The sequence below is a fragment of the Sorex fumeus genome, unplaced genomic scaffold (assembly GCF_029834395.1).
Source record: "Sorex fumeus unplaced genomic scaffold, SorFum_2.1 ptg000024l, whole genome shotgun sequence".
Classification (NCBI taxonomy): domain Eukaryota; kingdom Metazoa; phylum Chordata; class Mammalia; order Eulipotyphla; family Soricidae; genus Sorex; species Sorex fumeus.
The window spans coordinates 28,958,138-29,030,226 of NW_026606081.1; the positions used below are offsets into that span (position 1 = coordinate 28,958,138).

Below are 72,089 nucleotides of genomic sequence, written 5' to 3' on the forward strand. Positions count from 1 at the left end.
CAGAATCAAAACCCAAAGAAGGGCCGCAGTGATAGTACAGAGGGCAGGGCATTTGACTTGCACGTGGCTGACCTGGGTTCGATCCCTGGCATGCCATATGATCCCCCATGCACTGCCAGGTGTAATTCCTGAGTGTAGAAGCAGGAGCAACCTTTGAGTATCACTGGGTGTGACCCAAAAAAGCTAAATAAATAAATGCTAAAAAAAAAAAGAAAAACAGAAACAAACATACCAAAGCGAAGGGCAGTACAAGAAGTATATTGATGTAACAATGGGAGAAATTATTTACAGGAACCTGAGACCATTGTACTATCGCTTCGATTCCTCCGCCCCTCTCGGAGAGCCCGGCAAAGCCACTGAGAGTATCTCGCCTGCACGGCACAGTCTGGCAAGCTACTCGTGACATATTCAATATGCCAAACACTGTAACGAAAAGTCTCAAAATGGAGTTGTTACTGAGCAAACGGAAGAACAACGGGAGGACATTGAGACCATTACAGTACCTGGGGCACTTAACCATGCTCATGACTGACCTGAAGATCCTCTTAGGAGTAAGGCCTGAAAATTGCTTAATGTGGCCAAATAACAAAAACCGAAAAAAGTAACAAACATGAGCTGTCAATAAACCTGGCTTATCAGAATCACAACATCTGTGGAACACACAGCCCAACATGGCAGCTAGGTGCCCATGTGGGTCTGGCCAGGCACAGGCAGCCCTACCACTGCTCTCACGGACGGCCCTCGGGTGATGGCAGGTCTCCATCATCACGTCCCTGTATAGCTTTCTCTGATCAGCATCCCAGCATGTCCACTCCTCTGGGGAGACTCTCACGGCCACAGCGGGGAAGATAACTGCATCCTGAGCCAACACACAGGGGAGTGGGAGTCAGGGCCCACTCCAACCCCATTCGTAGGCTGTGAGACTGGGACCCTTCAAAGCGCTGATGGGGCTCAGGGGCTTTCTTTCGGGAGGAACCAGCCTTAATTTCTTTCTCTCCATGTGCCCTCCTGGCTTACGTGGAGAAATCACTCCAGACATCACTCGAAGGCAGTCGGATCTATAAACTGTGAGGGCATTATACTAGAAGTTTTCTTGAGGTGCCAGTCTTACACACAGAAACCCCAAGGCCAATCCTGAACGACTGGTCCAGTGACAACTGCAGAGAGTAACAACTGAGCACTGAACCAGTAGGGTCCGGGTTTGGCCCAAAACGTTAACAAAGACACACACACACCAAACACACACACACACACATACACACACCCTGTACCCCCACATCTCCTGTCCAGCGAACAACTCAAAGATGTATGTGCACATATGTGCCTATGGGTCTCAAAGCTCACAGTTCAGGGCCGCCCCAAATTCTTGCAGAATCAGGTCAAAGTATCCCTTTTGATTGGCATTTTTGATTATGACCCGGTGATGATCTGGTGTTCCTCCTGGCTCTGCACTTCATACTTATGACTCATGGTCATCGGGGACCATTTGGGATGAACGGTGATAGAGCCTGAACTATTCCAGGTGTGAAGTAAATTCCCTACCACTGTAATATCTCTCTGGCCCCATGTAAAATTGTCCTGAACTCAAAGATCTCTGTCAGTCCAGGAGATCCTTTGCTCAGCCCCCCTGGAAAAAGTGCATGTCTGAAACTCCACGCGCAGCATCATGACACTTTGTGACTGAGCAAGTGATGCTCTCCAGAGAGAGAAGGACAAAATAGGGGCAATACATATCCTGGTGCCCAGAGTCACTGTGGCTCCCAGGGGAGCAGGCCGTGGCCGCCCTGATGCCCGTCAGGGGTGAATCCAGAGCACAGAACCAAGGAGAAGCCCTGAGCACCTCCCTGTGGGATACAACAAATACAATAGAAAACTAAATAGCAGGATGAAGTAATAGGACAGTGGGTCCAGGAACAGCGGGTAGGACTGTCAATGCCCACTGTCCCATCTGGTCTCCCAAGCATTGCCAGGTGTAATGTCGAGTGAAGAGCCAGGAGAATCCCCTGGGAAGCACTGGGTGTGACCCAGCCATTACCTCCTAAAACAAAAGAAACTGAATATGTCAGCCGTGCATTCACAGAACCTCATAGGGTCCCTGAGAACTGTCAGGAGTGATCCTTGAGCACTGATGTGGGGCTCTCATTCAGCACAGCTTTGTAAACCCAAATACAAAAAAACAAACATGGAAAAAGTGGCCTCAAGCAGCACAGAATCATACACTCAGGCTAGGAACCACATCCCAAAGCTTCTTACTGAAACTCAAGAGACAGAAGGTCCCGGAAACTTGTGTGTTCCTGTCAACGCATCATGAGAGCACATCACTCTCCTCCCACCTGGGCACAGTGAGTCAGTTCGCGTGTCACCATCATCTCCATCCTCTTTAATTCCCAAGGGTCAGCAGGAGGCTCCAAGGAAATACCTGGAAGAGAAGTGAGAGTTGTGAGCACCAGAGAGGAGCAAAGCCCTGGCCCTGACCAGAAGTCCCAGTATTGGAGAGCCAGAAAGCTGACCAGCCTCACCCTTAGGCATAGCTCACAGACCACCCAGAGAGACACTGATGCTCCTTCCTCTCCAGGTAAAGGAGAAGGAGGCTGGGATCTAGGCAGCCCCTAGCTCTCAGGGAAGGCAAAGCAAGCAGCTAACCTGCCATTCGATCTCTCAGAGCCACTGGGTCACTCTAAGTGAAAAATTTTTACTATTGAAACAGATATATCTAGCTGAATAAATGAATATTAGGTCCCAGAGGCAGAGTAATAAATCAACTGGTCATTGCAAACCCCGTTTCTGCAAGGATTCACCCGAAAAGAAAGGGGAGGCTCTCGTCCGGGGGAAATCGACAGTGGGGAATTGCTCTGGGGAAAAATAAAATCACGTAGAGTTCACAGAGATAGTACAGTTGATAAGGGGCTTTATGTTCAAACAGCTAAATTGGGTTCAATCTTCTGGACCACATAGAGTCCCCACAGCAGTACTGCCAGGAACCACATCTGCGCTAAGATCCAAGAGTGAGCCCTGAGCACTTGCCAGCTGTGGTCCATAAATAAAAGTGATATAGTTGATGTTCTTGTCTTGCACGTGGCTAACCCAGGTTTGATTGCCAGCATCCTATGTTTTCCTGAGCACCACTAGGAGTGATCCCTGAGTGCAGAGGTAGGAATAACCGCTGAACATGGGCAAGTATTCTCTCCATGCAAAAGAAAAAAAACCCCTAAAAATTAAAGTAAAGTAAAGGCCCTCCCATTGATCATCGATTTGCTCGAGCGGGCCCAGTAACGTCTCCATTGGAGACTTTGTTGTTACTGTGTCTGGCTATCGAATACGTCACAGGGAGCTTGCCTGTGTGGGTGATTCTAGACTATGGTAGGGCTTGGGGCACATCCTAGAAGTAACCAGCCTGCTTCTTGCTAAGTTTGCACACTTGGTTGCACCAACCCCTCTGGTCCAACACAGCCCAAATGCTACACCTGCTTCTGCCAGGGTCTCTTACAGCTCCGCATCTCCCAGGATCCCAAAATTCTACTGCAGGGGCACGGAACCAGGGAAAATCAAACGCGCAGCCCAACACTTGAGTCCCAAGCCAGTGAAGAGGGTAGTCCACTGGGAGAGCATCTGCCTCGCATGAGGCTGACCAGGACTGAGCCTTGGCATTCCCACGGGATGCCGAGTATGCCAGGAGGGATCCCGGGGGCAGATCCAGTTGTGACACGAACACTGCCGGATGTTGATCAAAAAATAAACAATGTAATTAAAAATGTAATTAAATGTAATTAAAACAATGCAATTAACAAAAAAGAATCCCCTCCACCCCCAACTTTGGAGGGAAACCGACCCTTTAGCCCCGACTCCATAATGAATGAAAGTGGGTCCGCAAAAGGCCGGCCTGGAACTTTCCCGGTCAAACCCCCAGCACCAGCCCATGACCCCCCAGGGGGCTCCGGGTGTCCCTGAGGGAAGTAACGGAGAGGCAGCCAGCACACGCCCCATCGACCTGGGGAAACTGAGGCACCGTTCCTCTTTCTCTTCGGTTGGGGGCCAGAGCCACAGGGAATCAGGGAGGGCGTGGGCCTCGTGAACAACCCCCCAAGCCCCCCCCAGCCCCCAGGAGGGACCCCTGAGCGCAGAGTCAGGAGTCAGCCCCGAGCCCCCTGGTGTGGCTTGGTGCTCATTAGCTCCTGTGCGCCTCCATTCTTAGAGTTGGTACATACTGGGATTTATTTATTTATTTATTTATTTACTGAAGTATGTTTTATGTAATTTATTGTACACTTGGCAGGTCTTAGGAGGTTGTCGTGGCATTGTTCTGGATGCCAGAAATGGAACTCAGAGAAAGCATGCCCAACACAAACAATAAGCCACAATACTAACCTCTGGCCACATCCTCTTGGTCGAAAACGTGTTTCTCTAGCTGCATCCTGGTGTTTCCTTGTAGGTGAGAGTTCTCTACTCGCTTGTTTTCCTTGTAGGTGAGAGTTCTCTACTCGCTTGTTTTCTGTACAGTGCCCTCTGATGTTCTTAGCAGCCTTTGGCCCTGTCCAGTGTCTCTCCAGCTCTCTAGGTTGTTGCTAGGCCAGTTCCTCTGCATCTTCAGGGCTGGCTTCAGAGTCACTGCTTTCATCCTCACCTTGAGTGATGACTTCCCAGAGAAACCCATTTTTCTCTTTTACCTTGCATCAACCTACTTTTGTTTTTATGATGAAAGTGTGTGTCAGAATATTGGATCGATGTTTGACGAGGACAGGATCAAGCGACTCCACCTTAACTCGCTGCTCTGAATTCTGTGACCAGCCCCTCCAGAACTTACGTCTCCTCTCTTTTATCCTCCTTGCACCGATTCACCTGGCCTGGCAAATTGGTCTGTCTACACTTGGAACCCTGCACTTTGAAGCTCCTTGGTGATGAACGATGTCACAGATGAGCCTTCCATGTGCACTTTTACTTCCTAATGATGTCAAGTGGATCAGGCCTCCTTCAGGCCAATTAGTGGCAGGATGTGAGAACCTCTCAACTCCAGTCCCTGTACTGTGGCCAATGGGTTGTGCCAGTTTTTGGGGTGATTTTGTGGTTGTTTTTCATTCCCCCCATCTCTCATTGGTTCCTGGGATCTGACTTGGTTCGAAGACTTTAAGAGGATGCGGGACTTTTGTGGTTGCGATGGGGGGGGGATATTTTTCGCAGCACCGGGGTCTCGAGTGCGAGTGTGTGATCCTTCGAGGTATTTTTGCCTCCAGCTCTATGATGGGGCAGCGTCTCCTGGTTGCGGAGCTGAGAATGGAATCTGCAGGTCTTGGCTGGGGATGCCAGACCTCTTGAGGGCAGAGGTCTTGACCATCCCAACCCTCTCATCCAGAGGTTGTGACGGACCCTATTCTGAAACTTTTGGTATGACATGCGTATGTAAAACTGTCAGAGAGCATTTTGAGGGAAGCTCCTCAGCCCCCAATGGCGAAAGACCCTATTGAAGCCCATCGTTTTCATTGGCAGCCGCCAGGAGGAATCCTGGGGGCCTGGTCCTAGCATATGGATGGGTGTTGTAAATAAATATTTACTTTTCTGACTATTTTGGTTGGTGTTTTTTGGGGGATGAGCACACTTGTAGTTCCCCAGCAGTTCCTCCAGGCTCTACCCTCAGAAATTGTTTCCATCAGTGATCATGGTTTCATATGGGATGCTGAGGGTTGATTATTTTCACTAAGGGAAGCTCTGTTCTCTTAATTGTCTCTCCAGCCTCACTTTGGTGTCTTTTTCCTGCTAAAGAATTTTGGCTCCCTCAAATTAAGTTGAAAAGCACCTCTCAATTCTTCATCAGCTCCTTGACCCTGACCAGGAGAACCCGGCTGTTGGGGTGAATACTGCATGTAAAGGTTTTTTTTTAAAAAAAGGGATTATATTTTATTTTTTCTATCTTATAAGGTAGTTTACTACATTTGATTACATTTCATATTCAAACACCAATCCCACCTAGTTGGGCTTTTTGAGGAGGTGGAGATATTTTTTTAGGGATCACTCCTGCTGCATTAGAAAGAAATTTATTCTGAATGAGCGAGAGTGGTATTACAGTGGGGAGGGCTCTTACGTTACCAAGACCAGGTTCAATTGCTGACATTCAAACTCTCACAAAGATACACACACTTTTGTGAGTAGAATGAGGCTAAAGGTTTGAATGAGGCATGCCATCGTGGGGACATGGTTCTTTCCCATGGCTAGGGTTTGTAAATGAATATTTACTTTTCAGAGAATTTTGGGCTTTTTTTGTGGGGGGGGGGGCATACCTCTAGGTGCTCAGAGGCTGCTCCAGGCTCTTGGATATACCTTCAGATATTATTTCCATCATTTAGTCAAAATAATTTTCATCCATCACATGAAGCCATGTGACTGTGGTTTCATATGGGATAACGATGATTGATTTTTACCAGTAAGGGAAGTACATATAATCATTTTTTTTCTTTTTGGGTCACACGCAGTGACGCTTAGGGCTTACTCCTGGTTCTGCACTCAGGAATTACTGCTTGCAATGATCAGGGCACAATATGGCATGCTGGGAATTGAACCCAGATTGGCTGCGTGCCAGGCAAACACCGTACCTGCTGTGCTATTTCTCCAGCCCCAGGCACCATATGCTTGTAACTATCTAACCAGCCCCACAGTGGTATCTTTTTTGCTGATAAAGAATTTCTGGTCCCTCAAGTCAAGTTAAAAAGCATCCCTCTATTCTTTATCAACTCTCTGACTCTGACTAGGTGAGCTCCAGATGTAGAGTGGATGTTGCTTGTAATGGAGTTCTTTTTAAAGCAAGATATTTGGTTTTTTGGTGGGGTATGAGGAGATATTTATTCAGGGATCAATCCTGATGTGTTGGAAAAAATTTATTTAGAAAGGACTGGGGTGGTATTGCTGTGGGGAGGGCACTTCCCATGCTCAGGTTCAATTCCCAGACATTCCAGCAGCCCCCCAAGCCACACTATGGGTGATTCCTCAGTGCGAAACTTGAAATAATCCCTGAGCACTGCCTGTTGTGGCCCCTAATTGACACATCACACGCACACACACAATAATTGTGTGAGCAAAAAGAGCCTAAAATTTTGTCCATCTGAGGCCCTGTGACTGTCCCCATGGCAGAACCACTTTGTGGTCGCTTCGAGCAGCCTTGAAGCTCAGGGGGTGCTTAATCAAAGGAGCTCCTGGTCTAGGAGTCAGCCCCTAGCTGGATCCATAAGGACATTCCTGTGGGGCCCAGGTTGGAATCCCGGGTCAAGTCTCAAGGCTGCAGTTTCCTGCCCTGTAGATGGAGGCAGCAGTTGTCCTGACAGACAGCTCAAATTCCAGACTTCTATGCATTCCTGGGAGAGGAAGGAGAATCTGGTAGTGTCTTCTCAGGGAGGGGGGGGCGTTGATTTGGTGCCCTAGGGATCCTGCCATCAGGACATTTCCAGGTCCAAGACATGAACATTCGCGGTCAGGGCTAGAGGTCTGTCCTTTCTCGGCTCTCGGCTCTGACTTCTCCAGGTCTTTGTTTGGAGTCTAATGCTGATCCATGAAGTAATGGGCAGGAGAAGGTGGTTCTGAGGCTTGGTGCTGGAGATTGTTGGCAAAAAAACTTTGTGAATTTTATTCTTTTAATAAAATCTTTGGAGGTTCTAGCAGGGGAGTGCAGCTACTCGTATACCCTCGACCAAAGACTGGTCTGTCTTTATTTGGGGAAGGCCGTCCTCTTCGAGCGCAGCTTTGGGAGGGATGCACATGGAGTGGTGAGGGAGAAAGGGGACACCTGCCTAGCCGAATCAACCCTGGTGATCAATGGGGTGACAGATGTCGCAGCCAGAGTGATCGCACATCGGTAGGGCATTTGCCTTGCATGCAGTCAGCCGGCACAGCTGGCTTCGTTTCCTCTGCCTCTCTCAGATGGCCCGGCAAGCTAGTGAGAGTATCTGCCCCGCAGGGCAAAGTCTGGTAACCTCCTTGTGATTATTCAATATGCCAAATATAGTAACAACAGGTCTCACGATGGAGCTTTTACTGGGCCTGCTCTTGCAAATCAATGAATAATGGGAGGACCATGACTGGGACTGTGAAATAAAACTTTAATAAAGACTTTCTGCTGTATATGCTCATCTCTTCAGTCCCTCACTGTCCATCTCTCCTGGATCTGGCCGTCCCCAGATGTCCTGGTCACCTGATTGAAGGAAAGAAACAAAAATACTTTCCTTACCAGAAAGTACCTGGTTAGGAAAAGTTGGCGCCTGGCCCTTTAATGCTGACGTCACTGAACCGGGGTCTTTCCTTCCCGCCCTCCACCTGCACAGAATCCGCTTTTCAGGTGGAAGTTCCTGTCAGCCGCCATTGTTGGCAAAGGTGAGGAACTGGGAAGGAGCCGTGTCGGGGTACCCGGGGGAACAGGGTGCCCTGGCCAGCTGTTTTCTTGTGGGTCGCTGAGTGGTCGCCCTGGGCGCCCTGAGCCCCCTTGGTCTCCACTTCGTGAGCGAACGGTTTGCTCTGTGCCGGTCAGGGGCATTGGCCCCTCCCTGGGTCGCCCGGGTCCCTGCCAGAGGTTTGTCTGATTTGTCAGTTGGTTTTTAGGAAACGTCGGGGGTTCCTGAAGAAAACTGATTTAGGAAGATGCCTGGGGGGGCGCTAGTCTCGCAGGGGGTCACTGGCCTCGTGCGCAGCCCCCGGATGCGATCCCGGCGACCACACAGGGTTCTCGAGCAGAAGAGAGATCTCCCCAACATCTAAAGAAAGCGGGTGGTCAGAAGCATCGGGTTGGGGCAGTGAGGGTTGCTCGAAAAGTTTCAGAGACAACGAAAATAACAGAATGAACAAGAGAAAGAATTTAAATTATTGTCGTTTGTATTTCAGGGCCACACCCCTTGGTGCTCAGGGGTCCCTCCTCGGGACTCGGGGACGTCATTGGGTGTTGGGACGCCAGGCCAGTGGCCTCCTTTTTTTTTTTAAAGGATATCTCTTAATTTATTTGTATAATTAGTATACAGATATAAGAATCAACTTTAACACTTCAAATAAGGTAAGCTATAAAATAAGTATAAGATTAAAATACGTTATTTGAGCACCCTAAACTATACAAATATGGGATATTTATAAAATTATTAAGAACAACATACTATCATATTCTTTAAGGAACGTCTGAAATCATTAGTTTGAAACCAAGGGAGTAGTAAAGAACAGTCTTCTTGATTTTAGTTGTCCAAAGAGTATACTTCTGTTATTTTGTTCTTGTTTTTTTTAAGACACATTCAATCACCTGCTCAACATTTTTGTTTGCTGTCTTCTGCATTTTTTCAAATAGACCCCTTCAAGTTTTAAGATCCTTTAGATAGAACTTGGGGATCTCAAAGAGACGCTGACTCCATGCAGTGAAACATTCATGAGCCTCGGGAATACTGCGTTTCTTCAGGATTTCAATAACGACTTCTTTCAGTACCTTCTTTCAGTACCCGTGTGTGCTTCTGTGATCTTGATTCTTTAATCTGCCTCCAGGGTTTTGATTCACAGGCACCTTTTGGTCTCAAACTGGCCTTGGTTGTGGTGGCTTTTGGCGTTTTAGAGCTGAGACTTGCAGCGGAGGGACAGGCTGATGGTTCTGCTTGGGGAGTTCTGGAGGTCACTGCAGGAATCTGGTGACTCCCGCAGCTCATATGTGAAACAAGACAATCTGAACTTTCCGATTTCACAAATCTTTTGTGGGGGTAAGCACAGTTCCTGTCCTTCGCCCCCCCCCCACCTTTTCAGCCGTTTCCCTTTAGGACACCACTCGCTCTGCAGGGCTTCTCCATCTGGGACACTGCCAGGCTTAGGCAGGACGGCAGACGATGGCAGAAGGCTCAGCACAGTGGGGAATGGGACGTTGTCCCAGGTGTAGGTGGTCTGGGTTTCGTATAGAATGAGACGAGGCTGCAGCTGGGAAAATCTCCCGTCTCTCTCCAAGGCTTTTCTGTCATCCAGGCAGTATTCAATTCCATGGTAATAACATGCTGAAGCTTTTTCAAAAGGCAAACCCCGAAGTTTCTGGGGACTAAGTTCTGGTGTCAGGATGAAAGTCTTTTCCCCCTTTTGAATCTGTAAAGGCTGCAGCTCTCCAATTGGCAATCCATCTGAGGTAAAAAAAAAATCAACAATTCTTCAGCATCTAATGTGAAAAAATCCTGTGGACCCTCTTTGTGGCCCAGCAACTGTTCAGATGAATGAGGTAATGAACCAGATCTCATTTTCTGTTTGGCTTTCTCAAAACTTTCCAAATTCGAATGAACATGCCTTTCAGGTCATTCTAAGGGATTACTCTCCACTAAACTTGATGAAACAGGTGCGAGTGGACTGGCATCAAGTGTCACTTTTTAATTCATCACAATAGTAGAAAAGAGGAAAATGGAAAAAATGCAAGTAAACAGAGAAATAAATTCCATCCTCTCCAGTCAAGGGCAGTAACCTCTACACTTTCAGTGCATGTCCTGAGCCCTCTCATGAAGGATATATGATCACTATGGCTCCCTCACCCTTACTGATTTATTTTAGTTAATTAATTTTAAGTAGTTTTTTGGGGGGCAGACACACCTGACTATACTTGGGTTACTCCAGGTGGTGCACAAGGAACCATATGAAATGTCAGCAGTGAAATCTTTTTTATTTTTTTCATTTTTCTCTGCAGCTTGTACTATGTCTCCAGCCCATTTGCACAGAAAAATTTTGATTTATTATTTTTGAATTGTAGATTTTGGGTCACAACATTCAGAGCTTAGGACTTAGTCTAGGATCTGAGCTCAACGCCATTCCTGGCAGTGCTCAGGGGGACCCTATCTGCTGTCGAGAATTGAGTCTGGCTTAATGCTGGAAAGAAAAGCACCCTATCAACTGTACTATCTCTGCTAATCGTATATAATATTTTTCTACAGCAAAAAGATCTTTTGGTTCACCTGTCAAGTTTTCAGCATAGTCCTACCCATTGAATGTCTCTCCCAGACCAGATGCATGTCTCACTCTAGTGGCTGGTGCAGTTCTACAGCCAGGAGGAAGCCTGTCTTGCTGCAAACCAGGGTTTGACCCCCTTTCGCCCAGGGATCTCCTGAGCATCTACAATATGGACCAAAACCTCCTCAAATTTAAAAATAAATAATTATATAAAGGGCTAGAGTGATAATACATTTGGTAGGGTGCTTGCCATGCACGTAGCTTGCCTGGATTCAGTCTCCAGCATTTCATAGGGTCCTCTGTACACTGAGAGCTGTGGCACAAAAATTCCCCAGTTAAAAAAGTCTCACTCCAGAATTTGTCTTGACAATGAACATCTTTGAACTTTTGGGGGGGGTTGTGAATATCTCTCCTGCCTTTTATTTTCTGGTTTCCTCTTTTTGCTGCAAATTGGAAATGGTCAGGGACTCTCCCCTTCTGTCCATGTATCTCTTAGATTCCATGTTGCCCAACTTAAAGCTGTTCTCGCCCTTTGAGCTCCTCTCCTGGGGGTCTATTCACTACTAGGGGAGCAGACACGATGGGATTTGGGGTCATACCTGCCAGTGCTTGAGGACTGCATCCTGCTATCTGCTCATTGTACCAGTGGACAGTAGGTACCAGAGGAGAACCCCCGGGCTTGCAGCTGGCTGGCATCTGCTCCAGCCTGGTATACTTTCTCCTTCCCCTTTGTTGATATATTTATTTTAAGTTCTTAGATGTGAACGTTCTGGAATACTCTCAAAGGAAACACTGTCAGGAGGAAAAGGAGGAGTTGAAGGCTCTGAGAAAAAATACAGACTTTCAACATTAAGATTTCTTTCAGGCTGAGTGTATTTTTTCCTCCTCTTTCTTACACAAAATCTCATACCCAAAGTAGTAAAATCATAGGTCTGTGAAAGCCTGGCCTGTTATCTCTAAGTCCTGGATCTGTAGCCCCCAAACAAAGAGAAACTAAAGAAACAATTCTTGAGAATATACTGCTGGATTTCACACCTCCACCTTTGGCAGATAACTTCCTCTTTGCTTTTATTTGGTTGTGTGTTGGTGAGTGGGGCTTGGGGACTTGTGCCGGACCCAGTGGTACTCGGGAATCACTCCTTGGGGATTCAGGTTATGAAGTTGAGTCTGCTGCATACACGCAAGTGCTCTGCCCACTGGTTTCTCTTTCCAACCCCAGCTACCTTTCAAATTGTAGCCAGTTCTGCATTCTGGGAGTTGCCAGGTACCAGCAGCCCTCCCATGAACTCTACCATCTTGCCCTCAAACCTGGCCCCGTGATCCCTGGTGGACTTGGGGGACCCTATGAGATACGGGGATCAAACCAGAGTCAGCCACATGCATGACAATTGCCCTCTCCGATGTGCTGTCACTCTAGTCCCTGCACCTAAGGTAAAGGTAAAGGTAAAGGCCCTCCCGTTGATCGTCGATTTGCTCGAGCGGGCCCAGTAACGTCTCCATTGGAGACTTTGTTGTTACTGTGTTTAGCATATCGAATACTCTTGGTAGCTTGCCGGCCTCTCCGAGAGAGGCGGAGGAATCGAACTCGGGTCGGCCATGTTGGCCGCTTGTAAGGCGAACGCCCTACCCGCTGTGCTATTCCCTGCACCTAATTTTCATTTTTCACACTAGACTCCTGTGAAGCTGTATTTTCAGTTAAAGTGAAACCAAGGGGCCTGAGAGCTAGGACAGCAGCTCAGCTATTTGCCTTGCCTTCATAATAGGTAGTCCGGATGCCAACCCACTTCTGCATTACCTGAAGAGGAAGAAGCATCTGGCAGTGTGTCCTCTGGGAGGGTCTTGAGCTCGGGCCAAAAGATGAGGCCAGTCAGGACATTCCTGGTGCCAGAGCAGGAACTCCTGGTTAGGGCTACGTGCCAGTTCGCTCTGATGCTCACAGCTCTGATTTGTCCTCCAGGTCTTTGGAAAGAGCTTCCTGCTGATCTTAGGGAAATAGATGTTGGAGACGATGATAATGCACCATCTGGCAGACCGTGCCCAGGTAGGAGGAGAGTGATAAGATGACAGAATGCAGTGACAGGAGCACACAGGTGTCCAGGGCCATCTGTCTCTGAGTCGATTCTGTAAGGAGTCCTGGGATGTGGCTACTGGTTGGAGTGCCCCATGCTCTGCTGTTTGACTACATTTTTCTCCCTGTTTGTTTTGTTGAATTTGGGTTTTAGGGCCATTCCCAGGGATGCTCAAGAAGTACTTGCCGATCAGTGTTCAAGGATCCCTCATGCCAAGTCTTAGGAACACTTTGATGTGCCATAGTCAGAGGCCTATTTGTTCAGGTTTGTTTTGTTTGGTGAGGTGAGGTGATGGGAGGGATACACCCAATGATTCTCAGGTCATTTCTGGTTCTGTATTAAATATTGAACCTGGCAGTGCTTGATTAACCAGATGGTATGGTGGGGATCCCCAGCCCTACTCACTGTCCCCGGATCCAATGTCCTTTTCTCCATCCTGCTGCTGTGTTTCTTTTCATATTTTTTGTCCTATTGGAGAGGTGCTCATAACTTCCTCTTGACTCTGTGCTCCAGATTCACTCTCACTGGGTTTTGGGGCCTCCGGGATGTGCTAGTACCATATATGCCAAGCAGCTACAGTGACTTGGACCCCAGGACTTGTGTTTTCCCTATTTTGTCCTTGTGCTCTGGAGAGCCTCACTTGCTCAGTCACACAGTCTCACATTCTCTCACTGCTGTGTGCGCAGTCCTGGTCATGCTTCAGTCCCGGGGATGCAGAGCAAAGGATCTCTCTAGCAGAGGTTTTTCTTACTGAGACAGCTGCTTTAAGAGGAATTGAGGGCGGTCCTGAACCCTTAGTTCGGAGTCATATGGCACACACGTCCTTACACAGCTTTGGATCACTCACTGGACATTGAGTGACCTGTTCTCCTCCCTAGTGATCACAGGCTGTGGCATGCAGGGCATGTGTGCTTGGTATTTTTGGCCTCACCCAGCAACACTTTTTGGCTCCTGCCAAGTCTGTGATCAGGTGTTCCTCTCTGCAGTGCTCACTGGAACAGTGGTGCTGGGACTGACTCTGGGGTGTTTGTGTGCAAGACTCGCACTCCCAGGAACCCTCTAGTATAGCATCCTCCTATTTTACCTGATCAAACTGCCTTAGAGTGATCTCTGGGCTCATCCACCCAAGTTGCACATGTAATGTGGTTTCTCCCGAGGCTGTTGGCCAGGAGCCTCTCTGTGACTCTGGGCGATCCCGTTCTCACTACCTAGAGCAAGGTGGCAATGGGCCCTTAGTACTGCCCTCCCTCCGGTGTACATGACTCAGAACGTTCCCTGACGTGGCTGTAAGCTTCACACCCAAAGAGTATATGTACCTACCTGGGCGCCTCTCATAGGAAGCTCTACGGGGACATGATGCTGGAGACCTGCCAGCACCTGTGGCTGTCGCTGAGGGCCATCTGGAGCCGACAGTGCCAGGAGAGGTCCACGGGGTCTCCTGTGAGTTCAGAAGGGGCGGATGTTTGACAGATGTGTGGACTGCTGTTTCTCTTGGTCCTCTATTTTTTTTTCTATTTTTGTTTTTGGTCTATACTTGGTGGTATTCGGGTTGTACTTCTGGCTCTGTGCTCAGGGAACACTATTGGTGGACTCGGGTTCAAGTGGGTTTCATTGTATACACTTGAGTTGTGCACATGAAAGGGAAGCTTCCTATGAAGCTCCCTATGACCCTACTTTGAATCAGGTTACTCTAGTTCTCTTCTATTGCTGAGATACTATAGTTCTTGTGGTGCCCTTCACTTGAATGTGCTCATTTTGGTTGTTGCTTTGGGTGTTGACTCAGGGCTCATGTCCCCATATCTCCTGGATCTGTGCTGAAGGATCAGTCCTAGCAGTGCTCAAGGGCCCATGTGGGTACTGTGGATTAACCCAGTCAGCAGCTTACAAGGCTGGTGCTTTACCCACTGTACTATGGCACCAGCACTGCAACTTCATTCATTATTTTATTGTTTTGTTTCTATCTGAATTGGGGACTGCACCTGGCAATACTCATATTACTCCTGAGTATATATTTAGGAATTTCTATATATAAATTTCTGTCCTGCAGACCCATATGGATTCCAAGGATGAAATCCATATTTGTGTTATCAGGCATGTGCCTGCCCCACTGTACTGTCACTCTGGTCACAGGTTCATTTCCTTTTCTATTTTTCTCTTTTGGCATTTTGGATCATAACTGGCTATACTCAGTGGTTGTTCTGGCTCTGTACTTCAGAATTACTTCTCGCAATGGTTAGGGGACCATATACAATACATGGGATTGAACCCGTGTCATCCTCGTGCAAGGCAAACACCCTCCCTACTGTATTATTGCCCTAAACCCAAGATGTTAGTTTCTTTGGACCTCACCCTGTCGGATGCTGCTCTATTTCACTGCATGGGTTCACGTCTAAAGATTCTTAGGAGTCTTCAGCATGACTAAATTGATCTCTTAAACCTGGGTCTTGTATCTCTGCTAGGCACCAATCTGGGCATATGGAAATGGAGATTTTTTTCACTCTTTTTCTGTTTTTTTCCTGAGTTTTGTTAGGGACACATGAGTGTTGACCTGCATCATTTTCCTTGTCAGTAAGGTAAAGGTAAAAGGTAAAGGCCCTCCCGTTGATCGTCGATTTGCTCGAGCGGGCCCAGTAACGTCTCCATTGGAGACTTTGTTGTTACTGTGTCTGGCATATCGAATACTCTCGGTAGCTTGCCGGGCTCTCCGAGAGGGGCGGAGGAATCGAACTCGGGTCGGCCATGTTGGCCGCTTGTAAGGCGAACGCCCTACCCGCTGTGCTATCGCTCCAGCCCAGTAATATCATGTCAGTAATATGTCAGTAATGTCAGTATAATGTCAGTAATATGGGTAATAATTTTCATGGTTTTCTGGGCATCCTGTGGTGAAGCCTTTTTTAGTTGATCATAGGGAAACTCTTCCAGGAAAAAAGCCTTATATAGGTGAGAATCCTCTATCCTCAGCCTTACTGTGTATATGAAAACTCATTCTGGAGAGAAGCCTTATATATATCAGGAGTGTAGGAATGATTTACTAGATCCTCTAGACTTACTTTACAGAGGAGAATTCACGTGGGAGAGAAAGCAGATATATGTAAGGAATGTGGGAAGGCCTTCATTCTCACCTCCAGCCTTCGTCAGGATAGGACATTTCATATTAGAGATAAATCTTTTGTATATTGGGAATGTGGGAGGGTATTTGACCTTTTCCCAAGTCGTTGTAATCATGGGAAAAAACATACTGGAGAGAAATCTTATGTTTGTACGGAACATGGGATTGTCTTCTCTCAATCTGGGGACCTCACTAAATACTGGAGAGAAAGTTCATCAGTGTCTGCCATGTGGGAAAACCTTAACTCTTCCCTTAGGCCTTTCTATGCTTATGACAAGTTGTACTGAAGAGAAGCCTTATATATGTGAGGAGTGTGGGAAGGCCTTCATTCATTCCTCAGCCTTCATTAGGCATATGAAAATGCATACCTCAGAGAAGCCTTTTGTTTTTAAGGAATGGGAAGGCCTTTTCTCAGTCTCTATAGGTTCTTAAGCACAGGAAAATTTATTGTGGAGAGAATCCTCATGCTTGTCAAACACGTGGGAAGACCTTCAGTCTGTCCTCATAACTTACTCAACATATGAAACTTTAGAGTGGAGAGAAACTTCACCAGTGTCAGACATGTGGGAAGGCCTTCACGCTGTACTCAGGCTTTGCTGTGCATCTGAGAATTCACACTGGAGAGAAACTATAATATATATATAGATTAAAGTAAGGTCTTTCCTATATATATATATAGTACAAGTGACTGGAACCTGCCGTGAACTTGATCGACCTGAGTTCCATCCCTGGCATTACAAATGGGGCCCAAGGACCATGGGGTATATATATATAGGAAAGACCTTACTTTAATCTACATGACTTACAGTCATGAAAATGCATACCAGTCTGAAATCCTATGAATGTCAAGAATGTGGGGAGGCCTTTGTGTTCCACTCAGACCCTAGGAGACAATGTTAAATTCATACTGAATGACTGATGCCCTAATACCAAAACCCCAGTAAGAACAAACCGCTTCAGTAATACATGGTTTCGTTGTTTAAGGAGGTAAGGGTGCCCCAACGTGGAGGTAAGAAGGAAATAATCATGGTAATGTGGGACACCCTCCCCATAACGTCAGCACATTAGGGAAAGGTACTTCCTTGTTATCACCCAGGTGCAGCTATGCCACTGTCCCTGCATTTGGACTCGATATGTCTGTTAATTTGTAAATAGTGGTACTTGGTGATAGAAGTCAGGAAAAATGTGATTAAATTAGAACTAAATAAACAGGTACCAATTGCTTCCCTACTTCAGACTGTCAAGGCTCACCACTATTTCATTCTTTGCTCCCACTCCGGTTTGGTTCACAGGCCCTGGTTTGGTTTGTGGAAGTTAATGACAGAGATTAACCGTGATGCTGCAGCAAATCCTTTGAAATTAGAAAAACAAGCTCACCTCCATTCTTCAAGCCCCCGTGTACTATATTCTTGGGAGACACACTGAGCTGTGCTCAGACCGTCCTCCTGCCTCTGAGTTCAGCAGTTCATGACGGGGTGGGGGGTGGCTCAAGAAACTTATGAGGCCCTGGGTTTGGTGTCCATGTCACCTGTGTGCAGGGAAGCACCTTATCTGCCGCAGCATCTCTTCACTCTCTATATTCAGGTTTCCATTAGATTTGTAAAACCATTAAGGAAAAAATGTTTAGGAAGTATCAAGTTAGCAGAATGGCCTAGGCAAGTTTCTTTAATAGGGTAGATGAAGACATGTTACATGGACTTTGCTGTGCTTAGAATAACATTTGCCAGTTCTTTGAGACGATCCAGAGGACCCCGAATCAAATGTTACACAAATGGTGGAACATGAGAGATTTGCCAACATCCGCTTCCATCTCAATAGGCAATTCCACTTAACTGTGATGACTAGTAATAAAGGGTGGTCACGTACCTGGGTCCCCCTGACCTCAATTCATCAGTAGTAGGGGGGAATAAAAGGAAAGATCAAACTTTTGCTTGGAAGCAGTAAAATCCCAACAATCTAATATATTCACCAGGATGTTAAACACTATTGAGATCTGTCCAAAATGCCAAGCAAGTCCACAAAATGGCCATTCTAGTTTACAGCCTGGTAGCTTCATGTATGACTCCATTCTTGGATGGGCCACATGCTGCATTTTATTTACTTAATTATATATTTTTGTTTGGGGCACACCTGGAAGTTCTAAAGGGTCACTCCTGGTGGTCCTTGGGCCCCATTTGTAATGCCAGGGATGGAACTCAGGTCGATCAAGTTCACGGCAGGTTCCAGTCACTTGTACTACATCTCTGAGTTTAAAATTATGTTCTGAATAGCCGAGATCAGTACCAGGAGGATTACTCCATGGCTTAGAGGCCAGCCGGGCATTCTAGGGGAAAGGGCAGCTCAGATAGAGAAGGGAGCACCAAATAAAGGGTGTTTGGAGGATCCTCCCAGGAGGGGAGATGCATGTCGAAAGTAGACTATGGACTGAACATGATTGCCACTCAATGCCTCTTTTCAGACCACAACACCCAAAAGGAGAGAGAGAACAAAAGGGATTGCTCTGCCACAGAGGCAGGGTGGGATGGGGGGGGCGGGGATGGGTGTGGGAGAGATACTGGGATCCATGGTGGTGGAACATGGGCACTGATGGAGAGATGGGTATTTAATCATCGTATAATCGAAACCCAAGCACAAAATTTGTAAATCTAAAAAATTATGTTCTCAAATTGCCTCCTGAGTTTTCCTTGTAGGCGGGAGTCCACTACTTGTGTGTTATCAAGGGGTAGAGCGGTGAGTGAAAGTGCTCTCTGTTTCAGTCCTTCAAACACCCAGCCTTTGCTCCTGTTCCAGCTTCTCTTCGACTCTCTGGGCTGCTGCTAGACCTGTTCTTCTCTCCATTTCCAGGACTGGCTTGGGAGTCACTGCTTTCACCCCATCTAGATTGATGACTTCCCGGAGAAACTCATTGTCCCATACCCCCCCCGCCCCAACTCCTGTATGTCTGTTTAACTCTGAATTAACCACCTTTTCATTTTTCATAATGGACTGTGTGTGAGAGCATTGGTTCATTGTTTTCCCAGTACAAGACCAGGGGACTTCTCCTTACTGTCTTCTATCCCTACTCTATGTGACCCGTGACTCCAGCAGCTGCCTCTCCACCCCTTTATGCGAGCCCATCCCCCTTGTGCCACAGATTCACCTGGGCAGGTATAATGGTTCTCTGCACATCTGCAGTCTGGCCCTTTAAGGCTGCTTGCGGGGATGCAAGTGACATCACAGTGGGGCCTTCCTGGTGCTTCTATTACTGGAAACGGGGTGAGAGAGTCATTGTTCTTGAGGGTAAATGACAACATAGGGCCCCGTGAAGAAGCAGGACTCTGAAGGCCCATTCTATGGCAGAATGGGGATGGCCTCCTGTGAATGTCTGGTGCCTTCCCTTCTCCACACTGAGCTGCGGGTCCCACTAGCTTGAGGGGCACTTACGCCTTTGTGCTTCACTTGTTCTTCAATGTCTAGGTGGTTTCTGACGTGGGACAGAGCTTTTTGGGAGGGGGGTGCTGTGGGGGCTGTTCTGGGGTGCAGGGCTCGAGGCAGGGCTTGAGGGTGTGAGTGTGTGATCCTAGGGGGCTTCTACAGCCAGGATGCCTCCAGCTCCGCAATGGACCAGCTATGGCTGGGTGCAGGGCTGAGCGTGGGAATTGCAGGCCCTTGCAGTGAGGGACCTGCTGAGTTTCGGGTCTTGGCCATGCCGACCCTCCCAGGTGAACCATGTGGGGACTTGTCCCCAGTTTCACTGCTGTAGAATCTTTATATTCAAATTGAGGGGCAGAGCAGCAGCCCCCCCCCCCCCCATTGGCAAGAGACCCTGTTCCCATCGGCTTTTTCATTGGCTGCCCTTGTGGGATGGGGCCATCTGAGGCTGTGGATCTGCAGGTTCCTGGAGTTTGTTAATGGTAGTTTTCTTTTGCAGATATTTTTGGTGTGGATATTGGGGGGGCTCTAAATGCCTGGAGGTACCCCGTGGGTTTACTCTGGCTCTGTATTTAGGATTATCCCTGGAGTGCTCTGGGGCTATTGGGATGCAGAGATGTTATTGGTGTCAGCAAGACAAGCATCATACCAGCTTTACTGTCTGTCTGAACAGGAATTTCTGCTTTCATATCAAGTTGCAAATCCTTGTCTATACTCCTTTCTAGCGAGGTGTGTACTGTGGGTAAAGGGTGTGTGTGTGTGTTTGTGTGTGTGTGTCTGTCTGTCTGTAGAAAGTTTTTTTTTAGAAGAGAAGGGCTTCCTAGTGAATAGAGCCATTTTCTGGGCTATGGTTTCTGGGGACAGTCCTCCTGCCAGCCTGCAGGTGGTGCTGATGCGTGTGAGCTCTTAGCTTTGGGGTCAGACCCTGACTGGGACTGTGAGAACCTACTGTGGGATCCAGGGAAGAGTGCCCAAGGCAAGGCAGACGGCAGGGCTGACATTTCTCTCTTGTAGCCAAGCTCAGACCTTCTGTTGGCGAAGGCAGTACAGCAGCCAAACCATTTTGCTACTCCTGGGGAGACAGAGGCATCAGATAGTGGCCCCCAGGTGGGTATGTGAGCCAGTACCCAAGAGATTGACTGGTAAGAACTGAGGGTTTTGCTCTTCTCCAGTGCTCACAGCTCTGACTTCTCCAGGTTTCTGGTCCTCAGGAGAAACAGAGGCAGGAGAAGATGGTGACATGCCATCTGACACACCATCCCCAGGTAGGAGGGGAGTAAGAATATGAAGTGATGCAGTGACAGGAGTGCTCAGGCTTCCTGGGCCAAATGTCTCTGAATTGTTTCAGGAAGGATCCTGTGATGTGTCTCTTGGTTGGAGTGCCAGTATTTCTGATGTTTGAGACAATGTTTGTGTCAATTTTGTTGTATTTGGCCTTTGGACCTCACCCAACTCAAAGAGTACTTGTACCTCAGTGCTCCAGGATCACTCCTGACAGATCTCAGGGACCATATGGGTTGCTGGGGGTCTTAGGCTTGTCTATGGGCATTTTGTTTTGTGTAGAATGCTAAAACCAGTGATTCTGGGGATTATTCTCTTGGCTCTGCACCTCCGGCATTGTAGCTGACAGTGCTTAGGGGACCCTATGGGTTGGTGGGAATCACCAGCCCTACCAGTTGTATCCAACCTGCTGTCCTGTTACACAATCCTGCTGCTTTGTTTCTTTTCATATTTATTTTCGTGCCACAGGGGAGATGCACAGGACTCCCTCTTGGCTCTGTGCTCCGGATTCCTACCTGATGTGTATCACGGCCTTCCTTGCTTCTCCTGGCACCATTTGCGCCCTGGCAGCTACAATAACTCAGGTCCCAGAACATGCATTTCTCTTATTTTGTTCTTCACTCTCTGGAAAGACTCGTGTGCTTTATCACACATTCTGCATTCACTCGCTGCTCTGTTTGCAGTTCTGGGCATGCGCTGGTCCCAGAGAGCCGGAGCAATGGATCTCTGGGGCTGGCAGAGCTGTTGGACTCAAGACACTTTTGCCGCTTCGAGGGCCATTTGGAATGGCCCTGAACCGTGATGAGAGTCCTATAGGCACATATGTGCATGCACAGCTTTAAGTCAATGACTGGGCATTGAGTGCCCCCTTGTCCCTAGAATATGGGCTGTGGGGTGCAGGGGGTGTATGTTTAGTATAATGGGCTGAAAGCAGGGTCACTCGTTTGGGGTCCAGTGGTTCTGTGCACAGTTGTTACTCTGCAGTGCTCATAGGAGCAGTGATTGGGCTGCCTCAGTCCTCCTATTGCTACTTCTGGCCCTCAAGTTCAAATTTTTTGTTTTGCATTGATTTGGCTTTGGGGTTACACCTGCAAGTACTCAGATTATTTCTGTATGTGTATTAAGTTATTCTTGCTATAGTCTGGGACCATCGGTGCTGCTGGGGATCAGTCCTGTATGTGTGTGCAGCCTCTGTGTCCTACCACTGTAATGTCTCTCCTACCACAGTTCATTCATTTCTTAGGGTCTCACCCTATCAGACACTACTCTATTTTAGTGCCTGGGATCACTTCCAATGGTTGTTGGTTCAGCAAGACTCAATATTTTCCTCTGGACTATGCAGTGAGGGGTCACAGCTGACGGCTTGAGGGACCCTATGGAATGTCAGAATCAAACCTTTATTGGCCGTGAGCAAGTTCAGTGCCCCCCGTTATACTGTCTGTCTGCATCCTTTTTTGTTTACGTTTAAAAACAATTGCGTGCTTTGGCCATCTTTGGTCATTTTTGGATTGACTGCACTCAGGCATCACTTCAAGTGGGCTGATGACATACCATGAGGTGCTAGGAATAGAGTAAGGTGGGTTCGGTGATTGTCCTGGAAGCAGTGGACATGGGTTCTATTCCCGGCATCCTATGTGGTCCCTGAGCACCAGCAGAGGTGACTCCTGAGTACACAGTCAGGAGGAAGCCTTGAGCATCCCCAGGTGAGGACCCCAAACCAGACAAAAACAAAATTACAAATTGTGATGTGATCAAACTTTTCTAGGCTGTGTGCAAGATCAGGGCTATACTATCTCTGGTATTTTCCGGGGCCCCATATAGCTCTTGGATAACGACAGATATGTGGCATTTCAGAAGTGGAAATTCTGTTGATACCTTCCCACTAATTTACTCTGTTTTTATATAGACACACCGGGTTTACTTGTCACCTGTTCCTTCTGCCCAAGCCATGCTCCATCTCTGTAGGGTTCAGGGCATTCTGAGTTAAAGCCTGCAGTGATCTCCTGGCTGTAAAGAGGAGCCCTGAAGCCAGTGAGGAAAGGCGTGCATACAGGGGAGTGTCTGAGGACCCTACCTGTCTCAGGCCCTGGGCAGTGTGGGTGTCCTAAGCTCATGTGAAACACGATGCTGACCATGGAGCCTTGAGCTCCTGGATCCAGGTGTATGTGCAGTGCTCACGCTGCCCTTTGCTCCCCTGTACTCTCCATCATGGAATGATCCTGTGCTTTACTTTCTTGGCTTGACATTATTTTTCCTCATCTGTCAGTCCATGAGATTCATGCTCCTTGTTCCCTCACCTTCTGTGCCTTACAGCAGCACTCCACAGCCTATAATGTTGCTGTATCTGCAAAATATATTTTGACTTTTTTGTTTAGTGAATGAGTGAACCCAAAATAATGCTATTTTGGCTATGAGGAATAGTAAAGCAGGGGATGTGCTTGCCCTGCACACTGCTGACCCAGTTCAGTAACCAGCATTTCATATAGGTCCCCGAGCATCACTGAAAGTATTCAAAAAAGAAAACCCAAAAAGCTCTTGTAGGATTGCCAAGCTTCTCACAGTGATCTTCCCAAGGGATTTTCCCTTTGCTCTAGGATGCTTTGGGATATGAAAACCGTCCTCCACCTGCACTGCCTCATTCAAGGATGTTCCATTGGACGAATTCTTACATTGCATATTGTTTGGTTTCAGAACTCAAAGCATGGCTTATGATTTGGCCTTTCAGCAATTTGATTTAGGAACACAGTTACTGAGTATGAGTTAGCTGCTTGTAAGATTTGTAAATTTGGAATCAATATTATTACGTGAATGAAGAAAGTCAGTGGACCAGTATGTTATTTTTAGGGTTCAGGCCTTGCCATGGCCAGAAATAAATCCAGAATCTAATTCTTGGGGGTAGAGGACCCTTAGTGTGTATTTAAAAAATAAATACGAATACTAGGGCTCTCCTTCGCCACCTGTGTTCAGTGGTTTCACACCGCTTGCTTCCCCCATCCTGGATGGCCAGTGGGCATGGGTCGACAAAGGAGGAAACAAGGGCCACACTGGTTGATATCAGTTGCAGCTAATTCCAATCTCATCTCCATTCTCTTCTGATTTTCCTTCCCTCAGTTCACCCTGATTCTCTCTATTCTCCATCCTCCTCCTCCCGATTCTCCTGAATTCCTCCTGTAGTCTTTCTTCCCTATTCTCCTTGATTCCCTTCTCCATTCTCCCTTATTCTCCCCTTGGATTCTCCTTCCTGAAATTCTCCTGGATTCTTGTCCCCTTTATTCAATCTTCCAGCCCCCCTCCTCCCGTTTCTTCCTCCTGGATTCTCCCCTCTTCCCTCAGATTCCTCCCTGACCCCTTCCCCTAACCTCCCCCAGCCCACTCTTAGTTATATCCCAAGTCCTAAGCCTTGTAAACATCATAAAATTCATACTAGATGACTTGATACCCTAAAACCACTTTACAATGTCAAACTAGGTTCCCTTGGTAAAACATATTTTGTTGTACCAGAATGTTTGTGTGCTACAAAAGTACGTCCAGGAAGGAAATAATCCTGGTAGTGTATTACAGGTTCCTGTGATGTCCGTCAATAAGGGAAAGTCTATGCCAGTGTCCCACCATTTGGATTTCACGTGTATGTTAACTTGAACTTTCTGAATCTTCTGGTGAAAGTTAGGAGTAATGTGAATAAATAAAAAGGCAAACAGATGCCCTTCGCTCAGGGCTGTCAAGGCTCACCACTGACTCAATCTTTGCTTTGACTCGGGCTTGACTTTTTTTTTTCCTTTTTGGTCACACCCAGAGATGCTTAGGGATTGCTCCCGCCTCTTCAGTCAGGAATTATTTCTGCCTTGGTGACCATAGGGGATGGCGGGATTGAACCCCAGGCTGGCCGTGTGCAAGGCAAATGCCCTCCCCGCTGGATTATCGCTCCAGCCCTGTAGCTTGGTTTAGAGGCCCTGGCTTTTGGCGGATTATGGCAGAGAATCAGATACGCCTTCTCCTGACTCATTGTGGAGAGACACACCTTTCTGAGTCCACTCCTGGCTCTGAGCTCAGGCATCTGTCCCTCAGGATCCTTATGGGATACTGTGGTCGGAATCCAGATCTGCTGTGTGTGAGCAGCTCCTTCCCTCCTGTGTCATCTCTGCCTCCCCTGTGTTCAAGTACTGATTAGAGTTGTGAAAGTATAAATGATAAATATTTTTGAAAGTCTCATCTTAGCAAAATGGCACTGGCAAGGATCCTAAATGGAGTGAAATGAAGAGTTTGTTTTAAATTTTTACACTTTTTTTTTCGTCTTTTTGAGTCACACTGAGACATTCTAAGAGATTATTCCTGGTGGTGCTCTGCGGCCCTGTTAAACCTGGTTGAAGACAAATATCCTACCTGCTGTCCTATCTCTTTGACACCTATTGGAATCAGTTTAAATGAACTTTTCTGTGCGTAGAACGACATTTGAAAGGATCGAAGAGTCCCCTTGAATCAAATGTCTGATAGTGTTGGGAATATGGGTCAGTTCCGCAAGCTCCCCACATCGCAGCAGGATGCTCCGTTTACCTGTGGTTACTTGCAAGGTTGATCACATTCCTGGATCACACCCATCAGTTCAATAATATCAGAGAAAAAATAAGTTTTATAATTGGAATTAGCAAAGTCCCATCTAATCACTAGAATGATTAAAAGGATTCAGATCTTTTTATAGGCCAAAAAAGGCTCCAAGGTGAACTGTATGGTTTGTTTTCCATTAGCCTCCATTCTTCAGGTCAGAATATACTCTAGGTTCTATATGTACATAAATGTACATAAATATAAGCAAATTTGATATATATGTAATTTATATGATATATTTATATATTATGTATAACACACAAATACTATCTCTGTATATTTGTTGTTGGCTCACACCTGGCAGTGCTCAGGGCTTACTCATGGATTTGCAATTCTTTGGTGCTCAGGGGGCCATTTGGAATTCTGAGGATTGAACCAAGTTTGACCACATGCAAGGCAAGCACCCAACCCCTCTTGTTCCATACTCTGGATTTGAAATGGTGTTTCTGATACCGTTTCCTGTGGTTTCCCTTGTAGGCAAGAGTCCACTGGTCGGGCATTTTCAAGAGGTCGCGTGTTAGCCGTACAGTGCTCTCTGATGTTCTTATCAGCCTTTTCCACTTTCCAGTGTCTGTCCAGTTCTCTGGGCAGCTGATAGGCCAGTTCCTCTCTGCATCTCCACGGCTGGATTTGCAGTCACTCGTTTCATCCCATCTTGATTCCTTCCCGAAGAAACTCAACATCTGGTAACTTGTACCAACCTTCCTGTTTTACCTCGAATCAAACCAACTGAGTTTTTACTTGTTGGACTGTGTATGAGAACAATGGGTCATTGTTTGACTTACCAGTTCAGGAACAGGGGTCTTCTTATCCCCAGGCCCCACTGTGTGACCCACCACTCCAGCAGCTGCCTCTCCACACCTTTATCCAGTCCATTCCTCTTGCAGCACAGATTACCCTGGGTGGGCAAAAAGGGGCTCTGCATCTGGTTCATGGCCTTTTCATGTGTCTATCCAGCTCTCTGGGCTGCCTCTAGGTCATTTCCTCTCTGCAACTCCAGGACTGGCTTTGGAGTCACTGCTTTCTCCTCATCTTGATTAATTCCCTGGGAATTTCAACCAGGTGCCTTGTACCAACCTGCCTGATTTACCTTGAATTTACCCACATGTGTTTTTCCTGAACTGTGTTAGAGCATTGGTTCAATGTTTGACTGACCAGTACAGGATCAGGCATCTTCTCTTTATCCTCAGCCCCCCACTGTGTGAGCAACCACTCCAGCAGCTGCCTCTCCAGTCCTTTATCAGTTCATCCCCCTTGCAGCACGGATTCACCTGGTTGGGCAAAGAGGGTTTCTCTGCATCTAGACCATGGCCCTTTCAGGCTCTTGGAGGAAGCACAAGTGATGTCATAGATGGGCCCTTCAGAAATCCTTTCTATTCTAGCTGTGGTGGCCTGGCTCAGGCCGCCATTGTTCTCGTGGATAGAGGAGGAGTTGGAGGCCTGGCATCATGGCACGACAGAGAGACTATGAAGGCTGTTTTTTTGACAGGACGTGAGCGGCCTCCCGTGAGCGCCCCCCACCGTGAGGGCCTCTCACCTCCGCATATCCACATTGTGAGCAGTGGGGCTATGCCAGCTTTCCAGACGGTTTCACGCTTGTTTTTCACTCATTCCCGATATCCAGGCGGTTCCTGACAGTCGAGAAAGGCTTTTGGGGGACCCAGAGGCTTTGGGAGGTGCAGTGCAGGCTGTGCGGGGGTGCAGGGGTCGTGGGTGTGAGCGAGTGATTGTGCAGGTCACCTTGGCCACGATCACTGCGAACTCCAGAAAGGGTCAGAGGCCGTGTGTGAGGCGCTGAAGGACCTGCCGAGGGCAGGGCTTAGCCCTCCCCAACATGCCAGCACGGACTGCACTAGGACCTGTCCGGGAGCCTTTGTCTCTGGCATCACTAGTGTAGAACCTTTAGATTCACTTCGAAGGGCAGGTCCCATTTTCCCTACAGCAGGAGACCCATTTCGCTGTCCTTTGATTGACTGCCATGGTGTGGTGGGGCTACCCTGTGGCTTGGTCCCTGAGGGTGGGTGGTATTTACAAATGAAACCTTTTCATTATTATCATTTTGGTTGGTCTGTGTACCATATCTGGAGATGCTCAGAGTTTATTTTCAACTCTCCACTCAGGAATTCCTGCTGGTGGTACTCGGGGACCAAGTGGGATGCCAGGGATTGATCTGGGTTGGCTGCATGCAAGGCAGTTTCCATACTCGCTTTGCTGTCTCTCATCCCAAATTTTGTAATTTTCCCCTAGATCAAGTATTTCTGTTCGCTAATGTCCAGTGGCAAAGCACCCCACACATGGAATCTCTCCCTTACCAGACGACCATCAGCTGTTGTGGTGAGTACTGGGGCTAAAGTTTTGAGGGTTTTATTTTAAAGAGAGTTGATTTCTGGGGTGGGTGGTGTTGTTGGGAAAGCTTTGCTGGTGGTCTCTTCTGATGCCGTGGAAATATTTCACTTAGAAAATGCCAGAGCAATAGTAAAGCAAGTAGGGTGCTTGCCTTGAATGTGGTCAACCCAGGTTCGGTCTATGTCTGGTATTCCGTATTGTCCCTGTGCCCCACTAGGACTGAGGCCTGATACTGGAGCTGCAATAACCACGGAGCACTGCCAGTTGTGGTCCAAAATTGAAGCACATGCACACACACACACACACACACGGACATACACAGACAGAGGATGTGAGAGCAAAGAAGGAGTCGTAGTATTCAGGAGAAAACACGGATTTCTGCAGCATACAAAAAAAAAAGCAAGAAAGGGGGCTTAAAGATCCTCGTTAAATGTTTCGCTCTAGGATATGTCTTTAATTAATATCCAAGACATATGAGTCTTGGATATTAACCCTAAATGTTTTAGGCTTGATCAATGAATTGCCACTCCACACCCCCCCTCCCCACAGACAAGTGGTCATATAAGCACTCCAAATCCCCCAGGTTTATATTTAACTCATAAAGTCAAATCATCTGGTGATTCTTGACTTTATATATGTAGGCATTTATTTGTATTTCTCTTTCCCCTATAACCTATATAATCTATTATCTAGCATTATAGAGCAATGTTCTTTGCCTCAAAACAGAAAAACCGTTAATGCTAAGCTCTTAATATTTGTGAGTTAATTGAATCTGAAATATATTTATTGATGGGCTTTCATCATAATTACTTGAATCAGGCTTCAGTTTCCATAGTTTCTAACCCCAGAAAGCTGGATCCCACAGAGAATCTCTTGATGGACCTGGAGCAAGCAGCAAAGCTACCCTGGCTTCATTATGGGACAGTCTAGAAATCATAAAGCACCATCTTGTTTCCAAGCTGTCAGGACCTAAATGACCCGACCCCATGGGGTAGGGGGGAGCAAAACTGGCCTGAGGACTCCATGTGGAATTTATGATAAAAACCCAGCCAGATTTTAACATTAGCTCCTGAACCCCAGAGAAGTAAGTTTTGGAATGTTTATTTCTTACTGTGTATATCCAGATAACTGCAAATATTAATAAGAAGTAAACTTGATTGTTTAATATGTATAAGCAGGGAAAGAGCAAAGCACACGGATGCTTGTGGTCCCAAGCGGATTTCTTTGTATAGTCTCAGACAGAACCTCTCTTGAGTTAATTCCCCCAAAAGACATGTCTCTGTTGAAACGCTTGACCTCTGTAAATGATAAATCACAATACATGCTGTCCTATACTGCGAACTCCTTCAGATATTCTATAAGTATGCTAATTGGTTCTGAATTAAATTAAAGGTCCACTATTCACTGTCCATTGGCGGGGCCTTGGCCATCCCGACCCCCCAATACGGGACTGCACTGGGCCCTGTCTGGTCTGATCTGGTTTGCCCCAACGGGACGAGTCAAGCAGAAACTCCAGATCTACTTTGAGGGGCATCGCCTCAGCCCCCACTGGCAAAAGGCAGGTTTTTGTCCGTCTTTTTCTTTGGTTGCCATAAAATGCGTGGCCATGTCGGGTGTGTCTCACAAGTGGCTGGGGTTTGCCAATGAAATTTGACGTTCTACCCTGTCTTTTTTTTTTGTTGGTTGTTTATTTTTTTCCGGAGGTGCTCCACCTGGAGATGCTCATGTTTCACTCCTGCCTCTGTGCTCCCTCATTGCTCTCAGGGTTGTAGCAGATGCAGATGATTGGTTGGGGTCAGTAAGGCAAGTATCCTGCCTGCTAATCTCTATCTTACCGCAATTTAGTGCTTTTTTTCAGTCAGGAATTTCTGCTCCCACACGTCAAGAAGCGAACCACCCCTTCACTCTTCATCTCTCCCTGATCAGGTGAATTCCTGCGACTGGCCATTGGGTGAGTACAGTGGGTTGAGGTTTTGTTTTTGTCAGTTGTATTTTTAAGGAAGATAGTGTTTTGTTGAGATGGGGACCTTTACTCGGGGTTCACTTTTAGTGCTCTGTGGAAGAATTTACTTAGCAATGGCCAGAGCTATAGTACAGAGATCAGGGCATCTCAGGATTCCTCAAACCTGGCAAGACTGATCCCTCAGTGCAGAGCTCAGAATCACTCCTGAGCACTGCCGCTTTGGCCCAACACACACACACATAAACACACACACACACACTAACACAAGAAATATATGAGAGCAGAGACAGAGAAGAATAAGGATTCAGGAGAAACCAGAAACTTTTGCAGCATAGAAAAAGCCATTAAACAGGGTTTTAAGGATGCGCTCTTTGACTCTTTAGACTCGTTGTGAGAATTTGTCTTTGCATGTGATTTTTTCTTAGGAGGAAGCTCTGGGATAGGGTTCATGGCGGGGGTGACTGACTGCTATCTGAGGCCACTTTTGTCCCTGTTTGTTTTGTTCTATTTACATTGGATGGTGCTCAAGAAGTACTCCCAACTCAGTGCTCAGGGGTCACTCCTGTTTGAACTTGGGGATCATTTTGGGTGCTAGTGATCCAAGGATAACCTCCTGTGTTTTTTTGTTGTTGTTTTGCTTGCGAGGTGATGGAGACCAGACATCATGATTCTTGGGATTATTCCTGGCTCTGCATTGCAACACTGCACCACAGGGTTCTTAGTGCACCATATGGACAGCAGGGATCGCCAGCCCTACCCAGGTTTCCTGGACCCACGGTACTGTTACTCCATCCTGCTGTTTTGCTTTCTTTCATATTTGTTTCTGTGGCATAGTGGAGATGCTTATGGTTTTCTCTTGGCTCTGTGCTCTGGATTCACCCCTGACGGTCATCAGGACCCAGGGTGTGCAGGTTCTGTATGTGCCCTGGCAACTGCAGTAATTCTCGCCAGGACATGCATTTCCCGTTTTATCATTCCTGCTCTGGAGAGTGTTGCCTGCTCAGTCACACAATCTCATGTTCACTCACTGCAGTGTGCACAGTTCTGAGCATGTGCCTGACTCTGAGAGCAAAGGATCTCTGGGGCCAAGTCACTTTTACCTGCCCAGGGATGATTTGGGGAGCCCAGATAAAAGAGTTCTGAGTCCTCACATAGCTTTGAGTCACTCGCTGGACATTGTGTGTCCCCTTCTCATCCCTAGAACATAGAACAGGGAATGTAGGATATGGCATTGGGGGTGAGGGGGCGTCTAGTGTATTGTTCCCACTCAGTGTTTTATTTTTTTGGTCCTGTTGCGTTTCTGCTCAGGTGTTGCCCTCTGCAGTTCTCATTGGATGTATCCCTGGAATGGAAGTCCAGAATCTGTCTAGAACCTGTCCAGAATCTTCTAGTATAGTGTTGTTGTAGCAGATCTGGCTTCCTGTGAGGGATTCCTGGGCTCATTATTCCAACATGTGGGTGGCAGCTGGTTTCTCCTGACAGGTGTGGGGAGAGGGAGAGGCGCTGAACTCCTCTAGGGTGCTGGGGTGGCTCATCCTCTCACGCCCCATACTATGGGGTGGGATGGCCTCAATCCTGTCCTTTCTGTTTGTTGGTTCAGGGAACGGTGACTTTTCCCGATGTGACTCTGAGCTTCATCCCGTAGGAATGGATGGAGGTCAGAATGCTAAGTGTGTGCAGGGTACAGGCAAACCCCAACCTGCTGGAGTATCTCCCCAATCCCTGGCTTTATTTCTTATGAGTTCAACTTAATTTTTTTGCTTTGTTTGTTCTATTTTGTGACCCAGCTTGTGATGGGCATAGGTGACTCCAGGATCTGCACTCAGGAATCACTCCTGGTTTGATCTCTGGCATTCAATTTGGTCCTCAGGCACAGCCTGAGGAGTATTTCCTCAGCCTAGAACTAGGAAAAAGCCCTTTATATTGCTGTATGTGACCCAAAACAAACCAAATGAATTTACTTTTCTTTCCACACTTAATTTGAGTGTTTTGCTACTTCTCCTGGTATTGTTTGAGGGACACACTCGGCATTTTCATTATCTTTTATTTGTAATTTTAAAATTTAGGGCCAGAGTGATAGCATAGTGACTAGGGCGTTTCCCTTACACGCCGCCGACCTGGGTTCGATTCCTCTGCCCCTCTCATAGAGCTCGCAGGCCACCAAGACTGTTCCACCTGCATGTCAAAGCCTAGCAAGCTAGCCATGATATATTCGATATACCAAAAGCAGTAACAAGAAGTCTCACAATGGAGATGTTGTTGGTGCCCACTCGAGAAAATCGATGAACAATGGGAGGACAGTGCTACAATGCATTTAAAATGCATTCATTCGGTTTTTTTGGGGGGGTTGGGTCACATTCAGTGGTTTTCAGGGGTAACTCCTGGCTCTGCCCTTAGGAATCACTCCTGGCAGTGCTCAGGGACCATATTGAATGCTGGGATTTGGACCCCGGTGGTTTGCATGCAAGGCAAATGCCCTGCCCACTCTGCTATCATTGTAGCCCCTAAGATCATTTATTTTTTAGAGTCCCACCCCCTCAGTTGCTGTTTTGCTCAGTGCTTGGGGTCACCGAAAGTGATCTTGAGAGGCCAGGTCGTGTCCGGCATCAAGTCAGAAGTTCTGCATTCAAAGTATGTTCCCAATCCTGTGCATTGTTGCCCTGCCTCCATTGAATTCTATAAAGGTTTTTAAAATTTGTTTTGGGCCAAACCAGCAGTACTGAGTGTTTCTTCCTGGGCTCTGCACTCAGGGAACATGCCTGTCTGATGGGGGACATTATGGGGTCGTGGGGGATCAAACCTGGATTGACCATGGGCAAGATGATCGCCCAACGTGCTGTACTACCTGCTACACTCCATCTCCCCTCCCCTTTTTATTTGCTTTTTGGGTCATACCTGGCAATGCACAGGGTTTACTCCTGGCTCTTCACTCAGAAATTACTCCTGGTGGTGCTCGGGAGACCATATGGGATGCTTGAATTGAACCCGGGTCGTCTTTGTACAAGGCAAATCCTGTACCCATTGTGCTATCACTACAGCCCCTTCCCATTTCTTTTTACCTTAATGTATATTTGTGGGGCTTGCCATCCTTGTCCTTGCATGACTGCTTGGGTTTACTCCAAACTCTGCACTCAGAGTGAACTCAGGGCCTCCAGTTGCTGGTATCCTGGAAACGGGGTCCAGCAGTCATTGATCACAGAGATACAGGTAAAAGTAGGATCTCTACTTGGAAAGTTGACTGTGAAGGCCAATTTTGTTCGGACATGAACACCCCACTCCTCCCCATCTCCACACTGTGAGCGACAGCGATTCACCAGCTTGGGGGCTGCTTTAGTGCTTGCTTTTTACTTGTTCCCCAATATCCATGTGGTTCCTGAGGAGCCGTGGAGGCCTAAGGAGGACGAGGGACTTTGTGGAGTATTGTGGGGGCTGTACTGGGGTGCAGGGTTCGTGGGTGTGAGTGTGTGATCCTGGGGCGTCCTGCAGCCACGATTGCCTCCAAGTCCTAAATGGGCCTGGTGGTTGGGAGCAAAGCTGAGAGAGGGCTTGGGGGTTTGGGACCTATATCACAGCACTTAGAGCCTTTGCTATCCACTTTGCAACCCGATTCCATCCTGTGAGCACCACCAGGACAGATTCCTGAGTGCAGTACCAGGAATAAATGCTTAGCATCGGCTGTGTGCCCTCCAAAAAAGTAATCCAGAAACCTGATTGATTTTGAGAGGCAGGGCGGTAGCTCCCAAAAACAAAGGACCGTGTTGCTTTCAGTCATGTATTTATCAGTTACCATGATGTTCAGGACTATACTGAGAGTGTGGTTGTCACAAGTGGTTTGGGTTTGCAAATGAAAACTTATTTTTTGGGTTATTTTTTGTGTGTTTTGGTAGGGAGGGTATGAGGAGGACACCTATGCCTCTAGATAATCAGGGCTTACTCCTGGCTCTGGCTCAGGTATTATTATTGGTGGTGCTCTGGGCTCCATAAAGGATTCCGAGGATTTATCCATGGAAGCAAGGCAAGCACCCTACACCTTTACTGTCTGTCCAGTTCCAGTGTTGGCGTTTTTGTACATCAGGGAATTCTGCTCTGTCACATTAAGTTGCAAAGCCCCCACATTTCTCCTCATCTCTCTCTGATTAGGTTTCCCAGGCTTTTAGGGTGAGTCTGTGGGTAAAAGTTTTTTTTTTTTAAGAATTTAAAGCCTTGTGTTTGTGGGTCCTGCCGAGGATGGGTGGCTTGGAGTTGCTGACCCTCCCAGTGCATGATGTGCTGGTCCCTGTGCCTTTGGCCTGGACATCTCAAGGGTAACCAGCAAACTCTTAGGGGCAGGGCCCCACCCTTAACGCATGAGACTTAGTTATTGCCTATCCTTTCCCTGGTCGCCATGATGGGTGCAGCCATCTGGCATTTCGGTCTGGTTTCAAAATGAAAATCATTTTAATTATCATCTTGTTTACTTCTGTACCACATTGGAAATTCTCAGGGTTTCTTCTTGGCTCCATGCTCAGGAATTTCTGCGGGCCGATTTAGTGGACCCTAAGGGATGCCAAGTAGTTACCTGGGTTGACAGTGTGTAATCAGCTTCCTATCCACTTTACTCTCTCTTGCTCAAAGTTTCTTTTCTTTTCTTTTTTTTTATTAGTGAAGCACCATGAGGTACAGTTGTAGATTTACAAATCTTTGTGCTTGGGTTTCGGACATACAATGATCAAATACCCATCCCTCCACCAGTGCCCATTTCCCCCCACCCCCCCTCCCACCCTGCCTCTGTGGCAGGGCATTCCCCTTTGTTCTCTCTCTCCTTTTGGGTGTTGTGGTCTGCAAAAGAGGCATTGAGTGGCAATCATGTTCAGTCCATAGTCTACTTTCAACATGCATTTCCCCTCCTGGGAGGATCCTCCAAACACCCTTTATTTGGTGCTCCCTTCTCTATCTGAACTGCTCTTTCCCCTAGAATACCCGGCTGGCCTCTAAGCTATGGAGTAATCCTCCTGGTGTTGATCTCAGCTATTCTTAGTATTAATCTCATATTTTGTTGCTTTATATCCCCCAGATGCATGCAATCTTTCTATGTCTATCCCTCTCTTTCTGACTCATTTCGCTTAGCATGATACTTTCCATATTGTACCACTTGTATGTAAATTTCATGACTTCACCTTTTCTAAGAGCTACATAGTACTCCATTGTGTAGATGTACCAAAGTTTCTTTAACCAGTCATCTGTTCTTGGGCACTCAGGTTTCTTACAGTTTCTGGCTATTGTAAAGAGTGCTGCAATGAACAAACAAGTGCAGATGTCACTTCGACTACACATTTTTGCTTCTCTGGGGTATATTCCCAGGAGTGGTATCGCTGGGTCAAATGGGAGCTCAATTTCTAAGTTTTTGAGAAACGTCCATACTGTTTTCCAAAAGGGCTGAACTAGTCGGCATTCCCACCAACAGTGAAGGAGGGTCCCTTTCTCCCCACATCCGCGCCAGCATCTGTTGCTTTTGTTCTTTTGAATGTGGGCCAGTCTCTGAGGTGTGAGATGGTATCTCATTGTGGTTTTGATCTGCATCTCCCTGATGATTAATGATGTAGAGCATTTTCTCATGTGCTTTTTTGCCATTCGGATTTCTTCTTTGAGAAAGTTTCTGTTCATTTCATTGCCCCATTTTTGGATGGGGTTGGATGTTTTCTTCATGTGGAGTTCAACCAGTACTTTGTATATCCTTGATATCAACCCCTTGTCAGATGTGTATTCGGTGAATATCCTTTCCCATTCTGTAGACTGTCTTTGTATTTTGGTCACTGTTTCTTTGGAGGTGCAGAAGCTTCTTAGTTTAAGATAGTCCCATTTATCTATCTCTGTTTTTACTTGCTCGGCCAGTGGCGTGGCATCTTTGAAAGTACCATTAGCCTCAATGTCATGGAGGGTTTTGCCAACTTTGTCTTCAATGTACCTTATGGTGTCTGGTCTGATGTTGAGGTCTTTAATCCATTTTGATCTTACTTTTGTACATGGTGTTAGGCAGAGTTCTGAGCCCATTTTTTTGCATGTAGCCATCCAGTGCTGCCAGCACAATTTGTTAAAGAGGCTTTCCTTACTCCACTTCACATTTCTTGCACCTTTATCAAAGTTTAGATGATCATATGATTGAGGGGAGATGTCAGTGTATTCAACCCTGTTCCATTGGTCTGCAGTTCTGCTTTTGTTCCAGTACCACGCTGTTTTAATTATTACTGCTTTGTAGTACAGTTTGAAGTTCTGGAGGTTGATTCCTCCCATTTTCTTTTTCCCAAGAATTGCTTTAGCTATTCGTGGGGGCTTATTGTTCCATATAAATTTCAGGAGTGTTTGCTCCATTTCTTTGAAGAATGTCATGGGTATCCTTATAGGGATTGCATTGAATTTATACAATGCTTTTGGTAGTATTGCCATTTTGACAATGCTAAGTCTCCCGACCCATGAGCAGGGGATATCTTTCCATTTCCTCATGTCCTCTTTTATTTCCTGAAGTAGCGTTTTGTAGTTTTCTTTGTACAGGTCCTTTACTTCCTTAGTTAAGCTGATTCCTAGGTACTTGATTTTCTGGGGCACAATTGTGAACGGGATTGTTTTTTTCATGTTGCTTTCTTCTCTCTCACTGTTTGCATATAGGAAAGCCATGGACTTTGATTTTAGCCATGGGTATTGATTTTATAGCCTGCAACTTTACTATACGAGTCTATTGTTTCTAGGAGTTTTTTGGTGGAGGTTATTGGGTTCTCTAAGTATAGTAACATATCATCTGCGAATAGTGAGAGCTTGATTTCTTCCTTTCCTACCTGAATGCCCTTAATATCTTTTTCTTGCCTAATCGCTACTGCAAGTACTACCAGTACTATATTGAACAGCAGTGGAGAGAGTGGGCATCCTTGTCTCGTCCCTGATCTTAGAGGGAAGGCTCTCAGTTTTTCCCCATTGAGGATGATGCTTGCTGTAGGCTTGTGGTAGATGGCTTTAACTATGTTGAGGAAAGTCCCCTCTATACCCATTTTGGCTAGGGTTTTCATCATAAACGGGTGCTGGACCTTGTCAAATGCTTTCTCTGCATCTATTGATTTGATCATATGCTTTTTATCTTTTCTTTTGTTGATATGGTGGATTATGTTGATTGATTTCTGAATGTTAAACCATCCTTGCATCCCTAGGATGCATCCTACTTGGTCATGGTGTATGATCTTTTTGATGAGTAGTTGGATTCTATTTGCTAGTAGTTTGTTGAGGATCTTTGCATCTGTGTTCATCAGGGATATCGGCCTGTAATTCTCTTTCTTTGTGGTATCTCTGTCTGCTTTTGGTATCAGTGTGATATTCGCTTCGTAGAAACTATTCGGAAGTGTTTTTGATATTTCAATTTCGTGTAAAAGCTTAAAGAGGATTGGGAGTAAGTCTTCTTTAAAGATTTGGAAGAATGCAGTATTGAAACCATCCGGGCCAGGGCTTTTGTGCTTGGGGAGACTTTTTATTACCATTTCAATTTCCTTGATGGTGATAGGTCTATTTAGGTATTCCAGGTCTTCTTGGTTCAGCCTTGGGAGTCTGTAGGAGTCTAGGAATTTATCCATTTCCTCAAGGTTTTGATGTTCCGTGGCATAAAGCTTCTCAAAGTACTCCCTGAGGATCCTTTGAATTTCTGTAGTTTCTGTTGTGATGACCCCCTTTTCATTTCTGATTCGGTTTATTAGGGTTTTCTCTCTCCCTTTCTTTATGAGTTTTTCTAGAGGCTTATCAATCTTGTTAATTTTCTCAAAGAACCAGCTCTTGGTTTCATTGATCTTTCGGATTGTTTTTTGGGTTTCCATCTCGTTAATCTCTGCTCTGAGTTTTATTATTTCCTTCCTCCTGTTTGGGTTGTGCTCCTTTTATTGGTCCTTCTCCAAGCTCTTAAGCTGTGAGGTTAGTTTATTTATGTGGGCTCGCTCCTCCTTTCTGAGGAATGCTTGTAGAGCTATAAACTTTCCTCTTAAGACAGCTTTTGCTGTGTCCCATGTTTTGGTAACTCGTGTCCTCATTTTCATTCGTTTCTAGGAATCTTTTGATTTCCTCTTTGATTTCCATTCTAAGCCACTCGTTGTTCAATAGCGCACTGTTTAATTTCCAGGTGTTTAATTTAGTTTTCTGTTTTTGTGTGTGATTTACTTCTAATTTAAGCGCATTGTGCTCTGAGAAGATTGTTGATACAATCTCTATCTTCTTAATTTTATGGAAGTATGTTTTGTGGCTCAGCATGTGGTCTATCTTGGAGAATGTTCCATGTACACTTGAGAAGAATGTGTATTGAGCCTTTTGAGGATGAAGTGTCCTGTATATATCTACTAAGTCCCTTTCTTCCATTGTTTCCCTCAGATTAAGTATGTCCTTGCTGAGTTTGAGTCTGGTTGATCTATCCAGAGGTGACAAAGCGGTGTTGAAGTCTCCCACTAGTATTGTGTTGCTATTGATGTCTTTTTCCAAATCTATGAGTAGTTATTTTAAGTACTTTGCTGGTCTCTCATTAGGTGCATATACATTTATTATTGTATGTTCTTCCTGTTGTACAGATCCTTTGATCACTAAGAAATGGCCTTCACTGTCTCTTATGACCTTCTTCCCTCTGAAATCGATGTGGTCTGATATTAAGGTGGCTACCCCAGCTTTTTTATGGGAGCTGTTTGCCTGTAGGATTGTTTTCCAGCCTTTGACTCTGAGTCTGTGTTTGCTTTGACTATTAAGGTGTGTTTCTTGCAGGCAGCAGAATGTTGGGTTCAATTTTCTAATACATCCTGCCACTCTGTGTCTTTTAATTGGTGCGTTTAGCCCATTGACATTGAGAGATATTATTGTTATGGGATTTTGTCCCATTGTTCTGTTGAAATTAGGTGTATTTGAGGGGCCTGTCCTGTCTTAAAGTAGCCCATTTAGTTGTACTTGTAACCATGGTCTTGAGTCTATGAAGTTCCTGAGCTGTTGTTTGTCTGTGAAACTTTGTGTTGTTCCTTCTATTATGAATGAGAGTCTCGCTGGATACAGTATTTTTGGAGAGGCATTTATTTCATTGAGTTTTTTCACTATGTCCCACCACTGTTTTCGGGCCCTGAGGGTTTCATCAGAAAAATCAGATGTGAATTTTAAGGATGCTCCTTTGTAAGAGATTTCTTTCTTCGATCTTGCTGCTTTCAGAATTTTGTCTCTGTCTAAAGTTTTGGTCATTTTGATCAGGATGTGTCTTGGGGTATTTTTGTTTGGATTTCTTCTAGCTGGTACCCTTTGGGCCTCCTGAATATGGTCACAAGTTTTCTTCAGCTCTGGAAATGTTGTAGTAATGATGTCTTTGACAGTTTCTTCTTCATCAGGGTTTTCTTCCTGTCCCTCTGGGACTCCAATAATTCTTATGTTACCCCTCTTGGCTTCATCACGATCTTCTCTTGCCATCTGTTCCCGAACTGTGAGTCTCTTTTCCATTTTCTGCTATTTTCTGGCGAGTCTCTGAACTTCATCTTCAAGCTCACTGATTCTGTTCTCAGCCGCTGTTACTCTGCTTCTGAGGCCTTCCACTGAGGTTTTCAATTCGCCTACCAGGGTTTTCAGGTCCGACATTTCCGATTGCATTTTTCTCATTTCTGCCTTCAAATCCTCTTGTCTTTTATTGGCATTGCTTTCCATTGTTTCTTTTAGTTCCCTAAGCATCCTAAGTAGCTCCCTTCTGAATTCCTTGTCAGAGAGGTTGTCTAATACTACAATACTGTTGGTGTCTTCTGGGCTAGCCTCTTCAATAAGAAAGTTTGGTGGGCTTTTGCGTTGCTTTACCATTGTGACCAGTGTGCTTTAGTCCTTCACGTTCACTGTTACTATTCAGGTTGAGTGAGGAGAGAGTTCCCGGATCCGTTCAGCTTTGTTGCCGTGGGATATGATGTTGCCTCAGTTCCCGTCCCGTGCAGATCAAGGGAGAAAAACGGCAATTCTAGGGGATCGAGCTAGCTGCGCATTCCCTGGGGGAGTCTCAAGCCGTGGGGCAGGCTGTACCTGGTTGAATGAGGAGAGACTGCCAGGAGCCGTTCAGTTTTGTTGCCGAACAATGGGCCTTGGTTCCCGTCTGGCACAGGTTATACTATTCCCTCTTGTAGTGGGAAAGGATTATGGATAAGGTTTTGTCGATTGTAGGCACCCTTCTACGTTTTTGAGTTTGACGTTCTTCTCAGTCAGGCATTATTCTTTGTTTTATAACCGAGATTGAGTGAAACTTTTGGAGGAGGTGCTATTTGGAACTGAACTTATACAGCTGTTTTCACACAGGTCTTTGTTGGAACTTGAGTAGGCGAGTGTGTTGTTGTTGGATTGTAGTAGAAGAGGCAGGAAATTTTTGGTTGGTATTAGGCAGCAAGTTGTGGGATGGGAGTCTTGAGTGCTTGATGTGAGCGATATAACTGCGGCCGGGTTAGCGGCCGCCTGCCAAGGAGAAGGCCATGCCCACTTTTAAGAGGCCACGCCCCTTTCCTGGTGGCCACGCCCCTAGCCTGTCCCATGCGACTCCCACCCAGGATCCTGGAATGGAGGAAGGGTGGTCCATAGTCTCCCCACTGGGCTTCAGGCGGGAATCTGAGGTGTGGCTGGGGGGGCAGGAGCACTTCCCGGCTGGACGCCCCCGACCCACCTGGAGGGGAGGGGCGGACGCACTGGTGGTCGGTCCCCCGGAGATGGACGGGCACTTTCCCCACTGGGCTTCAGGCGGGAATCTGAGGCATGGCTGGGGGGCAGGAGCACTTCCCGGCTGGACGCCCCCGACCCACCTGGAGGGGAGGGGCGGACGCACTGGTGGTTGGTCCCCCGGAGATGGACGGGCACTTTCCCCACTGGGCTTCAGGCGGGAATCTGAGGCACGGCTGGGGGGGCAGGAGCACTTCCCGGCTGACCGCCCCTGACCCACCTGGAGGGGAGGGGCGGACGGACTGGTGGTCGGTCCCCCGGAGATGGACGGGCACTTTCCCCACTGGGCTTCAGGCGGTAATCTGAGGCACGGCTGGGGGGGCAGGAGCACTTCCCGGCTGACCGCCCCTGACCCACCTGGAGGGGAGGGGCGGACGGACTGGTGGTCGGTCCCCCGGAGATGGACGGGCACTTTCCCCACTGGGCTTCAGGCGGGAATCTGAGGCACGGCTGGGGGGGCAGGAGCACTTCCCGGCTGACCGCCCCTGACCCACCTGGAGGGGAGGGGCGGACGGACTGGTGGTCGGTCCCCTGGAGATGGACGGGCACTTTCCCCACTGGGCTTCAGGCAGGAATCTGAGGCACAGCTGGGGGGGCAGGAGCACTTCCCGGCTGGCCGCCCCCGACCCACCTGGAGGGGAGGGGCGGACGCACTGGTGGTCGGTCCCCCGGAGATGGACGGGCACTTTCCCCACTGGGCTTCAGGTGGGAATCTGAGGCGCGGCTGGGGGGGCAGGAGCACTTCCCGGCTGGCCGCCCCCAACCCACCTGGAGGGGAGGGGCGGACGGACTGGTGGTCGGTCCCCCGGAGATGGACGGGCACTTTCCCCACTGGGCTTCAGGCGGGAATCTCCTTTTCTTTTCTTTTTTACCAGTTAAGAATATATCCTTCGAGGATCATAGTGATAGTACAGAGATAAAGTGGTTTTCTTGCACATGGCCAACCCAGGTTTGATCGCTGGCATCACACATGGTCCTCTGAGCAGCTGCAGGAGTAATTACTGAGTGCAGAGCCAGGAGGAAACACTGAGTATTGCTAGGTTTGACGAGAAAGGAAAAAAAAGAATATGTAGGAATATCTGCTTCTTAAAGTCAAGGATCAATGCACCCCCCCCGCCCATTTCATCTCTCCCTTAGCAGGCTAGCCGCGCTGTGGTTTTGAGTAATGCTATTAAAGTAAGACATTTGAAGGAATATACTTGATTCTTAAGGGTGATGGGGGTGAATTGTACCTTCGCCTTGGGCTCACTCCTGGTGTGCTGGAAATAGTTTATACTTAGAAAGTTCCAGAGCAAGTAGGGTAGTAGGGTGCTTGCCTTGCAAGTGGCCAACCCAGTTTCTGTGTATGTTTGGTATTGCATATGGTCCCCAAACTCCACCAGGACTAATCCCTCATACCAAAGATAGGAATAATCCCTAGGCACTGTTGGTTATTGCCCCCAAACTAAACACACATATATAAACAAACACAGCAGATGTGTGATTAGAGAAAAAAAGAAAAAGTATTCAGGATAAATCATGGACTTCTAAAGCATAAAGTAAGTCCAAAAAGTGATTCAAGGACCCGCTGTACAATCTTTTAAGTCATTCACTGTAGAATTTGTCTTTGCACATGAAATTATTTTTGGTTTTGTTTTTCTTCCTTAGTTGCCTTTTGTTGCAGTATTTGGGGGTAACACCGTGCAATGTTCATGGCTGACTCTGGCTTGGAGTGAAGGTTCATTTCTGCCAAGGGTCACGAACCCATGTGGGGTGATCGGGTATCGAACCTGGGTCAGCCAAGTGCAAGGCAATCACCTTTTCTACTATATCACCACCTGGGCCCAAAGGTATAACATTCATCTATAAAAAGTAGACTCACTCAAGATGTGTGAGACACAGCACACATCCAGTTGTATAGAAAATACCCTAGATATCAGGATAATTTTCCTATACCATAAAATTTTTGCACTGTTTTCAAATAAATTGCTGCAAAACAGGAATGAGTGCTGGATGCAGGCTCATGCAGGTGTGTCTGTGGACTTTATGGCATTCCGGGGAGAAACCTGTGGTGATCTGGCTGGAAGAAAGAGCTCCGAATCCAGCAAAGTGAGGTGTATGTGTAGGGAGTTGTGTAAGTTCACAAAAAAAATGAGCTGGAGTGGACGCATGAAGGATGGAACAGGACCACCAGACTGGTTGGTGATCAGTTGCCGATTATTCCATTCTTCACACAGGACTATGCTAGTCTCACTAAGCTCCCCATTCCAGTGTCACCCTGCCACTCATTCTTGTCTCCTTCTGCCCCCCATGCAAGTCTCTCCACACTCCTTCTTGCAGCCTTGGTCTTTGACCCACCATGTAAGCATTCCTGGTAGCAACTACAGTGAGATGTGGTAGCACAATCAACATAAGAGAGCCCTTTCTTCCCAGGGAAGCGCTTGTAAGATAAGACAAAGACCTCCTAGAGCTAGGAGATCTCCTCAAGGCAGAATACCACCTGGGAGTGTCTACTTACATAATCTTTCTCATCTATTTTTATGGAGACAGAGGTACATAAAGTTTATAGGTTGGCTTTTCTTGGGACTGGTTGCTATAGATCCCAGACTATAGTGCTCAGGCCAGAATAGTCTTTTCTAACCCTAATAGGATCCTAATCCAGCTCTTCCTCATTGGCTTATGACAGAATTTGTCTGTGACCCTTATCTTCACTTATAAGTATTATGGTGCTTGTCCTGTCTCGTTTCAATGCCAGAGTAGATCACAGTTTGACTTTTCCTTGTCACTAACACATTCCTCTGTGCGTGGGGTGTGTGTGTGTGTGTGTGTGTGTGTGTGTGTGTGTGGGTGTGATGTTCAGAGCATTCTGGAGTGAAACCTTTAGTGATCTCCTTGTGGAAGGAGGAGCTCTGAGACAATGAAGGAGAGATGTGTGAGATAACTACAGATGAGTGTCTGGGGTCCCTCCCTATCATGGATCCTGGACAGTGTGTGGATGCTCTGAGCTCTGTAAATTGTGCTACTGACTCCGGGTGCCTCACGCTCCTGGATCCAGGTAACTGTGCTGCGTTCATTCTACCCTTCCTTCACCCAAACTGTCTGTCATGAAAACTTTACTTTGCTTCCTTCACTTGACTTCAATGTTTTCATCTGGCATGTGTCCATGAGATTCCGGACCCTACGTGCCCCACCCCCCTCTGTCCCTTACCAGGCTGGCTCCACAGCCTGCAGTGTTTTGTTGTCTTTCTCAGGAGCAGGAGAACCATCTCCCACCCTGCCCTCTCTGTCACTGCACTTGTTTGCCTTCAGATCATTAGCATGTTTTTTGAGCACTGTAGCACTGTCCTCCCATTGTTCATCAATGTGCTCGAGCAGGCCCAGTAACATCTCCATTGTGAGACTAGTTGTTTCTTTGTTTGGCATATTGATTATGTCACAGGTAGCATGCCAGACATTGCTGTGCAGACGAGATTCTGTCAATAGCTTTCCAGGATCTCCAAGAGGGGAGGAGGAATCGAACTCGGGTTGGCCAGGTCTGCCGGGTGAGCCGTGTGCAAGGCAAACGCCCTAACTGCTGGGCTATCAATCCAGCCCAGTTTTTGAGCATCCTGGAAAAATACTTTTATTTTTTTGTGGGGCCTGGTGTTAATAAGGGGTTATTTCTGGTGGTCCCCAGGGATTCCTTTGAGCCTTGCACAGTGATCAGCCCCTGTCACCCTTGTATGCATACCTTCTGTTCTCTCTATAACCCACTAAGAGATTTTCTTCAACAGTTATGTTTAAAAGCAAATGCGTGAGACCATAACCAAGCTGGTTTGGGTGGAACGACAGTACAGTGGGGAGGGTGTTGATCTTACCCAAGACCAGCACCCTATAAGCTTCCCTAAATATCACCAATTCTAGTCAAATACTGTGAGAAACAGGTAGCCCACAATTTTTTCTGAGAAGCAGCTAGCCCACCTTCTCTCACCCTGCTTGTAAAGATTTTGGGAGGCAGCTATTATGGTCATGAAGGTTATATGACTCTGACTGGGACAGTTGGCTGAAAGTACCATCTGGTGTTTACACAGACGTGGAGCTTGGTAGTCGGGAGTCAGTATACCCATTTCCTGTATCCTCTGTCGGGCTGAAAAGATACCTACTTGATATATGAGAAGCCTTTGCTTTCTTGATGTATTGGAGTTGGGACTGTCTTCTTAATTGGGAATATCTTCTTCATTGGGATTGTTTTCTTAATTGGAATTGCTTTCTTGATATATTGCTCTCGTATGCCTTTGTTCGTTTTTGAAATGTCTGAAGTTATTTCTGCCTTTGGAATTATTTTTATTTGAACCTGCCTCTGGAGCTTGTGTGCCCAGGATGACTCCATAAACCCTTAAGTTGAGCTCTGACATGCTGAGTCAGAATATCTTTGCCCCGGGTACCTGGGGTAATAAAACCTCAATGTGTGGTTTGCATTCCCAGCTGGACTTTCTTGTCTCTCTGAATAAGGAGGGAGTGATCTTCTGGTCCTAACAATACAGAAGGACAAAAATTAGTTTGAGGACTATAACAGCGACCCTCCCAGATGACCTTCCCTTTGCTGCCACTACTCGGCCTGCTCAACCAGGGGTCATTGGATCATTTTGTACCTTACTTGCTGTGACCGATTTTAGAACTCAAACCACAGCTTCAGGAATTGGCATTGCTGTAGTTTGATTTGAGAATGAGGTCACTGAATGAGTTAGGTGGCAAAGCTTGCATGTTGAATATTTTTATGTTAGCGGGTTAGCTCAGTGGAGCAAGCATGTGACTTGAAAGGTTGGGGTCCAGGCTCCATTCCCGAAAAAATGGTCTCTTGACAGCTCAGGAGGAGATGCGTAGCCTAACGCTGGGAGTGGAGGGCCTTAGTCTCCCTGGGCACTGAAATGAGTCAAATTGAAACCTAAATAAATTCTCTTATTTTTTGTACTAATGGAATACTGTGAGTTTGTCTTCTATAGAAAGTTAGCGCAAGTGTTAATTGTGTCAAAGAACTGGTTTATGGGCCTAGTGATAGTGAAGTGGGATGGGCACTTGTTTGGTATGAAGTGGAAACGTGGGCTCCATCCCCAACACCCCATATGGTACCCAGTGCGCCAGTCGGACTCATCCCTGAGCGCTGCTTGTTGTGCCTCCTCCAAAATAAATAGAAATAAGAAATCAAAGCACTGTCCTCGTGTTGTCCATCCATTTTCTCGAGTGTGCACCAGTAACATCTCACAACAAATTGTGAGACTTGCTGTTACTATTTTTGGCATATTGAATACGTCCCGGGGAGCTTGCCAGGCTTTGACATGCTGGCGAGATACTCTTGGTAGCTTGCCGCGCTCTTGAGAGGAATCAAACCCTGGTTGGCCATGTCGGCGGCATGCAAGGCAGATGCCATACCCGCTGTGCTGTCGCTCCAGCCCAAGAAAATAAAAAGAACAAAAACACTCTCTGATCCTGAGAGTAATGTGCTTGTGCTGAGGTGTTTGAAATGTGGTCCATCTTGACAAGTCATGTCCAGGCCTATTCGGGGCAGTAGCGCTGCATCCAGCCTTCCACACTGTCCCGGACAGTGACTTACAGGCCCAAATAGAAGATTGTCAGCGACTACCCGGTGAGGACCAGAGGTCTCCTGAGAATCAAATCTAAGGGATTTGGGGGCATCAGTTTGGCGGACATGCTGGGCAACTGGGCAAAGGTTTGAACAAAGCAAAGGCAAGATGATCCTTTGAAGAATGTCTGTGGCTATCCTCAGGGACCTGTTGTGCTGGGGTCCACCATCAAATCCCACTTGAGCCCTAAAGTTTTTGTGGTCATGATAAAGGGAGACATGGAGACATCAAATTAAATTTGATAAAGTAAAACAAATTATATTCACACCAGAGGGCAGGCTGTCCTGATACACAAGAGCAGCAGCCTCCCAGCAGAAGCACAGGCTAATGGTTAGGAAAAAACACATCCTGCCATATCTGTCATTTTCATAAGCACCTCAAAAATTAGTTTAACTCACTGGGTCCATGAATTGCACCCAGTAAATTTCTCTAGGCATAGTGAAGCAAAAGAGAAAAAGTGATTACACAAAGGAATCAACTATTGATCATTAACCACGTCACTCTTGTGGACCCTAGCCATTTTCCTATTTACTCCATGACCTGGCAGACTCTTTTGTAAAGGGGTTACAATAAATTAAGTATACTAATGCAGTTATCAAATGACTCTGCTAACTGAAAAGTAAACTTGTCCAGCCCATCTGATATTTGACGCTTTGGCAAATGAGACAGCGTCCCTGATTCTTGACTGTTGATGGAGGTTGGAACTCCGAATCCTTTCTCTCATTTGATTGAAACGTCAGGAATGAGACTGTTTCTCATAAACATTGTCTTCGTGAGATTCATTTGTAGTCTACAAATTTCCACACTCACAGTCAAAGTCGGCCAGCATTTGTGCCGCTTGGCTAATAGTTCCCCCATCTCAGCAGGCAATTCCATTCAGCTGTTATTCTTAACAGTTAAGAGTGGTCACATTCCTGGATCCCACCCCTCTCAATTCAGTAGTGTTGGTAGAAAACAAAACTTGGATTTGGAACCAATGAAATGCAAACCATCAAGTAGTGATCAAAAGGATAAAAAAAAGATTTAGATCATCCAAAAGCCCACATAAGGCTACCAAGTGACCAGTATATTTTGCTCTTCTTTTGCTAAATATATGGCTGCATTCTTAGGATTGGATGATACCCTGGGAATTATTTACAGAAGTTTGGGAGTGAGGCTTACCTGTCAGTATTTGATGTTCCTCCTGGCGTTGCTCGGCCCACCATTTAGTATACCAGGGATGGACTCCAGGTGACCAAGATCAATGCGAGTGTCAAGTTTCTGGACTATCCTTCCTTCCCTGAGCACAGAGTCAGGGATAAATCCTTATCCCTAGTGGATTAGGATCCCTGAAAAGAATGAGTAACACAAAACATCATAAATATCTGAATATTACTGCCCAGTGATTTCTGAGCCTTTTGGAGTGGGGGAGTGGAGGGAGGTTTGTGGGTCAGAGCTGCATTGCGGCCCTGGTGGCTCTTTGCAAAGGAATCAACTTTGTTTCCTTGGTGAAAATAGAGACTTTCTCCTCCACATGCTGTCTGTTCACTCCCTCACCCTCCATCTATCCTGATACCCCAAATGTGCCTGTTCTGATCTACCCCAGAAATGGGGAAACAAAAGAACCTTTCTGAGCAGAAAGAACCTGGTCAGGAATACTGGAAGCCTGGCCCTTTAAGGCTCTGACCGGAAATGCAGGTGACATCCCGGGATCCAGGTTTGTTTTCTCCTTCCCCACCTCCTCTTTGGTCTTTCAGGCCAAAGTGCCTTCAACGGGCTCAGCTGTCCTGAGGGGAGCATGGAATGGGGAGCCGAGGGGGAACAGAGGGGCGCGACGGCCGTTTTTTTCGCCGGTTATTGAGTGGTCGCTCTGGGCCTCATCCCAGACTTCCATGGCCTCAGCCTTGTGAGTGGCACTTGTTTGCTCCATCCCAGGGCAGGGTGTGGTGGCCCCTCCCCAGGATGTCCCAAGTGCCCTTGTGGAGAGGTTTGTCTTACTAATTGTTTTTAGGGAAACAAGGGAGTTTTGCCTGAGGAGAAATTATGCTTATTCGGAAAGGTGGGTTAGGGGTGAATTTAGCCCCAGGCAGGCAGGGCCACACTAGCTTCACTCAAGGCTAAAACATGAGGTGGAGGCGGGAAAAATCAGCTTGAGGAGCGAAAGTCATTTGGGAAGTGTCAGAAACAAGGAAAATAAGAACAAACCGAAGAGAAAGTGTTTTCTTTTTAAATTTGTTTTTGATTGGGTCCCTGAAGGCAGAGCCTGAAATAGGCCCTCAATACGTGCATGGAGAGGAGACCCCAGAACAAAACAAAAGAAATCCAACCAAATCGCTCCCCCAGTTTCCACCTCTCACGTCTCACATTCGAGCCCACCCTGCATTTCACCCACGTCCCACCCCAGGTCTTTGTTTCAAACCCCAATGGGTGCCCGGCCTCCAGAGGCTCCGTCTGGTCCTGGAACCAGAGTGTGTACACCCTCCCCAGTGGGGCAGCTGCTGTAACTGCCAGCATGGACACCACCTGGCAGCAGCTGCCCACCCAGGTACAAGCCCAAGGGCAGGGCTGGTGGCTATGAAGGGGGAGAGGCTACAGGGGTCCTCTGGGGGCTCGCTCTGCCACTTCCGTCTCCAGGTGGAAACTAAGGACTCGTCTCTCAGGCCAGAGGAACAGGCGTCAGCCATGATGACGTTTTTGCCTTAGACAACCCAGGATGGGGCAGGGAACTCGCTGCACATCGACATGAAGGCGCTGGGCACAGAGGTCGGCAGCATCCTCCAGAGCAGCCTCAATACGAGGTATCAGAACCCGCACACCAAGGAGCAGATCACCCACTTCATCATTCTGGTGAGAAGGGACCTGGTGGGAGGGAATGAAAGGAGATCCCGCCCTCTGGGGCATCTGATAGGAGGGACTGGAAGAAGGCCATGCCGTAGAGGGTCAGGCAGAAGGGACTGCGAGCAGACCCTGTTACCAGTGGCATTGTGATAGGAGGGGCTAAGAAGAGGCCTCAACTCAAAAGGGTTTTCATGGGAAGGCTGAGAGTACAACCCTCCCATCCGGACTCAGGCCCTACTATCAGAGGGTCCGGACTTGAATTAATTCCCCACCAGTGCCGACCACCATGGAATAACACTATCTGAGTTATATGTGAGATAACTGGGATGAACTCAGTCCAAAGTGGCTGACCCTGAGACACTCACCCCCTCTTGGGCTGAGCCAGGTCCGGGGAAGGACTATTTCTACCCTTTCCTTATGGGACCTCTTTGCTACCTAGATCCTGAGTAAGGGTCAGATCGTGCATGCCAGACACCAGCCAAGGAATCCTGGAAGCATCTACACAACAACCATCATGGATGTGCCCCCAGCTTGCTGCCCTCCTTCCCCATAGTGGCCTTCTACCTACTGCCCCCAGGGAAGACAGGAGGGGACTCTGAACTGGTGTCTAGTTCATTATGAATCTACATGAATGACAGGTTTATGGAGACAGTGAGTCACACTCCCTGTAGTTGTATGGAACCTTCCTTAAGTCAGGGGACCTGCCCAGTTGAATGACTCTTAGTAAGGACAGGGGCGGGAAATGGTGGCTTTTAAGAGTTCTGTCCAGGGGGCTGAAGGTATAGTACAGCGGGTAGGGCATTTGCCTTGCCCACGGCCGACCCAGGTTCGATTCCCAGCATCCAATGTGATTCTCGAAGCATCTCCAGGATTAATACCTGAGTGCAGAGCCAGGAGTAACCCCTGTGCATCACTGGGTCAAAAAGTGAAAAGAAAAAAAATGAGGTCAGCCCAGAGCAGTAGTATAGCGGGTAGAGCACCTGCCTTGCACACAGCCGTCATGAGTTCATTCTCCAATACCCCAGAGGGTTCTGGAGCCACAGTAGGAATTATCTCTAAACCCAGAGCCAGGAGCAAACCCTGAGCACATCCTTCTGTGGCTTAAAAAAACAAAAGGAGAAGGTAGGGACTCAAGCAGGAGACTAGTGAAGGCTGCACACAAGTGTGTGTTGCTGGAACTGGGCTGGTGGAGTTCCCTGAGGCTCTGTGTAGAGGATGAATTTGAAAATGAGCTTGGGGTGGGCTGGGTATCTTTTTTCTTGATCAACTAGTGATTGCATTGAAGAATGAAGATTTAATGCTGAGACTATCATCTCAGAGCAAAGTGGAACTGAAGGTCACGGGCAATGCAGAGGTCACAGTTGTGATGCTGGCAATAAACAAGTATGTATGTCCTGAACAGAAAACACAAGCTCATACAGAAGAAAATGAGACGATGTGGGCTTGGGACCAAGTGGCAGCCTGGGGATTTTATTCTGTTTTACTTTGTGTCAGATTCACACCTGGTCGTTCTTAGGGCTTACTCCTTGCTCTGTTCTCAGGGATCATCCCTAGTGGTTATCAGAGGACCCCCTGGGATGCTGGGGATCAAACCTGAGTCACATGTGTGCATTACAAGCGCCCTTCCCACTCTCCTGTCTCTCCAGCCCCAGTTGCCTGGAAATTTCTAACTAGAGGCTCAGATTCTTCAACTCTTCAGATTGCAACATCTCGACGTGGCTCAAAGGGCAGAACCACATGCTTTATATGTGGGATGCCTGGGCTTAATCCGCAGCATTGCATGGTCCCCTGATCACTCCACCAGCAGTCCCTGACCCTGAGTAGCCCCAAGCACCCATGCTGACCAGCAAATCTAGCGGCTGCCTCTCCTCTCCTTTATGCGAATCCACCTCCCTTGAGCGACTGATTCACGAGAGTGGGGATAATGGTTTTCTTCACACTGTAGTCTGTCCCTTTAGGGCTGTTGACTGGAAGGTAAGTGACATCACAGTGGGCCTTCCTGGTGCTTCTCTTCCTGGAAATGGGTCTGAGAGTCATTGTTCACGTGGGTAAAGGACAAGATAGGGCACAAGCAATGAGACAGGACTGTGAAGATGTGTTTTGATTTGTTGCAGGGCGGGGTTGGCCTCCCGTGAGCACCAGGCGCTTCCTGGTCTCCACACTGTGAGGCCGCGCTATCTGGGGTAGGGGGTGTGCTTTTGCACTGTTTTTCTTGTGTTCCCAGATATCCAGGTGGTTCCTGGGGTATGATGGAGTATTTTGGGGCCACGGAGCTTTTTGGGACATAGGGGGCTGTGGCAGAAGGCAGGGGTCGCAGGTCTGAGTGCCTGATCCCGAGGGGTTCTTCGGCCTTGGTCGCCTTCAGCTCTGAGTTGGTGCAACCATGGCTGGGCGTGGGGCTGAGTGCAGGGGCTACAGGCCTTGGGGTGTGGGACCTGCCGAGGGTGGGGTTTGGCCATACAGACCCTCCCAGCTGCCCCCAGTTTCACTGCTGTAGAATCTCCAGATTCACTTTGAGGGACAGATCCGCAGCCCCCAATTGGCAAGAGACCCTGTTGGTGTCTGACTTTTTCACTGGCTGCCCTCGTGGGTCAGGCCGGGCCGGTGGATCTGTAGGTGGATGGGGTTTGCCAATGATAGTTTCCTTTGGACCTATTTTTGCTGTGGGTAATGGGGGTTTCTGCATGCCCAGAGATACCCCGAGGTCTCTGGCCTCAGCTGTTATTCCTGGCAGTATTCTGGGGGCCTTAGGGATGCAGAAGATTGATTGGTGTCAGCAAGGCAAAAATCCTAACAGGTTTACTCTATGTTGGAATAGGAATATCTGCATCAAGTTGGAAAGACCTCGCAGATCCCTGGGTATTGAGGTGAGTACTGGGGGTAAAATGGGTATATATGTGCACACTTTGTGTGTGTGTACTGAGGGTACAAGTGTGTGTCTGTGTGTAGAAAGTTATTTTCCTTAATTTAATTTTATTTATTTGCCCTTTGGATCACACCCGGTGATGCAAGGGGTTTCTCCTGGTTCTGCACTCAAGAATTACTGTGATGGTCAGTGAACCATATGGATTGCTGAGAATCAAACCCAGGTCGGCAACTTACAAAGCAAATGCCCTACCCACTGTTCTACTGCTCCAGCCCCTGTTTTTTATTTTTTAATTTTTTTAAGGAGTGGGGCTGCCCCAGGCAACCGTAGCCCACAATGTGCCTCTATCACTGGCGCAGCCCTGCGATGACCTGCATGGGGTGCTGATGTACGGAATTTCCTGGCTTCAGAGTTGATTCCTACCTGGGCCTGTGAGAACCTTCTGTGGTACCTAGGGAGGAGTTCCCAGGTCAAGGCTTGGCTGACTTTTCTCTCTTGTAGCCATGTCCAGAACTTATGTCACGAGAGGCAGCACAGATGCTAACCCATTTTGCTTCTCCTGGGGAGATAGAAGCATCAGGCAGTGTCCCCCAGATGGGTGTGTGAGCCAGTGCCCAAGGGTGTGGCTGTCAGAGCTGGGGGATTCTGTTCCTCTCAAGTGCTCACTGGGGGATTCTGCTCCTCTCCAGTGCTCACAACTCTGACTTCTCCTCCAGGTCTCTGATCTTCAGGAAAATCAGAGGCAGGAGAAGATGATGAGATGCCATCGGACACACTGGCCTCAGGTAGGAGGAGAGTGACAAAATGAGACGATGCAATGGCAGGAGTAATTGGCTTCCAGGGCTTTTTGTCTATGAGTTGCTTCAGGATGGATCCTGCAATATGCCTCCTTGTTGGAGTGCCCAGCTCTCCACTGAGGACACATTTGTGTCAGTTTTGTTTTATTGGCTTTTGGACCACACCCCGCTCAAAGGTTACTGGTGTTCAAGATGACTCCTGACCTGTCTCAGGGCCCATATGGGGTGCTGGGCATCAAAGGCTGGTGTCTGAGTATTTTGTTTTTTGAGCCATGCACAGTGATTCTGGGGATTATATGTTTGGCTCTGCACTCTGGCATTGCACCTGGCAATGCTTCGGGGACCTTGTGCGATGGAGGGGATCACCAGGCCTACTCACTGTCCCCAACCCACTGTCCTGTTAAATAATCATGCTGATTTGTTTATTTTGTATTTATTTTTGTGCTATTGGGGAGATGCTCAGGGGTTCCTCTTTTTCTCAGTGCTCTGATTCCCACCTGATGTGCATCCTGGATCCCTGTGTGTGCTGCACCTGTTTATGCCCTTGCAGCTAGGTCCTGTGTTTCTCCTGTTTTGTTCTTTCCACTTTGGAGCGCCTCATCGGCTCTGTTACACAGTCCCACTTTCACTCATTGCTTTGTTTGCAGTTCTGGGCATGCACAAGTCCCAGAAAGACATAGCAAAGGCTCTCTGGGGCCAGCAGAGTTGTTGGGCTTAAGACACTTTGAGAGGCATTTGGGGTGCCCTGAACCTTGATCAGAGTCCTACAGCTTTCAGTCAATGACTGTACATTGAGTGTCCCCTTCTCTCTAGAGCATGGGTGCTGGGGTGCAGGGGTTTTGTGTTTATTGTGTTTGGACTGAAAGCAGGGTCACTCATTTGGGTCCCACTGGTTCCATGCTCAGTTATTACTCTCTGCAGTACTCACAGGAGCAGTGACTGGAATTCCCTGGGGTCAGTTGCAAGACCACCACCTTCAGGAACCTTCTAGTTGAGCATCCTCATATTTTAATAGATGCAGCTGTCTTAGAGAGATGTTGGGGCCCATCTTCCAGGAGTGCATGTGGAGGCTTGGTTCCTCCGACGGGGACAGACCCTGATCCCCTCTATGGCACTGGGGTCCTGGCTTCACAGCCACTGAACTGGTTGGGGTCAGAGCCTGACTCATGCCCACATTTGTATGCCGGCTCAGGACATGGTGACCTTCCCGTATGTGGCCATGAGCTTCACCCCAGAGGAGTAGACCTGTCTGGTTGCCTCTCAGAGAAAGCTCTACAGGGACGTCATGCTGGAGACATATCAGCACCTTCAGGCTATTAGTGAGAGCAGTGTGGGGCCGACTTTGTCTTGACAAACCCATGTGGGCTCCCTGTGTTGGGCTGTTACTGTGTGTCCAACAGTATTAGTGACTGTGATGGGCCAGAACAGCCGTGCAGTAGCTGTCTCTAGTTCCTTCCCTGGTTCACTTTTTGGTGCTCACCTGGCAATGCTCAGGACTTACTCTAAGGTCTCTCTGTAGAAGTCACTTTCTGTGGTTTGCCATGAGTCTGGAGTGTTGGGGATCGACCCAGGTTGGCCCCATACTTGGCATGCTCCCCATGCGCTGTACCATCGCTCAGGTCCCTCTAAGTAGTTCCTGATTCCTGTTATTGCTGAGTTCTCTTGTCTAATTACTTTTTCTACTACACATAACTTCTATGTGTTTGTTTGGTTTTTGCTTTTCTTTGGGGCACAACCTGAATCCTCTTGTTTCTGTGCTGAAAGATCCCTCCTGGGTGTGCTCAGGGGCCATGAGGTGCTGAGGCTTGAACACACATGGCAGCTTAAAAGGTTGCTGCCTTACTCCTGGTAATGTTGCACCATGCCCAAAACTTCAGTTATTTTGTTTTGCTTTGATTTGGTTTGGGGGTTACACTTACACTTACAAATACTTGTGATTATTCCTGGCTATGTATTCAGTTATTCATCCTGGTTGTGGTCCGGGACCATGTGTGCTGCTGGGGATCAAACCCGAATGTGTTTTCAGTGTCTGTGTTCTACCTGCTGTAATATCACTCCCAACACAGTTCGTTTATTTCTTAGGGCCTCACCCCATCAGGCGGTGTTCTATTTCAGTGCTCGTGGTCACTTCCAGTGGTTCTCAGTTCATCAGGACTCAGGGTTTGCCTCTGGACTCTACTGATGGCTTGAGAGACCCTATTGAATGTCCGTATCGAACCTTTATTGATTGTGAGCAAGGCCAGTGCCCACCTGCTGTGCTGTCTGTCTGGATCTATTTTTGTTTACTTTTAATACAATTGGGGACTTTGGTCGTCTTTGGCCATCCTTGGATTTGTTAACCTTTGGGGTTTACTGCACTTGGACATCACTTCAATCAGGCTGAGGACCTTTCATGTGGTGCTCAGACAACCATTTGGGATGCCAGGGATGGAACTCAAGTTGACCAAGTTCAGTGCAAGTGCTAACCCAGTCTACTGGTCCCTCCAGGTCCATTCTGGGGTTTGAAATGATATTTCTGAAGCCTCCCCATCGACCTTTCCTTGCACGTGTGTTGTCAGGGGTAGAGCATTAACACGTAAAGTACTCTCAGATGTCTTTACCAAACTTTCCTCCTCTTAACAGTTTCTGTTTGACTCTCAAATGTCTCATCTGTTGTTTGGATTGTTCCAGGTCCTCTTCAGGGCTGGCTTTGGCACCACTGTTTTCACCACCACCTTGATCTATTGCTTCCCCATGAAACTCACTGTCCTGTCCCCCACCCAATCCCTACCTGCCTGTTTTACCTGCATCAACACTCTTGCATGTTTCCTGATGGTCTTGTGTGTAAGAGCATTGGTTTAAAGTTTGACTGACCAGTACAGCATCAGGGGACATTGTGCTGAAGCTCCCATGCTGACCACCACTCTAGCAGCTTCCTCTCCACTCTTTTATGTGAATCCATCTCCCTTGAACAACTGATTCACCTGGGTAGGAATAATAGTTCTCTGCAAACTGGAGTCTGGCCCTTTAAGGCTGTTTGCACGAAGGAAGTGACATCACAAGGGGTTTTTCTGGTGCTTCTCTTCCTGGAAATGGGTCAGAGAGTCATTGTTCACGTGGGTAAAGGACAAGGTAGGGTCCCAGCGAGGAGGCAGGACTGTGAAGGCGGGTTTTGTCTTGTTAAAGGGCAGGGTCAGCCTTCCATGAGCATCTGGCACCTCCTGGTCTCTACACTGTTAGGCGCCTGGCTGCACCAGCTGCAGGAGGCAATTTTGCGCTTGTTTTTCTTGTGTTCCCCGATATCCAGGAGGTTTCTGGGGTACGATGGAGTCTTTTGGGGCTGCGGAGTTTTGGGGGGCGTATTGGGGCTGTGGCGAGATGCAGAAGTCACGGGTGTGTGTGATCCTGGGGGGCACTTCCGCCATGGTCACCTTCAGCTCCATATTGGGGCAGCACAGGTGGGTGTGGGCCTGAGCACAGGGCTGCAGGCCTTGGGGTGCGTGACCTGCCGAGGGCGGGGCCTTGGCCGTCCAGAACCTCCCAGCTGACCCCTGTTGGGACCTGCCCCCTGTTTAACTGCTATAGAATCTCCAGATTCACTTTGATGGTCAGATCCTCAGTCCTCCAATGGCAAGAGACCCTGTTGGCATCCGGCTTTTTCATTGGCTCCCCTCATGGCTCAGGCCGGGGCGGTAGATCTGCAAGTGTTTGTGTTTGCCAATGATAGTTTCCTTTGGAGCTATTTTTGCTCTGGGGAACTGGGGGCTCTGCATGCCCGAAGATACCCAGAGGGCTTGCTCTGGCTCTGGCCTCAGGTATTATTCCTGGCAGTGCTCTCAGGGCTGCAGGGATGCAGAGGATTGATTGGTGTCAGCAAGGGAAGATTCCTAACAGGTTTACTCTATGTTGGAATAGGGATATCTGCATCAAGTTGCAAAGCCCTGCCCAGACATCAGGTATCGAGATGGGTACTGGGGGTAATAGGGGTGTGTGTGCGCACATGTGTGTGTGTGTGTGTGTGTGTGTGTGTGTGTGTGTATACTGCGGGTAAAAGTGTGTGTCTGTGTGTAGAAAGTTTTTTTAAATTTTATTTATATTTTTGCCTTTTGGGTCACACCCGGTAATGCAAGGGGTTACTCCTGGTTCTGCACTCAAGAATTACTCCTGTGATGGTCAGGGGACCATATGGGATGCTGGGATTCAAACCCAGGTCGGCAACCTGAAGAGCAAATGCTCTACCCACCATTCTACTGCTCCAGCCCCTGTTTATTTATTTATTTATTTATTTAAGGAGAGGGGCTGCCCCAGGCAACCATAACCCAGAATGTGCCTCTATCACTGGCGCAGCCCTGCGGTGGTCTGCAGGGGGTGCTGATGTACAGAATTTGCTGGCCTCAGTGTCCACCCCTTGCTGGGCCTGTGAGAACCTTCTGTGGTACCCAGGCAGGAGTACCCAGGCCAAGGTAGGGCTGACTTTTCTCTCTTGTAGCCAAGTCCAGAACCTGCGTCATGAAAGGGAGCACAGATGCTAATCCATTTTGCTTCTGCTAGGGAGATAGACACATCAGCCAGTGTCCCTCAGGCGGGTCGGTGAGCCATTGCCTGAGGGTGTGTCTGTCAGAGCTTGGGGGTTCTGTCCCTTTCCAGTGCTCACAACTCTGATTTCTCCCCCAGGCCTCTGATCTTCAGGAAAAACAGAGGCAGGAGAAGATGATGAGATGCCATCAGACACACCATACCCAGGTAGGAGGAGAGTGACAAGATAAGGCGATGCAATGACAGGAGTGTCAGGCTTCCAGGGCTTTCTATCTCTGAGTTGTTTCAGGAAGGATCCTGCAATGTGCCTCCTTGTTGGAGCACCCGCCTCTCTGCTGTTTGAGGACACGTTTGTGTTGGTTTTGTTGTATTGGCTTTTGGACTACATCCAACCTAAAGATTAATGGTGTTCAAGGATGACTCCTGACCTGTCTCAGGGCCAATATGGGGTGCTGGGCATGAAAGGCTGGTGTCTGAGTATTTTGTTTTGTTTTTGGAGCCACACACAGTGTTTCTGGGGATTATACTTTTGCCTATGCACTCTGGCAATGTCCCTGGCAGTGCTTAGGGGACCCTGTGGGTTGGTGGGGATTAACAGCCCTACCCAGTGTCCCCAGTCCACTGTCCACTGTCCTGTTACATAATAATGGTGCTTTGTTTCTTTTCTTATTTATTTTTGTGCCAGAGAGGAGATGTTCATGGCTTTCTCTTTTCTCTGTGCTCCGATTCCCTTCTGATGTGCATCCTGGGTCCCCAGGTATGCTGGTCCTGTTTATGCCCTTGCAGCTACAGAAACTTGAGTCCCAGGACATGTGTTTCCCCTATTATGTTCTTCCCACTCTGGAGAGCCTCGCCTGCTCTGTCCCACATTCCCACTTTTGCTCGCTGCTCTGTTTGCAGTTCTGGGCATGCACAAGTCCCAGAGAGACAGAGCAACGACTCTCTGGGGCCAGCAGAGTTGTTGGACTTGACACTTTGAGAGGCATTTGGGGTGCCCTGAACCATGATCAGAGTCCTACAGCTTTCAGTCGATGGCTGGACATTGAGTGTCCCCTTCTCCCTAGAGCATGGGTTGTATGTTTAGTGTTTTGGGCTGAAAGCAGGGTCACTCATTTGGGTCTCACTGGTTCCGTTCTCAGTTATTACTCTCTGTAATGTTCATAGGAGCAGTGACTGGAATTCCCTGGGGTCAGGATCAAGACCACCAACTTCAGGAACCATCCTCACATTTTAGACCGGTCTGCTAGGAGTGCATGTGGAGGCTGGTTCCTCCCAAGGGGACAGACCCTGATCCCCTCCATGGCCGTGGGGTCCTGGCCTCACAGCACACTGAACAGGATGGGGAAAGACCCTGACTCATGCCCCTATTTCCATGCTGGCACAGGACTTGGTGATCTTCCCCGACGTGGCCATGAGTTTCACCCCATTGGAGTGGACGTGTCTGGTTGCCTCTCAGAGAAAGCTCTACAGGGACATGATGCTGGAGACTTACAAGAACCTGCAGGCTATTGGTGAGAGCAGTGCAGGGCCGATCTTGTGTTCACAAACCGAATGGGCTCCCTGTGTCAGGCCGTGACTGTGTGTCCAACAGTAGTGACTATAATGGCCAGGACAGCCTTGCAGTAGCTGTCTCTAGTTCCTTCCCTGGTTTTCTTGTTGGTGCTCACCTGGCGATGCTCAGGGCATACTCTAAGTTCTGTCTATAGAAGTCATTCTCTGTGGGTTGCCATGAGTCTGGGGATCAAACCAGGTTGGCCCCAAGCATGGCAAGTTCCCATGCGCAATACTGTCACTCAGGTCCCTCTAAGTAGTTCCTGAGTCCTGCTATTCCTAACTTCTCTTCTCTGATTACTTTTTCTACTACACATAACTTTTATGTATTTGTTTTGGTTTTGCTTTTATTTGGGGTACAACATGAGTCCTCTTGTCTCTGTGCTGAAGTATCACTGCTGTGTGTTCTCAGGGACCATGAGATGCTGAGGATTGAACACACTTGACAGCTTAAAAGGTTGCTGCCTCACTCCTGATAATGTTGCACCAGGCCCACAATTTCAGTTGTTTTGTTTTGTTTTGATTTGTTTTTGGGATTACACTTACAAATACTTAGGGATTATTCCTGGCTGTGTATTCAGTTACTAATGCTTTTCCCAGCTTCTGCAGCATCTACCAGCACTTCTGTTATTTTCTCTTTGATGTATTCCTTGATCGCATCTCTGCACTGCTATGCAAGCTCAGACGTTCGCTTGCGGTTGCCTGAGGCATGCGCCAAACCACGTTGGCAAATAAGCTCAAGAGTTTTCGAATACAGGCATTTCTTTGTGGCTATATCTCTCTTGGCATTCCTTGCACAATCATGGAGGTGCTGAACCAGTCAATCGTATTCCTCGTCAATGTTGTCAACAATGGCATCTTCCCATGTTGCAGCAATAGTGCCAAAGTGCTCCCACTTGGTCTTCATTCTGGGAGTTCTCTTCTTAAACTTTGCAGCCCTTTCTCCCCGCTCTGTGAAGTAGAATTTTGCATGAAGGAGATGGTGGTCCGATCCCATTTGGAATTTTGGGACAACAGCGACATTGGTCAGACAAAACTGTTGATTGAATATGATGTGGTCTATTTCGCTGTGGAACTGTGCCACATTAGCCAAGTGGCACAAATGTTGGCCAACTTCGACTGTGAGTGTGGAAAGGTTCGGACTACAGTTGAATCTTACGAAGACAGTGTTTATGAGAAACAGTCTATTTCCTGATGCCCCATTTCCTCTCAATGGAACAACCATCTTCGAATGCAACAGCTATGTGTACCTAGTCGAGAAGTCAACATGACAAATAACCTGGCATCCGAGCTGCGCATGAGGAAGAGAGCAGCTTGGAATGCCATCAAGAGTGTCGAAGAAATAGCTAAGAGGACGAAGAACCTCTGGCTCCGGGCACATCTCTTTGATTCCACTGTTCTTCCCGCATTAACATATGCCTCAGAGACCTGGGCCCTATGCAAACAGGATGAGAATGCTATTCGGGTCTCCCAAACAGGAATTGAAAGTGCTATGCTTGGAGTATCACGTTTCATTCAAATGAGAGAAAGAATCCTGAGTTCCCACCTCCGTCGATGATCAAGAATCAGGGACGCTGTTTTGTTTGCCAAAGCGTCAAAAATCAGATGGGCTGGACACATCATGAGATTTAGAGAAGACCACTGAACTAGAGCCATTACCGACTGGATTCCACAGAACGTCAAAAGACCATGTGGCTGCCCACCTACCAGATGGTCAGACTACTTCATCAAGATCATGAACGACCGGTTTGAGGCTCTTTGTGTTTCTAGAATGAACAGATGCCGTTGGGCTACAATAGCATGCGACAGGAACAAATGGAGATGTTACTGGCGCCCACTTGAGCAAATCGACGATTAACAGGAAGTCAAGTGATCAAGTGTCTTCAGTTATTCATCCTGGTCGTGATACGGGTGCATGTGTGCTGCTGGGGATCAAACCCGTATGTGTGTTCAGTGCCTGTGTCATACCTGCTGTAATATCGCTCCCAACACAGTTCATTCATTTCTTAGGGCCTCACCCCATCAGTTGCAGCTCCATTTCAGTGCTCATGGACACTTATAGTGATTCTTGTTTCATCAGGACTCATGGTTTGCCTCTGGACTATCATGATGGCTTGAGAGACCCTATTGAATGTCCGTATGGAACCTTTATTGATCGTGAGCAAGGCCAGTACCCCACCTGCAGTACTGTCTGTCTGGATCTTTTTTTGTTTACTTTTGATACAATTGGGGGCATTGGTCGTCTTTGGCCATCCTTGGATTTGTTAAGCTTTGGGGTTTACTGCACTCAGGCATCACTTCAAGCAGGCTGAGGACCTTCCATGTGGTGCAGCGCCTAGAGAGACAGAACAGTGGTCATAGTGCTTGTCTTGCAAGTTGTGGACATGCATTCTATCCTCACAATCCCATGTGGTCCTCAAGCACCACCAAAGGTGATTTCTGGTACACAGTCAGGAAGAAGCCCTGAGTATCCCCAGGTGAAGAACCCAAATCAGAAAAAAATACAACTACGTATTATGATGCGATCAAACCACTATTGGCCCTTCTGCGGCCACATATTTTACTCTTAAATTAAGATCTGTATCTTAGCTCTTGAATAACCACAAATCTGTAGCATTTCAGATGAGCAGATTCTGTTTATGACTTTCAAGTAATTTACTCCATTTTTATAGGGATACGGGTTTACTTGTCACCTTTTCCTTGTCACTGATCCATGCTACATCTCTGTGATGTTCAGGGCATTTGGGGTAAAGCTTTTGGTAATCTCCTGGATGGAAAAGGAGCTCTGATGCCGGGGAGGAGAGGCATGCGTGCAGGTGAATGTCTGAGAACCCTCCCTGGCTCAGACCCTAGGCAGTGTGTGGGTGCCCTGAGTGTGTGTGAAGCGTGCTGCTGACCTACCTCGATATCCTTGGGTTCATGGGTCCAGGCGTCTGTGCTGCATTAGTGCTGCCCTTTGCTTCCATGGATTGTCTGTCATGGAATAATTCTGATTCTGTGCTTTGCTTTCTTGGCTTTGATATTATTCTTCCTCATCTGCCAGTCCATGAGATGCAAGGGCATATTTTGTGTTTAAACTAAAAAAGACAGCAGCCAGCAGCGTTCTATCTCTCCCACCGCCCGCGTTCGGTAGCCTCATGCTGGTTCTCCCACGTCAGGGAGGTCAATGGCGATGGGCAGGTGAAGGAAGAAACCAGGGCCTGGCTGGTTGGTGTCAGTTGCAGTTTATTCCATTCCAATCTCCATTCTCCTCTGATTCTTCTCCTTCCTATTTCTTCCCCATGCTACTTCATTCTCCATCTCGATCCCTCTTCATCCTCCTGCTGGCTCTGGAATCTGGATCCCCTTCTCCTCTTGCTATGCATTCTGGATCCTAATCCCACAGTTCACCCTTACAGTCTCATTATATCCCCCAGCATGAGTGGTTGGGGTTACAATTACACATAGGTGTGGTCACAATCAACAGGGGTAGAATTCTTTCCCTTGGGGAAAGCAGCTTCTAGGACAGATTCTCATTAGCATGTCGACGCACCCAAGAACAGAATCCCCTGGGTATGTTTCTTATCTCCTTGTCCAACAAACATATAAGCATACATAATATAAATCATTTTGTATGGAAACAGTAAGAAATATCTTAAGTTTATAGAACTGCTCTCCTAGGGCCATCTTGATCTCAGACTACAGGACTCAGGCCAGATAATCGTTCCTATCCTTAGCAGTGTCCTAGTCTCGTTATTACTTTTTGATCATGACAGCATTTGTCTATGATCAAGCTCTTAATTTATAGTTAATAATTGTGGCGTATTGGCCTGGCCCATTTCGATGCAAGGGTAACTCACAGAATGCCCTGGGTCCATTCAGTCCCTCATTGGGACTCTGCTTTTGGGGTGCAAGGGACTATGGGCACCAGAGGCTTAAGTCAAGAAAGCAGATGCTCTGGAGTGAATAATATTCAAAGCCAATTAAATCCTAAGTTACAAAAGAATAATATTAATTGTCTTCCTGTATCTATACAAAAAGGATTACTTTAAAGTAAACTATTAATAAGACATAAGGAGAGGAGAAAGACTATTAACTTATAATATAAGTTCAGTGTCCTAGAAGGATCTGACTTTACAAATTAACGGAGTCTTATTAGGGGAAAAGCTAAGTAACTGGTTGGGGAAGAGAGCATAGAGAAGAGGTTACAGATAAATGAAGGACTAAGAGTGACTCGGGAGCACTGTGATGGGTGTAACCCGATAAACCTAAGCTCCTTGTGGCAAGGGAGAAAAGAGAAATCAATTGCTATCCTACAGGTTTGAGTCCAGCATCACTCCGATGTGATGATGTGAACATCAAACAGGAGGGAAACCATATACATGTAAGGCCTGTGCAAAGGCCTTTACTCGACCCTCAGACCTCTTAGAACATTGGAGAATTCATACTAGAGAGAAACCATATGTGTGTGAGCAATGTGAGACGGCTTTGCTTACTCCTCACACGTATGAACACAGGAAAATTATAGTGGAGAGAAACATCATAAATATAAGGCACGTGGAAAGGCCTTCACTCGATCCTCAATTCTCACTGGGCACATGCAAACTCATACTGAAGAGAGACCTTATGTATGTAAGGAATGCGGGTAGGCCTTTGGTTTTTTCCTCATACCTTACTATAATTCACACTGGAGAGAAACCTTATATTTGTAAGGAATGTGGGAAGGCCTTCACTGTGTCCTCATGCCTTACTGATCATGTGAGAATTCACATTGAAGAGAAGCCTTATGTATGTGAGGAATATGGGAAGGCTTTTGTTATTTCCTCATATCTTACTGGTCATATGAGAATTCACACTGGAAAGAAATCTTTTGTTTGTAAGGAATGTGGGAAGGCCTTCCATCTGCCCTCAGGCCTTACTATACATAGGACAATTCACACTGGCGTGAAATCTTATGTAGGTCAAGAAAGTGGTAAGGCCTTTGTGATTCTTTAAAGTCTTAGGAAACATATAAAATTCATATTAGATAACTAAGTCCCCTAATAACAATTTTCAATGTCAAAACAGGCCTCTTTGGTAAAACCTATTTTGTTTGGACCATGGGATGCAGTGCTACAAAAGTGTTGCTAGGAAGGATATAATCCTGGTAGTATGTAACAAACTTTCTGTGATGTCAGTCTATAAGGGAAAGTCTATGCCAGGGGGTCCTGGCAGTTGGGGTTCATGTGTATGTTCATGTGTACTTTTCGGATCTTTGGGTGAAAGGCAGGAGGAATGTGAATAAAAAGGCAAAAATAATCCCCTTAGTTCAGGGCTGTCAAGGCTCACTGTACGATAGCATTGGCTTGTCCTTTCTCCCTTGCTATAGGGAGCTTAGGTTTATCAGGTTACACCCATCACAGTGCTCCCGGGTCATTTCCATTCCTCTGTTTATCTGGAGACTCTTTTCTGTGCTCTCCTACACAGCCAGTTAATCAACTTTTTCTTTAAACAGATTCTGTCAGATCAAATCCTTTTAGGACATTGAACTTGTATTGTAAGTTAAATATTGCTTTTGTCTGTCTTTTACACTGTTTACCTTAAATCAATGTCCTTTCTGTATGGACACAGGAAGACAGTTAATATTATGCTTTGTAACTTGGGAGTTGATTGGCTCCGAATAATATTTACTCCTTAGCATCTGCTTTCTTGACTCAGTTGCCCTTAGTTCCTAGTACCTCAAAAGCAGGATCCTGATGAGATACGGAATGGATCCAAGGCAAGCTGTGAGCTACCCTGGCATCGAAATGGGCCAGGCCAAATTGCCATGGTGCTCAATTATAAGTTGAGAACATGGTCATAGACTAATGCTGTCATGATCCAATTGTAATGATGAGACTAGGAACCCTCTGATGCCTGGAAGACTAGTCTGGCCTGAGAACTTCAGAGTACATAGCGAGAAATCCTCAGGAAGAACCAAACTGTAAGTTTATATCTCTTACTGTGCTCATGCATAATGGCATTTATAGAACTATTAAGTGGATTACTAGCTGAGGAAAGAACACACCCTTGTTGGGATCCCGCAATTGGTGGACCTCCTAGTAATCTGGATTAATCTCTTTAGATGAGATTTTATCCTTGAATTAATCTCCTGGAGGAATGGTTTTACCTCTCGTGGTGTACTTGTTAATGTTCAACCCACCTTTGTGTCACAACCCTAGGTGACTGCTGTATAAACTAAGACTGTAAGCTCGGAAGGGGCTCGGGCTCGAGAGAGACAAACAGAAGGGAAGTGGGGATGTGAATAAACTACAATTGATACAGATCAGCCTAGCCCTTGTTACTTCCTTTGACTACCTATCACCGACAGACCCCCCCACGGTGGGGGAAGCAGCCCAAGACCACCGAACACGGGCGGCAAGAGAGATAGAGCTATTCCAGCCTTTTGAAAACACACAGCTCACCACTGTCTCAGTCTTTGCTCTGACTCTGGCTTGACTTATTTTTTCTTTTTGTTTCAGAAATGCTCAGGGCTTAGTCCTGCTTCTACAGTCAGGAATTACTCCTGGTGGTGCTTGGAAACCATATGGGTTGGCAGGAATTGAACCGGTTTCGGCCCCGTGCAAGGAAAATGCCATCCCCTTTGGACTATTGCTCCAGCCCCTGTCAATTGGCTTTGATAGCCTTGGGTTTTGGGGGATTATGACAGAGAAACAGCCACACATTTGTTATTCAAGTCCTCCCGATTGGTGTTCTATGGAGCCACACCCAGCTGAGCCGTACTCCTGGCTCTCAGCTCAGGCATCCATACCTGGGGGACTCAGGATCATTATGTGGTACTGTGGTTGGAATCCACGTCTGCCGTGTGTTACTAGCTCCTTACCCCATGTCATCTCTGCCTCCCTTCTATTCAGTTACTGGTTAACTTTGTGTACGAATAAAGTATAGATATTTTTGAAAGTGTCATTTTAGGAAAATGGCCCTGGCATGGTTCTTTAATGAAGTGCAATGAAGACAGTTTTTTTTTTAATATTTTAAACTTTATTTTTCCCATCATTTGAGCCACACCTAGAAATTCTCAGCCTTTGGCCCTAATCAGTGTCTCTCCAGCTCTCTAGGTTGTTGCTACAACAGTTCGATTTCATCTTCAGGGCTGGCTTCAGAGTCACTACTTTCATGCTCACCTTGATTGATGACTTCCCAAAGAAAGTCATTTTCCTGTTTTACCATGAATCAACCTGCTTCTGTTTTTATGATGAAAGTGTGTGGGAAAGCATTAGTTACATGTTTGACAAGTACATAACCAAGGGACTCCACCTTAACTCTCTGCCCTGAATTCTGTGTTTGACCCCTCCAGAACTGGCCTCTCTTCTCCTTTAGCTGAGCCCATCCCCCCTGTACCGTTTCTCCTGGGCTGGCATAACGATCTGTCTACACTTGGGACCTGGCACTTTAAGGCTTCTTGGTAATGAATGATGTCACAGACGGGAGTCTTCCATGTGCACCTTTACTTCCTAATGAAGTCAGCCTCCTATGGGCATGTGTTTAAAGGACAAAGTGATACTTCAACGTCAAACGGGGACACTGAGACCAATTAGTGGCAGGACATGAGGACCTCTCATTTCCAGTCCTTGTACTGTGACCGATGGGGATGCGCCAGCTTTGGGGGCACTATTGTGGTTGTTTTTCACTTCCCCCACCCATATCCAGTCAGTTTCTGGGGTGTGACTTGCTTCGGAGGCTTTAGGAGGATGCGAGTCTTTTGGTTGCAGTGGGGGAAACTTTGCACAGCAGAGGGGTCTTGAGTGTGCGTGTGTTATCCTTGGGGGCATCTTTGCCTACAACTGTGCAGTGGGGCAGCGTCGCCTTGGGCCAGAGCTAAGCCTGGGGGCTGCGGTTCTTGGGTGGAGATGCCGGACCTGCTGAGGGTAGAGGTCTTGACCATCCCAACCCATGTGGTCTTACTGACCCAGTTCTGAAGCTTTTGGTGTAGAGTGTACATGTAAAATGGCCAGGACTCTTTGAGGGGCAGCTCCACAGCCCGCAATTGCAAGAGACCCTGTTGAAGTTCATTGTTTTCATTTGCAGCTGTCAGAAGGAATCCTGGGGGTCTGGTCCTAGCATGTGACTGGGCTTTGTAAATGAATATTTACTTTTCCAACTATTTCGGTTGTTTCTTTTTTTTTTTTGGTGGGGTGGGCATACCTGTAGTTCCCCAGAGGTTCTTCCAGGCTCTACCCTCAGAAATTGTTTCCATCAGTGATCATGGTTTCATATGGGAGGCCGAGGGTTGATTGCTTTCACCAAGGGAAGCACCATATTCTTTTAAGTGTCTCTCCAGTCCCACTTTGGTGGGTTTTTTTTTGGTAAAAAATTACTGCAGCACGTAGGGCATTTGCCTTACACACAGCTGATCCAAATCCTATTCCTCCACCCCTCTTGGAGAGCTTGGCAAGGTACCGAGAGTATCTATTCAGCAAGGCAAAGCCTGGCAAGCTTCCTGTGATGTATTTGATATACCAAAAAAGGTAGCAAGTAATCTCACAATTTGTTGTGAGACGTTATTGGTGCCTGCTCAAGCAAATCGATGAACAACAGGAGGACAGTGTGAGTTACGTTGAAAAGAATATTTCAATTCTTCATCAGCTCCCTGACACTGACCAGGCAACCCCAGTTGTTGGGGTGAAAATTGTGTGTAAAGGTTTTTAAGAAAAAAAATAAAAAACAAGGAATTACTTTTTTTTCCTATTTTATAAGGTAGTTTACTACATTTAATTACATTTAATATTGAAACACAAATCCCAGCTAGTTGTGTTTTTTGAGGAAGAAGAGATATTTGTTTAGGGATCACTCCTGCTGCATTAGAAAGAAATTTATTTAGAAAGAGCCAGAGTGGTAGTACAGCGTGGAGGTCTCTTACCTTGCACAAGGCTAACCCAGGTTCAGTTCCTCGAATTCAGTAGGTCCCCCAAGCCACAACAGGCATGAGCCTTGAGTCCCAAGTTCAAATAAGCCCTGAGTACTGCCTGTTATGACCCCCAAATGAAAACACACTCACACACAGCTACACACACTTACGATAATTTTGTGAGCAGAAAGCGGCTAAAGGTTTGTTCATGCTGAGTCCCTGTGGCCACCCCCTGGCAGAGCCACTTTGGGGGCTGTGACTGCTTTGGGCATCCCTGAAGCTCAGGGGTGCTTGCTCAGAAGGGCTATTGGCCTAGGAGGCAGCCCCGGGCTGGGCCCATAAGGGCCTTCCTTGGGATCCAGCAAGGAGTCCCAAATCTCAGGGCTGCAATATCCTCCCCTGTACCATGAGTCCATCACTCCTATCCTGACAGACAGCCCAAATCCCAGCCTGCTCTGCATCCCCATGGAGAGGAAGGAGCATCTGGCAGTGTCTCCCCCAGGTGGGGCTTGCCCTGGTACCCCAGAGTGCCTGTCATCAGGACACTTCCCAGTTCAAGGCAGGAGCTTTCCAGGTCAGGGCTAGAGGTTCGTCCTCTCTCTGCTCAACAGCTATGACTTCTCTTCCAGGTCTTTGTTTTGGAGTGTACGGCTGATCCTTGGGAATAACAGGCAGGATAAGATCATGCTTAGGCTTGCTCCTGGAGGTTGTTTGCATGGAATCTGCATGAATTTTATTCTATTCATGAAACCATAAAGACTTTGTGCTGCATGTGCCATCTGTTGAGTCCCTCACTCTCCATTTGTCCTGGACCTGGTTAACCCCAGATGTCCTGGTCACCTGACTGAAGGCAAGAAACAAACAAAAAAAATTACAGTCCTAGCCCAGCAAGCTACCGAGAGTATCTCGCCCACACGGCAAAGCCTGGCAAGCTACCTGTCGCGTATTCAATATGCCAAACACAGTAACAAGTCTCACAATGGAGATGTTACTGGGCCCGCTGGATCAAATTGATGAAAAACAGGTGGACAGTGACAGTGACCAAAAAATATGTGGTCAGGAATACTTGGAGCCTGGCTCTTTAAGGCTAGGAAAAGAGATGCAGGTGGATTCACAGAACCCAGGCCTTTCCCTCCCTGCCCTCCACCCAGAGTGGCTTCATTCTCTGGGCAAAAGTTACAGACAGCCACCGTTGTTGCTTATGATGAGGAGCAGGTATTGGGGTGCCCAGGGAGACAGCGAGCATCCCTAAGGGCCTTTTGTTTCACCAGCCACTCTGTGGTCGCTCTTAGTGCCCTGAACCTTCGTGGTCTCTGCCTTGTGAGTGGTGGGGTCACTCCGTGTTGGTGTACAGGGATGGCGGTCCCTCACCCGGGACACACTGGACACTCCTGCCGAAAACTGTATCTTACTTATTAATTGATTTTTAGGAAACTGTCACTGTCACTGTCCTCCCATTGTTCATCGATTTGCTCAAGCGGGCCCAGTAACGTCTCCTTTGTGAGACTTGTTGTTACTGTGTTTTGCTGTGCAGGTGAGATACTCTTAGGAGCCTGCTGGGTTCTTGAGAGGAGCAGAGGAATCAAACCTGGGTCGGCTGTGTACAAGGCAAATGCTCTACCCGCTTTGCTATCACTCAATAGAGATTTTCCTGAAGATAACTTATTTAGAAAAATGCGTAAGGGGGATGTTAGTCTCTCTGGGAGGTCGCTGGCCTTGCACACAGCCAACCTGGGTTCGAACCCCACGACCACACAGGATACCCGGAGCACGGCCATGAGTGATCACCCCAGAACCTGAAAAGGAAACCCAAGTGGTCAGAAGAAGCATGGGGTTGGGGAAGAAAATTAGCTTGGAGAGTAAAGGTCGCTCACAAAGTTTCTGAAACAAAATAACAGACAAACAAGAGAAAGTAATTTCTTTTAAAATTGTTGTTATTTCTTAGCAAGAAGGAATTAAGGGAATAGTGGGCTCAAATTTGAATTGTTGAGCATGTGTTAGATGAGAAATAGTGAATACATACTGTAAAGCATTCTTTTAATGGTGAAAACACTGGGCTATTAATGTCATTAACTTCAATGGGCATAAGAAAATTTTAGCTAGAAAGATCCAGGTTAGCTTCTCAAAGACCTGGTTCCTATTTATAGACATAGTAAAAGATTCCCTCGACCCTGGATCACTGTTTTCAAGCACAGTGCACACAGTGCAGGATTTTCCCATTTTGGATGGTTGGTGGTGGGATCAGGGGATTATTTGGGGAGTATCTCCAGGACAGCCGTTGCTGGCCACCTCAGGGCTAAAGGAATACCATTTTCAAAGATTTCTGTAGGAGGCATTTTTTTTCTCTTCCTTTTAAAAATTTTTTTGTTCAGGGCTAAGTCCTGGCTCTGCACTCAGCGATCTCTCCTGATGGTACTCAGGGGATCCTAGGGGATTCTGGCTTCAATCACAGCTGCATACAAGGCAAATGTCCCCTCAGTGTAGTAGCTTCCTGCCCTGTGGGGGTAGGAGGGTAGAATTCCTCAATTGATTGGGGCTCAATAGTATTTGGTGAAGCTATTTGACTTTTACATGCTTTCCACTCATTGGTAGGTTCTGGAGGTTCCACAGAAAGCTGTAAGAGGATGCAGAGCCTGGTGGGAGAGGGGGTGGTGCATCAGAGCTGTGTTGGACCTTAGGTGGTCATGCAACGAGGTGTGCAATCTTAGTAGGAATTAACCTGCACACTTTAATGCATGCCCTGCGCCCTTCCATGGTGCAATATATTGTCACCATTGGCTCTCTCGACTTCATCGATTTATTTCAGTTAATTCAGTTTTAGTAGTATTTTTTTTTTAGTCGGGGGGCACATCCTGCTATACTTGGTTACACCTGATGGTGCTCAGGTAACAATATAGAATGCCAGTAGTCAAATCCGGTTTTTCTGCTTGCAAGACAAGCACTGCTCCCGCTGTACTATGTCTTCAGCCCCTTTGCACAGAAAAAATTTGATTTATTATTGTGTTTGTGAATTGTAAATTTTGATTCACAACACTCAGTGTTCTTTGCTAAGTTTAGCATCCAAGATCAACATTGTTCCTGGAATTGCTTGGGGGACCCTATCTGCTTTGGAGAACTGAATGTGGTTTAGCAGCTAGAAAGAAAAGCATCCTATGTACTGTCTCTGCTTACCATATGTAATTTTTCTACAGAAAAAATATTTTTTGTTTCATCTGTCAAGTTTCTCAGATGAGCCCTACTCACTGACCATCTCTCCCAAACCAGGTGCGCTGGGCGATGGTACACCTAGTAGGGAGCTTACCTTGCATGTAGCTTGCCTGATTTCAATTCCCTCATTTCATAGGGTCCAATGAACACAGCCAAGTGTGGCGCAAAACCCTCTCAGAAAAGAGTCTTACTACAGAATTTGTCGTGACAATGAGCATGCTTTGAACATCTTTTTGGGCTTTGTGATGATCTCTCCTGCCTGTTCTTTCCTTTTCTTTTTTTCTTTTTTTTTTTTTTTGATCAGACCCGGCGATGCATGGGGGTTCCTCCTGGCTCTGCACTCACAAATTTTTTCTGGTGGGGCTCAGGGACGATATGTGATGCTGGTAATCGAACCTAGGTCGGCCACCTGCAAGGCAAACAGCCTATCTGTTGTGCAATCACTCCAACTCCCTGCCTCTTCTTTTCTTGTTTTTCTTTTTGCTACAAACTTGGAGTTGGTCAGGGACTCTGCCCCTCTGTCCACATGACCTTGAGATTCCATGTACCCCATCTTAAAGCACATGCTCCACCATTTGAGCTCCTCTTCTTGGATCTATCTCAGTAGTAGGGGAGTAGATGAGGTGGGATTTGGGGCCACATCTGCCAGTGCCCCAGCTTGGTGTGCTGTCTCCTGCCCTCTCTTGATATGTTCATTGTAAGTTCTTGGATGTGAACATTCTGGAATATTTCAACTGTTAAGCCAGGAACTATGGGTTTCCAAGCAGCGATACGGACAGAGACACTAACTTGATAATGCGAAAGCAGTAGGACTTGTATTTCATTATACTGGGGGCAACTATCTCACCCACAGTGTGGTCTCTGGATAGCGACCCCGACTTCAGGAAGCAGTTTATATAGGGTTTGATTACATAAGCAGTACATGTCTTATAGTTTCAACAAAACTTAGCTAGTTACCAAGCAAAGTTGTTTTGGCAAGTGTCAAGGGTAACAGTGGTCAGGCAATAGTTAACCAATTGTTTCCCATAACTATTCACGGTTACCTAACCTCCTCATTCTTTTAGGGTTAACAAAAGGCAATTTCTGGGTCATTTTGACTAGGGGCATAATGATTGATTGAGCACACTTGTGGGGCCCAGTAACTTTCCCAGGTGGGTTCAGATCGGCTAGTTGAACATTGCCTCATTTCTGGGAAACCAAGACTGTTTCAGTTCTAGGAACCTGAGGTCTCACTGATTGTGCTGATTTCTGCCACCATAACAGGTGTCAATTTTGCCCTTCCACAGCAAAACTCTGTCAGTAGGAAAGTAGTTGGAGCTCTGAGAAAAATTACAGACTTTCACCATTAAGATTTCTTTTGGACCAAGGGTAATATTTCTTCTCACTTTTCTTACACAAAATCACATACCAAGGGAATAAAATAATATAGTCTGTTAAAGCCTTGCCTCTAAGCTCTGACACA

The 72,089-nt window shown here is 47.1% G+C and overlaps 1 pseudogene; it reads right to left on the minus strand.

Moving 5' to 3' along the window:
- Positions 1-9,217: 9,217 nt before the first annotated feature.
- LOC130023739 (mdm2-binding protein-like) lies at positions 9,218-48,671 on the minus strand (annotated as a pseudogene).
- Positions 48,672-72,089: the final 23,418 nt, after the last annotated feature.